Source organism: Pyrus communis, chromosome 1 (assembly GCF_963583255.1).
Source record: "Pyrus communis chromosome 1, drPyrComm1.1, whole genome shotgun sequence".
In the NCBI taxonomy this organism is placed as follows: Eukaryota; Viridiplantae; Streptophyta; class Magnoliopsida; order Rosales; family Rosaceae; genus Pyrus; species Pyrus communis.
In genome coordinates, this window is record NC_084803.1 from 3,819,226 (window position 1) to 3,881,248 (window position 62,023).

Consider the following 62,023-nt stretch of genomic DNA (forward strand, 5'->3'; position numbering starts at 1 on the left):
ATGTCCACAACTTTACTCAACCCTAGTAGGAATTCAAACGGGACAGATTGAGGATAAGAAAGGCTGGATTGTGGAAATTGACTAAGCTCCTTTTAACCCACCACCACATTTCAGATTACAATTTACTGTGGATCAGTTGTAAGAAGATAAAATTATGGTCATGATCCACACTTTGCCAATTGTGCAGACTGCAGAACTCTTTCTTTTTTTGGTTTGCCAGTTTTATCAGTTTTTGTGTTCGATTTATCTTGGATTATTAATTAAAAGAAACACCATATGAATCATCAAATTTATATAAAATAAGCATTGGTCCCCATGAAAACAACACCAATATACTTTCCAACTTCTTAAAAAAACAAATATACATACATATATATATATATATATATTATATAAAATGGATACATTTTAGAGTAGTTAAAATAGTGAAGAAAGCATAAATGGGCACGGCCTCTAATGTGTGTTTTTGCTAGTTACAATGATAACACGCTTGGTTGAGTGGTAAGAAAAGAGGAGGGAAAAGTAAGTAAAAATTGCACGGATAAGATTCAAGAAGTTCATCATCCACTAACTTTTGCACAAACAAAATACGGCGCAAACTGTTCAGATACATGCATTCTACAGCACAGAAAACATACAGGGTCAATCCCCTCTTTTCACTGACGTCGTTTCTTGCCGGAAAGCATTGGTGTGGAAGGGGCTACAAGCTCCAACTTCTTGCTTGCACGCTTTCGGTAAACACGAGAAGGTCCTTCTGAAGAGAGGAATGCACTGTCGAGAAACGCCACATCCTCCACTAACCGCTCCAAATTTTGCTTCATCAGCAAAAAATCAACTTCATTCTCATTGAAATGAAACATGAACCCAATTTGGATAATCTTACTCAATGTATCTGCTGCAGTGGGTTTTGCCTGTGCTAACAATCCTTGTGCGAGTTCGTCAGCAAAAGACGTAACAAATTCAAGATCATCTTTCCCATTTTCATAGCCAGATTTATCCATAAGCAACCGCTGAGAATCCTTCTCCCAAAGAACCAGCTTTAACTTTTCAACTTCCACTGATGTACTTGCAGATGGAACTAGTCTGTAACAGACTTGAATTGGTTTGTCACTCTTGTACACCGATAGCATAACCATTGATTTAGCAGCGTTGTGTCTCTCTTTCATTGACATGTTTACCTCAGGACCGGCAAGAAAACCAAGAATAATTTTGATTAAACCCCTTCCTATCAATCCGTTTCTTGCATCAACCTTTTCACAATGATCCACCGATAGCATGCTACTGACATTGCACTCAACTGAGTCAGAGACCTTTCTAACTCCAAGTAATTCATAAATTTGATGCAGCCTTCTAGGAGAAATAAGAAACTCGCTGAAACTGTTGGGAATCCACACAAACAAAGGAGCCTTGTCGAAGCTCGAGAAAATCTTTTTCAGTTGCAAGTCATCAGCAATGAACACTTCCTCTCTACTCATCAGATATATTTCTTCAACTGTGGACATTGTGGCAGGTAATCTGATCAAGTTCAGCTTCAGATTTTCTTCTACGTCTTGATTCCAGTTGTCTACAATATATTCGCAAAACGAGCTGCATTCTCTGACAGTTACTTGACACTTATCCCTCAAGGCCCAATTGTTCCATAGCTGCACGTAGTTATTGATGGAAGGATTATCGGAAACTCCAAAAGCCGAAGAAAACACGGGGAGGAGCTCTTTCTTGTAAAACTTGTCAAGACAAAACAGGCAGGAGCCGAACAGATTTTTCCAATCATGAAGTACACAATCTTGAGAATTAACCCACACACCTGTGCCCTCGGGATTAGGTATCCACACCTGAGAGTTGCATTTATCTTGAACTGTTGGACTCCACTTGAACTTGTTAAGGAAGCTATAAATCCTTCTTATTACAGCCGTTTTTGTCTGGGACAAAAGAAATGCAGAAAGAAAAGAACAAACATCCAAAGGATCTACCTTCACGCCAATATCTCTCAACTGATTCTTGTACGCATGAATGTTAGTTCCAAAATAAAATTCATCAATGCTTGGCACATCTGACCTCTTTAGAATACAATCCCATGTTGGATCAAAAAGAACACATTCTTCTGGAGTTTTGTAACCACTCAGGGTCTTCAAACACGTGCCTTTTGCGACATTACCGACCAAGTCACCCACTAAAGCCTCATCAAGAGAACTTGACATCAGATGCTTAATGCACTCTAGAATTGACATCATACCATCAGCACTAAGTAGTTCCCCTTCAATAGGGCTGCGGACACCCTTAGCAACAAATGATGCTCCTTGTTCAAAATCCATGATTACACCCAATATCTGCAGCTCACCCCTGAATTTATATATGTCGATACCATAATACGCGTCATCAATTAGAGGAAGATCAACAAAGAACGAGATTGACCCCCACTTGGAGCTAAAAAGAATTGATTCTCTAGGAGTCTTGTAACCATGTCGTGTTTTTAACCACTTCTCAGATGTCAACCACATCAGTTCAGGGGACGATAAAGACATAGTTTGACTCAGTTCCCGGATGCAACCTAGCAGTGACATCACTGTTGAAGGAGCTAGGTTAGAAGAAGACACTAGGGAATTAAATTGGACAGCGATCATCTTAGATGCTCCAGAATCATCAACTACAACATCCAAGGCATTCAACTCCTCAACAAAATGTGTAATTGCATCCCCATAATACAGTGCATCTATGGCAGGAACCTGGAGAGCAGTGAACAAAGAACCCCATTGGGAACCAGGAAGAGCCGTTTCTGAAGGTCTTTTAAAACCCAAATTTGTCTTCATCCAAGGTTGACATTTTATCCTGTTAATTAAGCCTGCAGCCCCAGACCCCAAGCATCTGATACACTTAAGAATCAATAAACCACAACTACCAGTCATGGATGACAGATTTGATGTTAAATTCATATTCTCTGCAATCGATTTCTGCACCTCCTCAAGACCACATGCAACTCCAAGTAGCGTTAACTCAGATATGAAAGAACCTAATCTGCTTCCATAGAATGTTTCATCAACAATTGGAAGATTTGTGATTTTCAAACAGGCTTCCACTTCTATCTCAGACGGCAAAAGCATAGATCCCTTTGGAGCACTATAACCCTGATGAGTCTTCAGCCACTTCTTCTCCTTCATAACAGTCAACCAATCCTTGTCAATCACATTCCGCCCTCTACAGATACTAATGAAATTCAACAAAGAAAATGCGCAGTCTTTGCTCATTCGAGGAGAAGCAAGAGACTTTAAGCAATTAGTAACCAGCTTCCTCACATCATCTGATCCATGCCCGACACCAAGAAATTTCAATTCATCTTGATAAAGATTGATCCGATTCATGTAAAATTCGAGGTCTATAATACAGACATCCTTCAGAACATGCTTCATCATATCAAGAATAGATTTACCTGCTTCATCTGGTAGAATGGCCTTTCTTGGAGAACTATAACCTGAGTATGTCTTCATCCACTTACCACCTCGAATGCTTTCAATGAACTTTGTCGGAAGAGATGAACCCTTAGTCCGGAGTAATCTGATCCAATCAAGCAGCAAAAAGGCCTGCTCACTAGATAGTTCATGAGATGCTTTCTCTAAAACCACATCTGGAGGAGACAACTCGGGTAAGTCCATAGCTTTACTGTGCCTTTCAATAAAATTAAGAAGCTCCTTCTCAAGCACCGAGTCTCCCAAAAACATACTACTTTTTGCGTAAGCATTCCCTATATCAACATAGTTCTGTTCAACAAATGGATTCTGGGAACCAAACAACTTCACCCATTTGCTACCTGATGCAGGGACAAGGGTAACAGCTCTCTGCATTCTGACACGGTCAGTTCCATCAATAAGCGGGAAACTTCCACAAAGATAAGAAGTCTCATAATCACTAAGGAAGGATTTCTTGTGCGCATGATAAAGGAAATTAGCAAGTGTAAGTGCAAGACCTGGCTCCTTGTTTACATGATTGCAAAGAAATACAGCATAATCATATGCTGTACAAGATTTCACTCCTGCATAGTAGCAAAGCCAATTGCAGACAGATGATTTTATCCCGTGCGTTGATTTTTTATTTCTGGCAACACTTCTCTGATTATCTAAAAGAGCTTTTTGTACGTTATCTGGCAAGAAATACATATTATCAGGACATCCAAACTCCATATTGCATTTGTTCAGCCATGTATGAACTTCCTTCTCCTCAGCATATTGAATCTTGGACTCCGCCTTCGCGGTTTTGGTAATTGTACACAATTGCAAATTGCCTTCCCGATTGATGTATTTAATAAGAGGTATGACCGAAATATGCTTTGACGTCATTACCTCATTATCAGCAATAAAATCAAGCAGATCAATGTAGACATCATCAGATACCATCAGAAGATTGCAGGATCTGATGCATTCTGTGTACCAATGACCACTAGCCCATACCACACCTAGAAAGTACAGAACTGCACTGTATTTTTCAAGGTCCAGTGACGAATGCAAGACCCTCTTCAATAAAGGTGAACCACTTGAAAAAGCCCCTTCACTTTTCATTTGTAGCACTAGGGCCCTAAATTTTGGCAAGATCCGAACTGCATGTTTAGGCTGCAGGAACAACCAATTCCCGCCAGAAAGCATTTGACAAGGCACTATCTGTAAACCTTCCAATTTAACTCTAATAGACTCCCTTAAGTCGTCAAATGTGGGAATCGGAGAAGCTTGAGCAGGTAAGAACTCAAATGCCTGACCAGGTGAAGGGAAGAGGGAGAGCTCTCTCACACATGACTGGAAGGCATTCATGAAGGCGGATGGCACACATTCAAGTATTCCCAAGTTCCAGACATCATCCAACAGAATAGATTCTCGTGAAGAAGCAAGAATGAAATCAGCTTGAATTACAAAGGGGAGGTTGGTGACCATTGCAGTAGGCAGGAAAGAAAATACACCAACAGACGACGTTCCCCTTCTCAGTCTTTCTCCAAATGGGAAAGCAAGGGTGATGACCCATTCCTCCACATCCATCCTTGTATTAACTCTATTGCCTGGTTTTACTGGAAATGACTCTCTCCACAAATAATACTTGCACAACTCGTCAGTATCACATTTTTTTTCTTTCACAGAAAGTTGAACAACACGTGAATTGGCTCCTTTATCACTCAAGTTCACATGCTCAGTCTCACTGAATATAGAGATTGTGGAGACATCATCAGCTTCTTGTGGATCACATCCACGTACGTATACGTGCTTTATCTTGGATAAGAACAGGAGAAGCTCTGGGTGCAGCTCTGACAGCTGCATTCTCACAGCTTCCACCTTGTCAGGCTTTAGAGGAAGAATAAACGTAGTTGTTGGCAAGATTTTGTTGAAACCATACACCTCGCATATGCTTGATAAATATGGCTTTCCAGTAACCCATTCAGGAACTATATAACCAATACCACAATCTTGATTTGGTTCTTCCATAAAACTGACCTGATATCCGTTGCTAAATATATGAGGCCGTGAACTCACAAGGAATACACTTTTAAATCCAATACCTGCAAGCAAAACCAGTATTATGAGTTCAACAGTTCACCTTCAGACCAATAGTTCAGAAGGCACTTATTGATAACTCAACTCTTATAACAAATGCATGTAAACAACTCAACCAACTAGTTCTTTTTCAGAAGAATTTAACTCTCTCTGGTTAAAATTAGAACTACATTATGCATTCAGTACACGTCGAAAGTGTGCATGTGAAGGAAACATGGTAGAAGGTCTAAATTCAGAAACTTCCTAACTCGCTGATGCAGAAAACAATTCGGAGATTCCTTCATTCTGAATTTTGATATATATTTGTACATATAGACGTCAAATGCGTGAAATTATTAGTGTATTGCATGCACAAATAAAATTAATGAAGAAACAAAAACCCAATAAAACTCAGTTGTTAATAGTTTACCTTTTTCTCCAATAAATCCCTGCCGTCTCTTTCCCTTCTTTGTGGAACGGCCTATGCTGCAAATCGAGTCCATATTCTTCCTGGAAAAGCCAACCTCGTTATTAAAAACAAGCAGAGTAGCTGGTGCTCCACTCCCAGTTATGTCTTTCTTTGTCAGCACAAATTCCAACGTTGGTTCAACTCCTTCCTTGTATTCATTGTCTTCTGCATTCTGCAAAACAAAAAATCAAAAATTAAAATCCAAGAAAAAAAACAATCCCACAAATTAAAATTCACAAAAAAAAAAAGAAACCCATAATTTTTTTTCAAATTCCATTGATGCTAGTATCGAAAAGTTTGAAACTTTTTCAATTTTTTTGTTAGAAACATAGCAAAATACCCACGAATTGTTTCCATTTTTTTCTATTTTCAAATCAAACCCCCACATATAAAAATCAACGAAAAAACAAACCCAACAATTAAAATTCGCAAAAAAATAAACCCACAAACTGTTTTCAATTTCAAGTTTCACCCACGATAGTAAGAAAAAAATTGAACTTTTTTACTTTTTCTGAAAAAAAAAAAAAAAAAAAAAAAGAGAGGAAAATACCTGTATGAGCTCCATGAGAAAATGGATGTCTTTCTGGTAAAGCTCCGCAGAGAGACTAGTGACGGCATGGTGAAGATCGAGAGTTAAAGGGTTTGCTTCTTTCTTCGCTATTGAGAACTTTTTGGTCCTAATCTCTTGTATGTGAAGTTTAGCGGAACGTAAAGCTTCATTTGCGTCGTTTACCATGGTGGCCTAGTCAGCATGCAGACCTAGCAAGAAAATACAGTTTTACAAAGGTGAGAAATGCAGAAATTTAAGACAATGATCAGCCATAAGCTCAAGAGAGGAAAAGCATACCTTCCTGCTGCTAAGAAATATAAAGTTTTGGCATTTTTTTGGTGCTCCAGCAGAAAAATGGAGAAGAAGAAAAAAAACAGAGCTTCAACTTTTGAGCAGATGGGTTTAGAAGAGTGTGTGGGTGTAACTTGGCTGGGGTTGCATCGGAGAAAGTGGTGACAGAGTAATTAGGAGAAGGTGGTGGTTTGGTGGTAACTTGGCTGAGGTTGCAGACAGTGGTGACAGAGTAATTAAAGGAAGGAAGATCGTGTAAATCTAAATCCTGCATGAAAAGTTTTTGACAAGACAAACTGAGTCCACCCTTTCTTCATTATTGAAAAAAAAAAAGCCGGGGACTTGATAAGTCGTGTCAAATATACTCGCATCAGTACATGCATAAACCTTCTTTTCATTGATTAACTCGTTAAAGCAAATTATCGCACATGTAAAGTCTACTAGTCCCATGCATTTTATATTATTTTATTTATATTATTTATATGTTAGATTTAAAAATTCATCACACATGAGAATATATGATAAGATGAATCTCATATTAATAAAAGAAAAAACTTGCAGATGCTTATAAGTGTTAACTTATTCTCTGTATTTCCTATTAGTTTATAACAAAACTTTAATATTTTTTATAATATCAAAATAGGTTAGCTTACGTGTAAAGCTCAACAACCACACGTTTTTCATAACTTAATTCGTCACGTAAAAAGCATATAAAAATGCAAAAGTAAAAGAGCCTCTTATTGTTATCGATTAAAGTAGAAATTTAAAACCAATTAATTTTAGAATGACATCTCAATTTTCTTTAGCTTCTCCCAGGCAAAGTTCTAAAAAACACTAGGCGCTAGTCGGGCGACAAGAAGAGGTCTAGCGCCTAGGCCGCTAGGTGAACTAGGTAAATTTATTATATTTCTTACAAATAACTATCAGTTTATATTTAAAATATAAACAATTTCATCATAAACTACGAAATAGAATTACATATATATTATGAAGTATTGGAACATAATGAAAATATAAAGAACAAACATATAATGTATGTTCATTTAAGTCTACAACAAATCTCTTACAATTTATTAAAAAATTAAAATGTAAAATGAAAGTTATCTTTTTTCTCTCTAAATGAGTTGCAACATAGGCAGGCAGGTGCCTAAATGGGGTTGGATGGGCTAAATGGATGTCTAGACGATTTAGACGGGCGTCTTAACAGGTTTAGATGAACGCTTCAGTAGGTCTAAACACAATTTCTTAATTTTTAAATAACTAGACATTAATCGGGACAAAACATTTATGAGGAGATTTTTAGAACAGTGCTCCCTGGCAAATCCAATCACTGCCATTGCAGCGGCCCTGCATGCTGAATGTTGACTTTTCTTTCTTTTTCTCACCCGAAACTCCAGAGCAAGAAAACCAAGCTCCCCCATCGTTTTGCTGGAGTGATCTCTCTATCTCCCTGAGCTTATGACTGATCGTTCTTAAATTTTTATGTTAACTGGGTTTCTGCAGAATGGAGCCACACAGATGAAAAAGCCACAGCTTCTGCTTAAAGTCACATAGAAGAAATTAGGTTTAGTACTTGATAGGGAAGAAAGAAGCAAGCCCTTTAATTCTCGACCTTCACCATGCGGTCACCAGCCTCTCAGCCGAACTCCACCAGAAAGACATCCATTTTCTCGTGGAGCTCATACAGGTGTTTATATATATTATTTTTTTTGCTGCGTTTTATAAAACTCTTTTCCTGACCAACGTCAATGAAACTCGAAATTAATATGTGGGTTTTTAAACAATTTCTGGGTTTTTTGCTCTGTTTCTAAAAAAAATTAAAAAAAAATTCAAACTTTTCAACACTAGCATCAATGGAACTTGAAAACCAGTAGTGGGTTTCTTTTTTTGTGAATTTTGCTTTGTGGGTTTGATTTTTGGTGGATTTTAATTTGTGGGTTTTTTATTTGCAGAATGCAGAAGACAATGAATACGAAGAAGGCGTAGAACCAACGCGGGAATTTGTGATGACAAAGGAGGACATAACTGGGAGTGGAGCACCAGCCACTATATGGACTCCATCTGCAGCGTAGGCTGTTCTCCATCGGCGCGACGGCGGCGAAGCCACGAGTTTTCCGTTACAAAGAAGGGGAAGGAGGCAGCAGGGCTTTTATTGGAGAAAAAGGTAAATTAAAATTTTATTTCATTTGATTCATTTTATAGTTTTATTTTAGCTGTTTATATGTAAACATTTTGAACATGGAAATGCTATCCCTAATAGCCTTCCCATTTGTATGTGTTTACGGAAAATGCAACTAAGTAGTTAAGCGCTCGGTTGATAACGATTTGATACCACCATATCTTAAGAACAAAAAAAGCAAAAACAAAAAGCAAAATGGTTATCAAACGAGCATTAAGGGTTTGAGCTTTGCAGTTTTTCCTTTTCATGAACCTGAATGTTGAATATACGTTTTTTGTGATGGACTTTATTTGTTTTTAATCAAATCTGTTGTGATGGAACTTATTGTTTATCCCAAATAAATGTTTTTGCAGAACTTTATTTTTGAGATTCTGTATTTGTGTTCCTTTTCTAGCAAGCTATTTTTGTATGTTCTGTCTAGGATCTTTTGGCATTCCTTTGGCTAATTTGGTCTTGGATTTCGTTTTTCTTTTTCATTTCTGACTGAATAGTTGAGCTCTATGTGAAATTTCCATCTCTAGGAGATGACTTTTGCAATTCTTTTCATTTTTTCGTCTTAAAGATAGGTTTTCAAATTTAAACTGTATAGCCCTGGATACACGCTTGTTTTGAATGCATAATAGTAGAGTTCCCAGTCTATTCAACTCATTTTACTTTTTTGAGTTGCATGCATTCTGTATAGGAACCCAGTTATCTATTGAACTTTTGATTATCAAGTTGAACTCACGATATCAATGTTTTCTTGCAGGAATTGGATTTTAATGTGTGTTTCTTGTGAGTTCGCAGCCATGGATATTTAGCAATGGATATTGTGTCAGATTCATGAAAGAACCTGGAATATGTTGCAGCCAACTGGAATCAACATTTACGAGGTACTCTCAAGCAGAAATTGACCAAAGTACCTGCCACAATGTTTGGTGGAGAAAATACTTCTAATCCGCAGAGAGGAAGTATTCATTGCTGATGACTTGCGACTCAAGAAAGTTTTCTCAGGCTGTGAAAAATTTCCTCTGTTTGTTTGCTTTCCCAAGAGTCACAGCTTGTCTTATATTTACCCAGGAAGACTACAAGCAATCTACGAATCTCTTGGAGTTAGAAAGATTTCTGAGTCAGTTGAGTGCAAAGTGAACGGCATTGAGTCGTAAGAGCAGTGGGAAAAGATTGATGCGAGGAATGGATTGATCGGGAGGGGTTTAGTCATGACTATTCTGGCTTCTCTTGCTGGTCCTGAGGTAAATATGTCACTAAGAGACAGACGCAAGGCCGCAAATTCGGTAGTTATGCTGTCAGTGTACAAGAGTGACAAACCAATTCAAGTCTACTGTTGACTAATGCCATCTGCAGCGACAACCGTGGAAGTGAAAAAACAAAAGGTGGTTCTTTGGGAGAAGGATTCACAGCGGCTGCTCATTGATAAATCAGGTTCCGATGGACAAGAATTGATCTAGAGTTTCTTACTTCTTTTGCTATCGAACTCACGCAAGAACTTTTGGCACCAGCAAAACCTACTAGAGCAGATAAATTGAGCAAGCTTATCCTAATGGGATTTATGTTTGATATTAGTGAGGGTGAAGTGGATTGTGTGCTGATGAATGAGAACTTGGGAGTTATTTGTGGAGGATGAGCAGTTTCTTAAAGCTGCATTCGTCACTTCTGGAGAACTTGGTCGGGTTTATGAAAAGAATTCTGGTACCAAGTTAGAGCAATTAGGCCCTTCCACGCCAATGCCTTTATGCAAGAAACAGCGTCAGTGAAAACAAGGGAATCGACCTTCTATTTTTATTCATGGCTTGAATTATGATCAGGTTTCGGAACCATGAAGTTTTATTTGGTTGTATTTTATTGTAATCCTCGATGTATATATGGACCTGAAGCCAGGGATTTATGACCTTTTAGAATGCTCTGTACTGTAAAATGATTACATCCGAGCAGCTTGGCCCTTGTTTGTGTAGCAGTACCTTGACCAACCCTAGGTCCAATAGAAGCAAGCCCGACAGCCAACCCAGCAGCAATAACGGGAGCGGCGTAGTTCTCCTCTTGTATTGTGTCTTCTCTGTTACTAAAATTTTACTTTTCCTTCCTCTGTTATCAACTAGGGTAGTAGTTTTAGTACTTACTCATGATCAAGTATGAAAACATAGTAACCTGAAGAAGTAAAGAAATCTTAGTTGAATGACTTTTTAACTACGAACACAGCATAAATACCAGGTTTATGAAAGAATGGAGCCCATTAGCTTATGAATTGACTTAGGATCCGTTTCATAATTATTATGGTTTTAGTTTTTGTTTCGAAGTGGGATGGGAGAAACGATGGAGTAGGAAAAGAAACACAAAATGAAAACTTAAAAAAAAAAAATCATTTTAAATTGTTTTTACTTTCAAATTTTCATTTCTTCCCTTCCCTTTGACCATCTTTCTTAGGGCTGGAAAAAATTCTCTAAATTCCAAACCAAACTAAAAAATCTCGATCCTAAACCAAAAAAGGCCCAAACCAAAATTTTTGAAATTTTCGAGATGAAATACTGAACCGATCCCGAAATTTTGGTACGAGAATCAGTATTGTCTCTTCAATGTTACGGTAATCCCATACTAAACTGAAAATAAATATTATATATATATATATATATATATTATTGTAGATTTAAATTGTTGCTAACTACTAGTAGCAATATAATTGGTGTAGTTTACAAGTAGTAACCATAACCCTTTTATCACCACATTTGCGGGTAGAAACCTCCCACACACACTCACCCTACCTTCTTCTCAACCAGATGTGTCTATTTCTTAACACGAAATCAAAAAAATTGTATTGTTAGTTTTTGAACATATTAGGTTTGTAACTTATTTTTTTGCTTTTGGATTTGTTACTTATTTTATTTGGTTGCATGTTAATTTGACTTGGTATGAATGATTAGTATTTCAATTTGTATGAAATTTGGGAATACCGAACCATCCCTAAATACTGAAAATTGGGAATACCTAAATTTCGGTTTGGGATTGGTTTTTAAATTCCCGTCCTGAAAATTTTCGGTTTTGGATTCGGGATACTATTTTCGGTTTAGGATCCCACACCGAACCACCTCTTTCTTCATCCCTCCTCCTCCCTCGTATACTTTTCTTATTTCTCAAGTGCAAAAGATAAACTAAAACGAAATGGTTATCAAATTGGCCCTTAATTATCAATTTTGTATAATAATATCGTCCATTTTGAAACATTGGTCAGGAAACTGGGAGAGTCGCCAACTTTGAATGTGAAAAATAATCCAGATTATCCTGTAACTGAACCCTTCAGAGTTTCCAAATGGGATCATATATGACTGCAATGTCGTCATTGCCATTTGTTCATGGACATGAACTTTCATCATATGTTTCGTCTAAGGTCATAGTGCAATATGCATGCATCAGCATAGGCAGCCATGCATTTATTAATGGTCATCTAATCGCCTACTCAAACGGGAAAATTATATTCTAATTACACCATGTTGACCCAGAAATTAAAGGTTTGCAGAACTCTCCCGCATGATGCAAAAACTGGTGGCTTCAAGTCTTCAACCGAAGAGATTTTTCAATGTGATCATTACATGTCATGCAGTGTTACTAAATTATCTATATTATAATAACATATTTACTTATCTATATTATAGTATTATATCTTAGATTTCTAATATATCTACACATCGTTCAAACATGTTATGATATAAGATGATAATGTTAATTAGGTAACACTAAAGAATTACTCTTTCTTTCTCATGTGCTATTCACATGACCAATTTATCCCATGACGTATAGTAACTTGATCGAAATTCAAACATGTAATATATGGTGTAAAAGGGATCGAAATTCAAACATGTAATATGTGGTGTAAAAGGGGTTGACAACTTTGAAGGTTGGTGTGCTTTTGACAAAACAGAAACGAGAAAGAAGAAATTTGATTCAAGTTGCGTGGGAAATACAGCTATGCTGACTTGGTGACCATGGTGCCTGTTTTTCTGTTCACCAAATTAAAATATAAATACTTTTTGCTCTTGTCGAAAACAGAGAAAAGATAAGGTAAAGCCTGGAGAAGGAAGATGGGGTGAGTTAGCTGTAAAGAATATAATTTACATATGAACCTACGAGAAATTGTCAAGAAAATAATACTATCTTAATATATTGTTCAACCTCAAAAACATGTAGGTCCGTTCAAGATTGAAAATATAAAAAGACGTTTAAATGATATACGAAAAGGTAGTGATTTTCACACTATGTTCTTTTTATTCTGCATTTATGTCTCTTTTTTATCAGTTCTAAGACCGGAAAAAGCAAGAAGAATGCATGGAGAGAACGTGGCGAAAATATTTCCCAAAGTAAATAGTTGGTGCAAATTAATATATAGACTTGATAATGTAGAATCCGATGAGAGAACACAGCTTCTTTGCCTTGGTTTTATGCATGGCTGCGGGTCTGTCAAGCACTAACATCATTACATAAGAAAACCGGGAGAGAGAGAGAGAAAGAGAACGAGAGGTCAAGCAAATGACGCCAGAGATTTGACACTTTCCGCCTATAGCTACCACCACCAACTCTAATTATACATTGAATTTGATGTTTGCTTTGACCTCCAGTTACACTGGCTAATTAACTAGAGAAATGTTATTCACGTTCATATTTACATTTTATATATATTTTTTTAATTTTTGACCGTTAGATCAAAATGAATTAAAAAAAATTAATGGTAAAAAATTTACAAGAGTGTGTGAGAGGTAAAAATATGTGTATATATTGCTCTTTTCATTAACTCTTATAGTAGTTGCTTTATAATATAATTGGGGGAATATGTTTAATTTTTTGAGTTATATCTTTTGTAGTTTTATGAGGGAATAAGATCTGGGATATTTTTTTTTTATCCTTGTGGATCTTTAGGTTTGTAATTTGTTTAGTTAAGAGTGTTTCATTTCTGCATGTCACGTTAGTTAGAGCGGATGTGCTCACATGATTTTGAATTCTTACCCTTGCAATTTAAATTAGTTTAAAATAAAATATTATTTGTATAATCCCATTTCCAGTTTTTAGTCAACATTGCATCTTGTTTAATTTCTTATAATTATAATTTTATGGAAAAGAATAAGAGCATTTTGTACCCTAAAATTTTCATGTTCAACAATTTTTGCCCTGAAATTTATTTTACATATGAACTTACTTTTGAGAAAGTATGAATAGCATTTCTTAGGTGATTTTGCCATATACTATAAGTTGACTTGGAATTTGTATGTCTAATTACTTTTATTTTTGTTGGAGAGTATGTCATTACTAATTACAGCCTGCAAATTTAATCCCCATTAATTTGACTAGCTTAAAAAGTCTTATTGTTAAAATAAACAACAAATGGAAAATCATTATCATGTATCTTGTAGTCAAATAATACGTAATTTCACCAAACTTGTGCAAAAGTCTGAACCCTAATAACATTAATTATATTGGCCCTTTGAGAAGGGTAAGTTGGTCCACAAACCCCCTTCTAAGGAGGGAGACTTAATCTTGGGCTTGCAAGAGAAACTCCAACTCACAAAGAGGATATTAAAGAAAGTAATATTATCGTATATAGCTGCATGCATGGCCGCTGGAATATGATTCATCATGCTTTGCTTATATATACATATATCCTCTAGGATATAGGGCTGCCCTAACCTAGGCCGCCCTATGCAATGCGTATTCCTGGGGATCGAAATAAGTCATCAACGTCATCAAATTGGTTTCTCTTTGTCTTGCATTCTTCTCCTCTTGTTGGTCATTTGGTCACCTACCAAAAAGGATCATGTACCCTAATGTCCACTTAGTTTCAATCTTTGCTAACGGTTTCTCATTTTGCTTCTAGAAATTTGCTAGCTAGCTAAGCTAGTTGGTTCAAATATAGTTTTTTTTTAATTATTTACCTTTTTTGGGTAAACGTAACCCTAAAGGCTGACTTTTATTGCTGGAAATGGAAGTTGCAATGCCAAAGGAAGAAGAATAACTTTTATCGTAAAAGTATATCGTAATTTTGACTTCTGATGTTAATATAAGTGTAAGTTTATTTTCACATGACGTTGTATTATGACATAGAATGCTACATTGATGGTAAACTTGACAATGCATGAAGTTCTCTCACTGCGGCGCGCCCGCCCCACCCCCCGCCCCAAAAAAAAAAAAAAAAAGAGAGAAAAAAAACTACCAATTCAAATGGCTACGTGTGCACATATGACTATGTACGGTGATTTATTCTTTTGGATTTTGCTTCGATAATATGAAAGATGAATGGTAATTGAAAATAAAAGATTTAACAAGTTTTGAAATCAACTTTAACGGTTAAAACGCCTGTATTATTGAAATCACACCCTACTCTCTTTACCGAACACTTGAACCCTAAATTCAAAGGAGGAACTAGACCATATATATGAATACATATGTATGTATACATATATATACACACACACACACATACAATTACCCTAACCAATGATTCAAACCTATAGTAGTCTAGCTAATTGACCAAATATATTTACATTTTTATACTCTTTTTTTTTTTTTAGCAAACGACAACATTAGTGGGTTAAATAGTTGTTGTTAAGGGATAGGAAAATCGATGGAGATCAAATCTACACCATGGTCATAAACATTATTACTTTCTGTCACTACGATAAAACGCCATAATAAAACACATTCACACAGTTTAAAAGTTTACGTATAATAGTTATTGAGGAGTATAATGATATGATACGTAGATTAGATTTCAATAGAAAAAATATATGTCCTATATAACTACATGGGCGTATTATAATAATATGTGCTTAGTGTGTATATATGTCCCGGAGTACTAGACGGTGAGGATCTTATTGGAATTGTAGTTCCAAGAAAATCAGCAAACTGATGATCATACAAAAAAAAGGTGATTCCAGACTAAGAAAGACAAGAAGAAAATTCCTGCTTCCATTCTGGCACACTCATTTTCCTCCAATTTTCTATTGAAGCACACTTCTTTTAGCCACACCCTTTTTTAATTCCACTTGGCCCCGTTCCGGGAACCATGCTTATCCCTTTTCATCACAATTTACAATTAATCAATTTACTCTCTCTCTCTCTCTCTCAAAATTTATGTGTATCAGAAACACATGTTACGTGATGTATAATTTTATGTATTATTATATGAATAGAGGATATGATTAATACATGTTACTTTTAAAGTTTACTAACAAAAAAATACATATATTATAATGTGAAAGAACCAATAACAATACATGACAGTGTTCCGGATACACAAATTTCTCAAAAACTTCTCTCTCTAAAAAGTTGTTACTATTACTATATAAATGTGGAATATTGTTTATCCTATAGTATATCAAGGTAGCTATCTTAGCTCAATTAGATTCCAACAAGAAAGTAAAGATGGGGAGAGCTCCTTGCTGTGATAAAGCCAACGTGAAGAGAGGTCCATGGTCACCTGAAGAAGATGCCAAGCTCAAGTCTTACATCGAGCAACATGGCACCGGCGGTAACTGGATCGCTTTGCCACAAAAGATCGGTATGCAGATCTCAACCTTCTTCGTCTTCCTCTTCCTCAAATTAGTGTCCTGGTTAATCTATATCAAATTAATTAGTTAGAAGTTACCAGCTGTATAAATTAGATGGAATTAGGTTTTTGCTGATTTAATTCTCTGATGGATGATTTAGGGCTTAAGAGGTGTGGGAAGAGCTGCCGGCTTAGATGGTTAAATTATCTCCGCCCAAATATCAAGCATGGAGGGTTTTCTGAAGAAGAAGACAACATAATTTGCAGCCTCTACATAAGTATTGGGAGCAGGTAGACACATACATGAATTTAGCGTTGAATATCGCTTTTATAAAATGAAAAAAAGCATATATAAATATAACCACAATATCAATTACACATCTACATGTAAATTAGTGTAATTTAGTTCCTAGCTAGGGTAATTAATTATTTGATTATTTCATAAGTATAGATTATGTATGTATGTGTATATGTAGGTGGTCTATAATTGCAGCACAACTGCCAGGAAGAACTGACAATGATATAAAGAACTACTGGAACACAAGGCTGAAGAAAAAGCTTCTTGGTAGACAGCGGAAAGAACATCAGCTGGCTCGTAAATCGGGCCTAGTTAAACAAGACATCATCAAAAGGTCAGGCGCTGTTGGGGGAAACAGTAACTCCCATTCTGCCATTCTGGCCGCAGACGGTCAAAACTCTTACTGGCCGGAGCTTCCAGTGCTTGCAGCACCCACAGTACTACCACAACAACAACAACAGCCTTGCTTTAATGACCATGCTTCTATCAGAAAGTTGCTCATCAAGCTTGGAGGGAGGTTTAGTTCTGATATTAATCATAATCATGATACTAATCAAGCTACCCAAGATAGCTCCACCGATATTCAACCAACCTATCAAGTTCTTGATGATAATAATAACATTCCCTATGCCGCTACTGCTGTTACTCCTACTCATCAAATGGATGAGCACTATTCTGGAAAGAACATGCAAAGTCTATTAGTTCCTCGACATGGGATTCATGCTCTCAACAATTCTTCTGCTCCTGTGGCCTTAAGCAACATTGATGTCATTAGCCCTCATCAATTTGCACAAACACATTACATGGTCAACACGGATAATATTGATGGAGCTGGTAATGGTATAATGCATAATATGTTTCAAGGGCAAGGTGGTAATTATGTGACTGATCATCTAAAGGACATGGCGGTGTACAACAACAACAACACTGACAACCAACAGAGATTTGATGGGATGGAGTTCTTGTATGGCGATGAGATGATGATTATGAATAATAGAATTATTAGTAGTTATGGAGAAAGTATTGGGTGGGGTGAGATGCTGGGATGTCCTCCTGTGGCCTCCTCCTCAGACGACTATAATGCCGGCATGGACCGACTGATGCCGGCCGCACCCGTCCAAGAATGTGCTTTCGCCAACGACCAGTTGATGAGTAGTTACCCTGGGGCCCCATTATAAGATGATCATCGTGTACATGCAATTAATGTTATGTTAATATTTGGTAGCAATAGGGGGATCGGTGATGTTTTGCGCCAAATAGGGAAACCCTAATAATGAACTCATTAAATGATATGTTTGTTTCTTTCTTCTTCTATATTCTGTTAATTTTCAGACTGAATTTCTTCGTTGGTGTATAATTAGCAGAGTTTGAAGCCCTACTAGCTACTAGGGGCAAATTTGATTTGTCAAGTACTGTGAAGCTTTTTCTCTGACTGAAAGAACATGCATGTTTCAGTGTGTTGTTCCAGTTGATTTTAGATGGTGGAGATCAGCATTTCTTCAAAGAAATTTACGAATAGGGGAAAAGGGTATGTATTTGTTGCCACTTGCCAGCGTGGTTATTAATTTATACTTATATATGTTGGTAAAAATGCATGTTCACTGGAAACCAAGATAGGAAAGCAGTTTCTTGGAACAAGTTTTATGAATAAGCATTCCAGGATTATGAAATCAAGGTAGTAAGGCTCGAAAACTAATGTCTTCAGTTTGGGAAGAGAGAGAGAGTTTTGAACACTAATCAGTTCTGAATGACACACATGCTTTGTAAGAATAATATGTCTTTCAGACCTTCATACTTTTTGTATGATTTAAACTTTTAAGACTGTCAGCTTTATTACTGTTATATAACAGTTTTAACTTTCAAGTATTATAAAAAAATTTAGTAATTAATACTCGTAAGGTATGGTGCTTCAGTTTGTAAGACTTTCTATTTGAATACATGCATGGATCATCCCCTCTCTCTCTCTCTCTCTCTCTCTCTCTCTCTCTCTCTCTCTCTCTCTCTCTCTCTCTCTCTCTCTCTCTCTCTCCCCCTCTCTCTGAAGTCTGAACACACAAAACATTTTAAGTCTGACCACACAAAACATTTGGTTTAGCTTTTGACCTAGTTGATGATTCACATCATCTAGATGTGTACATAATTGCATATATATTCTTGTTTGAATTTCTATTTCTGATTAAGCAATTTTTTTGTTACATTTGAATATTGACGAAGTAGTAAACCCTATTCAGTATTTATTAGTGTATATAGGTGCATGCAATACTCAACCTTAACTAGATATATACACAAAATGTATAGCCAACAATGTTGACTGAGATCTAGAGAACAATGCATCTTCTTCAGAAAAAAAAAAATAATAATAACAGAAGAACAATTCATCTGCACCTATCAATACATCCACACTTCCAGAGATAACTGATTCAAAGTTTTTGTTATATTGCTAGCTATAGGCAAAGCAATGCCATTGGTGTTTTGAGTATTATTTTTACTGAGTTTATACTAGAGTTAATGGTATGGGTGGGTAGGGTAATGAGTATGAATAAGCTAGAGATATAGGGTTCGAAACCCTCCTGCGTAACCATAAAAATTCCACAGAAATGAAGAAAATAAAGGAACTTCTGAGTAAGCTTTAAAATTCCACATAATCTGATATATGTGCATATTTACATGTAGGTTATATAAAAGAGGATGAAAATAACAAAGGCTCATATATGACTTGGTCTTTTTTGAGTACTGTAAATCAAGCTCTTGATATCGATTGTTGCGTAACAAGCTCCAATCATATATGGTATGCAATAACTATCAATTCACCAGTCAAAAGAGTTGCATGTGCTTGGAGTAATGGATGTCAAATGAACATGCTTTAATTAAATTCAATCAATATCAATTAACAGTAATTTCTTCTAGATCAATACAGCAGGCCGATGTTAATTAGCAGAGTAAGTTGCTTAATTTTGGTCTTCGATCATTAGCTTATTGTTTAACTACCACAATTATTTATTGCTTCCAGCTTCTCTTGTTAACTAACAAGCTCTTCCTTTCTACTTTCCAAATCCACTTTTTTCTTTTGCTTTTCTTTTTCCAACAATTAGGAATCTAACCCTAGGTCCCTAGGGTTTTTTTTCATAATCATAATTATTACTAGATGAAACCTACACATTATGTGTATTCCATTAATAAGTAGTCTCTTTTTCATTACAATTGATAATTCTAATGTAAACCACAACTAAAAGAATGAGGGAGGATTCAAACTTGAATGCACTAAAAATAATACAAATACCCTAATCACGAAGACAATCGACCATATTCGAATCTTAAGTCAAACAACATCTAGCTAGCTATAGCCCAACATAATTGAAATGGCCTCCAGATTACTTAATTATGTAGTTATTTGTAGCTTTGGTCCGGAAGGTCAAAGAAATACATTGTCATCTGGACTCAAATTATCTCTTAGGTCTTCGCTGACTGCTACAAGTGCAAAAGTCGATTACAGTTGTAAACTGCAATTTTTGGATTACAATATTTACTTTCTGTTGACATTGCAAATTTTGCATTAATGTTTGGTAAGCCATGGTCACGATTTGTTAGAATCGGTTGACATATTTTGAAATTGGTAGTATAGTTGCCTCTTCAAGCTAGCGATTCAAATTAGTTGGCCCCATCATCTGGACCAACTATTGAACTCAAAGTTAAAAAAATCTTCTTACTTAAGTTGATTCCACTAGCATATTCATCTATTTGCTTAATTATCATGAGCTCAATCATGAAAACATTACGGTTTTAAAAGGTAACCAATTCATATATTTCTCGAACACGAGTATTATATCATAAAGAATAAATAAATAAGTCGTTCAACTCATATTATAACATGTGAAAAATTATACTGCATAGTTGTGTTCTAGCTAGTACCATACAATTTTTTTTTTATGAAAAAAGAAAAAGAAAAATATAAAATAATGAGCTATTAATTAATTAATTTTTTGGAATAATGTAAGCTCGTAAGTGGGATATCTGATCTAGGTAAAACATATCCCATAAGATATACAGTCTCTCTGGCTTTCAGTATAGTATACTAGAATTATAAGCATACATAAAGCGGACATACATAAACTCCAGCAAGCAAATTAAGGAGACATTAACAGATCTGAGGGCTAATACGAATTTAAAATAATCGCTAGTTATTCATCTAATTTCTTTCTGTAAAGTTAAAAGGAATATCCCAAACAAAGAAGAAACAGAACAGAAAAGTCCTCAAAGAAAAACCAACATCTCAAAATTTGACTTCTTGTGGTTACCATATAAATTCCCGTCAACTTGGTGACGATAATAAACACAAGAAAAATTAATTAAACATATTAACTTATGAATACGTGAATGAGGCCTAGAAGTGACAAGAGCAAAAGGACGACTTGTGTCACTGCTTTTTAATTATTTAATCAACTGAATCAACCTCCCTTAGATATTTAAATCCAAAAAATTTGATCCTTACTTCACAATAATCCGCAAGAAATATTATATTTATTAATTTTCAATATTATAAAACGATAATGACACTCACTAACATGAAAAATTCTTGCACGTTTGTCGTGTTGTTCAGCTGTTGGACCAGAAAAAAAGTGGGTTTGTAGGGTTTGTATTAAAAAATGAAAAGAAATTCATCAGAGAATAATATAGCAAAAAGACTGCAGAGCTGGAGTGCTGATTCTGCATGCGATATTCAAAATTATATACCAGTTACGAGGTGAAGAATTAGAATTAGAATTAAGATAGAGCCGCCTAGGGTTGTGCTAATTTGATTGGTTTAGGGTTTCGAAATAGGATAAGGAGAGCATATGATAGTTTTTTTAACATACAGTTCACTTGTCGGATTGATTTGGCTCATTTGGTTGCGTTGCGACAGTTTGTCGTTTATTATTTTTGCTCTAGGGTTTTGGCCTTGGCTAATGCTTATGCGTTTGATGAAAACTAAATGTTAGGTTGTATATCTTTTATCCAATGCCATACGCAAGCAAATTTAACACGTGCTTATTGAATATTTAGTCTTCCATAAATACTTTTTTTTTTTGCCAAAAAATGATAGTGAAAAAGTACTTCATCCTCGAAAAGTAAGACTTTAGTTGTTTTTGTTTTAATTTTCGTACAATTTTATTTCACAATCAATTTCTTCTTTATATCATAGAGTAGTGCCAGTATAATCGTCTAAACAGGTATGGGTTGTTGTGGATTGTTGATGTCTAGCTAGCTATTGTGGTACTCAATTGAATTAACGACTTTTAGATACTTGCATACATATAAATTATTGTTAATGACTGTTAGATACTTGCAACGTATAAATTATTGTCCTTATCATCGCTCTAAGAGCTTGTTTATAATTGTTTTTTAAAAGATTAAAAGCAATTCATGATAATCAAAGTGCTCCTAACTACCTCTAACATAAAATTTTGAAAATATATGTGGGTCGTGGAAGCAATTTCATGAAGTAATAAGAGTGTGTTTATTGCAACAGACTATTTCAAACTAGATTAATTTAAGAGATTAAGCTGAACTTACTTAAAAAAAAATATTTGGTGTTATAGTGCGTACTAAAATGTAGAATAATATAAATAACAAAAATAATTAATTTTCTTTTTTACTTCTTTTTTTTTTCCTTCCCTTTTCATGAAAACTCTCTCATGCTCTTTCTCTTCCCTCTCCCTCTACTCCCGTCCAACTTTCTCTTTTAGTGCAGTATCCATAACTCAAAAATTAAAACCTAAAATCCAATAAATAAATAAATAAAAAAAAAAAAACTCAGAATCCTCCATTTCAAAAAACCCCGAATCCAACGCATGCAAATTGACTTGGCCATCCTCATAAATCGACTTCTCCAACACCTGCAAATCGACTTGGCCATCTCTGCAAATCTATTTCGATATCGATCTCTGCAAATCTGCATATCGTTATATCAAGCACACCGGGTGGCTCATGAGCCTCCTCAAGCTCTTTCTACTTCTCGAGGTATAATGACAGACCGAAGGGCTCGACTAGCTAGAAGGAATCGGCGGAGAAAATGCTATCTCCATTTGGACCAAGACATAACATTTACTTGTTCAAATAACAATTAAGGTGAAGCAAGATCAGGAACAACGAATCTCTTTATGATGTTTCGGCTTATATTCCTACTAATGTAATTCCCATTACAGATGGACAAATATTCTCATCTGCCGATTTATTCAATTCTGGAATCAAACCGGCCATTACTTGATAAAATGTGGAGGAAAGTAGGACAAATGGCCTATACTACTGGAAGGACTTAAGCCATAACATACATGAAAATGTACTGTGCAAGAATCCACAGTTCCCTTTTTGTTATTTATTTACTTTACTTCTCCTTGTCGCGTTCCACACCAACCATTGGGTTCACAAAGATCTCGTCTTTTGGGGATATGGGTTAAGACAGAGCCCATCGGCTACGAGGACGATGCAAAGCAAACTAAGACGAGTTTGAGGCAAAGCAAAGCATATGTTAGAGACGAGATTAGCAATCCTCTCCATTCGCGCAGGGGGTGGACTCGCTAAGACTACATAGCCAAGGATTTAGTCGGCACGAGTCTGACTTAATCCCTTTAAAGTAAGTCCCTGCTAACACGAACTAGTAAGCTAGTCTATTCCAATTAAACTTAACAAGACCAAACAAACGCGCCCTTAGAGCTTTAATAAAAAAAAAGAGAAAATTTTTGAAATGTCATGTGAACTTGTATGCATTTATTAATTTATCATATAAACTAATTTTAAGCAATTTGTCATATAAACTAAAATTTTAAGCAATGTGTCAAATCAACTTTCCAAAATCATTAATTTGTCATCTCACCCTAACTTTGTTATGTTTTCCATCTAATATAAGTCATGTGCCTCGCACATGACTTGTATTCAAGATTATTTCAATCATTTTAGCATCTTTTTTTTTTTTTTTAACTTTTCCTTAGTACAAACACTTAAATTTTGTGTTCGAGGGTATTCACAGGGATCGGTGTGAACAAAATCTCTGAGAACAAGTATAAAGTAGTAGTATGCCCTTCTATGGCTTTAGAAACCCTAGAGTTTTTTTTTTTTTTTTGTCAAATACAACTTAATAAAAGGAAAGTGAAGTGTTAGAATGACCCAAATAATCCTATACACAAGTCATGTGCGAGGCACATTTCGCACATAACTTATATTGAATGGAAAAATTATCAGGGTTAGATGACAAATTAATGATTTTGGAAAGTTAGTATGACAAATTGTTGAAAATTTTAATTTATATAACAAATTGAAAATTATGTATAAATTCATATGATATTTTAAAATTTTTCCTTAAAAAAATAAAAATAAAACATTCTCCTTAAATTATAAAAGCAAGGTCGAACGAGCCCTAGGCAATCAAGTCCGTTCTGATATGAGGCCATAGAAAAAATAATATTAAAGTTTACTGATTGAGTGAATTAAACATACGGTCCAAAATTAAAAGAATATGAAAGGCCCAGTACATTTTTAATGAGTCCAAACTCCTCATACATTAACCAACCCGGCCCACATTAATATTTTAGAAAAATAAAAATCTAGTGAACTTTACGTTGACAACAGTGGGAAATTCGAATCCCCAATTTGTCACCAGCTGATAAATTAACCCTACAAAATGAGGAGAAAACTCAGGCGATAAAACAGGACCAGCCAGACACCATCAATGGCGTTTCCGGCGTCAATTCTGTCGCCGCCGTCCGCAACCCCCAAATTTCCGGTACCATTCTTCACTCTTTCACTCTCCCAAATTCCCAATTACTTAAAACTTTGAAATTTTCAGGTTTTCGATTAATTAATTATGATTATTTCCAATTTTCCTTCTTTTCTTCGTTTCAGATTAACCTATTCAATCAGAAGCCCTGCCGAATTCGAAACAGCTTCCACCCAAGCTGTGTAAAAGCAGTTTCATCCACGGCACAGTTTGGAGAACCCAACAAAGAAAATAAGCAGAAGCTGCAAATCAAAAGCACTTTTGTGAAGGAGAAAGCTGTGGGAAGCCGTACCTGCCCCAGTGAAGGAGCTTCCATGGAAAAAAGCAGCAGATACAGCGCTGGAGCAGCTGCTTTTGCTTGGGAAAAAAGCATTTATATGGTAATTTGTTACTTTGGGCATCTCTGCTTCCTATCAGACATCATATTTTCCACCTCCAGAAACTATGAATTGGTGATACCATTTGGTCTGTTTGTTGGGTGCTTCTTGACTGATGTTTTGGAAGAGGCATTGCCGCAACTGCTTCCCTGCTCAGAGGAGATGCCACCAATGAGATCGAAAGGCACTTATTTGGTATAAGCTGCTTTTTTGCTGCTGTTAAGTTTGTCTCTGCTGGTCTCCCAATGCAGGCAAGGGTGTTTCTTCTGCACGTTGCAAATGGCGGGTTCCTGCAAGTTTTGTGGTTGTGGAGAGGTTTTTTCAACAGAAACAGATGAAGATGATGTCGAGAATCGCGATTCTTCAGTGGTCATGGATGTGAAATCTTAATTTCATGTATGCAATTCAAAATCTGCTTCGAGAATCAAATAACGAAACTTTGCATTAACATTACATAAAACTTTTCAACTGTTTTCGACAACATTTGGTTTAAAATACAAACTATTTGCTTTGCACATATCACAACTGTACACAAGATAGAGTTGCTTTGCACTCATACTGTAGAAATTGGGAATTCTCTCGGAATTTTGTAAAATGTTTTACTTGTATCACTTGTATCTGTACAACGCTCCGATGGTATTTCCAGTCAGAAGGAGAACCTGCTTCTTAAGATACAGGAATCTCGTTCCAGCCGGCACCATAAACTTGAACATGCATACAAGAACAAGTCAATTACGTCCCAGAAGAAAACTCACTTTAGATCTCCCTAGATTCTGCACCGGCGAAGGTGACATTCCATGACGGATTAATTTGACTGGGTTCCTCCCCTGAAACGAGAAAAGCACAAAGAACCAAGCGATTACATCATTGATGCCGCATACAGGAACAGGAACCCTCGCAAGTACTGGATGAATCAAACCTGGTGGCTTTGCATTCTCTGGATCTGGAACGATGTCCCCCTCATGGCGAGTTGAGCCTCCAGAACTGCACGAGTCATCAGGAGTTAATGGGGCCTGGCAATAAGCTGAATGCAGCTGTTTATAAGCCTCTTCCATCCTCCCTGATTGCTCATCCTTTTGGTCCATATCAATAAGAATCTGCAAACAATCCACTCATCAAAATTTGAAAGAGTAGAGAAACATGGTCTCAAATAACACATAAATGCACGCGCAAGAGTTCACATAAGTTCATTTTCAATAACTACCTCTGCAACGTGGTTCTTGAACACTGGTTTAAACTGCTGTCGACAGTACTCGTTAAACAAAAGAGTGAAGATAAGCAGTGGAATAGTGAAACCTGACGCAATTGGTGTTCTTCTTAATCCAAAGACACCGAGAGCAATTATTTGCATGATAAGCAATGAAACTATGACTGTATTGTGAATCATAGGCCAAAACTGTCCCCCACTTTCGTATTCTGCTATATACACATTGAGAATCTGAAATAGGCATCGTAACGCTTAGCAAAAGATTGATTATTTGAATGCCCCCAAACAAAAAAACAAAAAAAATATGAAAAGAGAATAACTAAGAAATGAGGACAACAACTAAATACGACTAGAAAGAATGAGAGTAAAAACCACACGCGATGGCCGGAATGTGAGAGGAACTTACCTACACCGGGGATGCTACAGTGGCATCCCCGTTGCAGGGTAGTTCTTCTCCCTAAAAAGAGACCTGACAGAAAAAGGAATGATAGATAGGAGAAGTCCTCACCTGGTTTCGATATATAAAGTAAGCAAGTACAAAGTAAACCAGCAAGAATGGCAATATTAGGGGAACCAAGATAGCACAGGTGAAGCCGATGAACCCAAACAGCAGGACTCTAGGAATTTCTGTATGATATGGAAATGACAGGGTGTCATTATACCCTTCTTTCAGTAATATGAACCGTCGGAAATAGTTGCAAAGAAGAGGATAAATTTGCATGAGTTCACATGCCAAGCTTGCCCAACCAGATGATAAAACATAAGTCATGAAGAACTTAGCCTGAAATTTCAAGACCACAATCATAATTAAAAAAACAATAATAAAGCTTTAAACTTTCCAAGATATAAAAGGCTGGAAAACTTCTACTTTTATAAGCATCTTATTACTGATGTAATGTCTCGAAAAGTCAAAACAATTATCGGTCACAAAACTGTCACTTTGTTAACCATTATGACCATCTGTAATTCGAACTAAAATTGATTGAAAAAGTTTACATGAGATGACAATTTCTAATGGACACTTGCAAAGTAACCCGTTTCAAACTTGACCAGGAAAAACAGTGGGCAGATGTAAGTGATGGAACAGTCCAAATAGACCTGGAACATAAAACTATTGATCTTCTAAACAAATTTAAAGATCAAGGCATATCACCTGTGCTGGAACTGCATTGGCAAGTTGCCCGGGTATGTCTTTCACACTAGAAAATACACTCAACTGGCTGATAACAGAGCCGGTAAAAACATTAACAAAAAAGACATTCCAGATTGTGAAGTATAAGACTTTGAAGCATGCACTCTTTTTCCTCTGACTGCGGGAGATCCACCCCTCCACTGTTGAAAACAGCATCATGACTGGTGGAACTATGTAAAAAGCCAGAATTAAAACCACACTTGGTAGGTACCCTGTTATCACCTGGCTCATAAATTTCCTGCACATGCGCACAAAGCAACCATGCAAATGGGTCAAATCCATTGCGAATCTTTATCCCCGTACACACAAAAAATTGGTCCATGTCTAGTATCCATGATAAACAGCATAACAAAAAAATTAAGGTAACAAGGAGAATGTATCTGTGTCAATTGACTTACTTTTTGAGCAATCCTTTCAAAGCTGGAAATTTCTTTTCTAGAATTTTTAGTGCAGTCATGCCCTGAACAAATGTGACAGGAATAAGAAACACAAGCATAAAAGCAATAGTAGCCAGAAGTGTAGCTATCTTCCGGATCCACAGTTGTCCATACGGTATCCAAAGGTTTGACCAATAAACATCATTTGGTTCCGGAGCCATATCTGTCACCCAATGCATGGGATTTGAAGACTGAAGAACCTTTGAAGTAACAACAGCAGCATAGCGAGTTTTGAAAAAGACAAAGGCAGCAGCACACACCTGTATGTAAGACATATATTTTAAGCTACAATGTTGAAAATTCCACAGAAGTTTACACTCACTCAGACAAACATTTATACCTAAATGATGACAACAAAGTCAAACTAATAGAACCACAAAATGAAAATGTCACTCATTTTGTTACGGTGAATAGACAGTACGCAAGATTCATCCTCATGTCTATGACACTGCCATGTCGGACTGTTTTACTAGCTACTTACTCCGCAGATTAAGGTTTGTACTTTCCTATACATAAATGGAATAATTAGGGGGAAAAATGGATATGCATGTTTACTTGTGTGCATGTATGTTTTTTTATCATAAAATAAACATATTAACTTACATAAATACATACACAAACACAGACATAGATATTACTTTAACATTGAACAACTTTTATTTCTACTTTTATTTTATTTGAACTATAGTAACTAAATAAGAAAACATCCAACATAAAAACTAAAGAGCCTATACAATTAATCACGCCAAACACAATTCTGCTTCCAAACATTCAAGTCCAAATTGATGCTTAAGGTGTTATAACCGCCACAATAATACCTGGCCAACTGTCTAACAAGAACTAGAGCCTACTGAAGCAAGAATACATGGTGATACTAAGAACACTTACAGGAACACAATATTATTCTAGGACTGATATGTACATAATTTTCAAGAACTCCATAGTCAGAAAACCATTCTTAAAGAACCAAATCAGATGCAAAGAGTCAAGGCATACATAATCACTAGTTGAATGTGAATAATGATGAAAACCAGAGCAAATTAAATTAATTGGGGCCAGAGCTTGTATGACCTTTTTTCTTCCACCCAAACTATTGTCGATAAGGGATGACTTCCCTTTAACACTCTCTGAATCGGTCGCGAGTATCTTAAAAGAATCAGTAGCTCCTCCACACATACCACAATGAAATAAATCTGGTGTATGAGTCTGTTCCACAGAAACATCCTTAAGAATTTTGCACATCCTCCCTGCATTGCTCTGCAAAATTTGATTTTTCATAAAGTTGCATTAAAGAATATATGAGACATAATTGAACAGATGCATATGAGTGGAAGAAAAACCCAGCGATCCTATATTCAATTCGCAAAAAAAACCCAGCATATAGTTTATATAGTTATCGTAAACCACATATTGGTCTAAGTGAAACTCATGCTAGCAGTTATAACAATATAAGCCAATAATAAAACAATGTGGCTCAGGAAACAGCTGAAATAATTCAAGCCACATACATACCATCAGTTTCTGAACTTTACCAACTCGATACACCATTTGGTGTGACAAGTAGCTTGATGCGTGATATTTTGTGAAGAATTTTCTTACTGAATCACTATATGATTCTTCTGGTGACCATGGAATAGCACGAACAACAAGTGTAAAATGACTTGGACTTAAAGAAGATCCAGTAATATATGCCAGCCTCAGTCTAGTGATGTGCTTATATTCCTACAGAAGAACCACAACAGATACACCAAACCAATGTCTTAGGATGTTTATATATGTATGAACTAAAAAGCATGAATAAGAACTTTTTACAATATATATACAATATTGTACAAGAGGATGGGTTTTAAATCCTTACAAAGTATAGGAGAATACAAGCTGAAGCAGTGATAATGTACAATGCGAGACAATGGGTCCAGAGCCTGACATGAATTAAAACAGAAAGCAAATGACCAATTAGAAATTAGTTCCCTGGTGTACATAACCATAAAAAGTTAAATCAGAATTTAAACTTCATAAAGATTGAGAGAAAACAAAATAAAAGGTGCATAAAAGATACAATTTTTAATAATTGTTTCAATAATCAAGAATATATGTCTCGTACCACTTTGAACCTTCTTGAACGTTCAAGATGGTAAAGACTTCCAAGGATTCTTCAGGGATTCCTGGGTGATTTTTGGTTTGCCCATGATAATTCACCGGAAGTACTATAAAGACGCATATGACAGCAGCAATGGAAAAGATTCGAAGACTGTAAATAGAAAAAAAATAATATTAGGTTGCACTGAACTTATTAAAAAAAAAAAACATTAGGTATAAACTATTATTCTGCAGGCATAAACCATAAAGATCTAGGCAGGGTTTAATTACCTAAAAATAACCATCCTGATAAAAACCACTGAATCCAAGCCACCAACAGCCAATAAATCTTCTTCTCTTGTTCTCCATGCCTTCACTAGCCAACTAGCAGAAGGTACAAACCTTTCCAAGCAGAAAGGATCACTTCTTCTTTTGGTTATCAAAACCGTTCGTCCAAAGTAGACATTCACATTGCACGGTTGTTTCCTCAATATAGAATACAGCGAAAAGAGTATCACGCACACAGCTATATTAATCCCCGCAGAAGTCAAAAGAGCTGCAAGATTCATCTCTATCCACTAAATCTACAATCTTCAAAGTATCTCATCACCCAAGAAAGGGAATTCGAGACACCCGATTACACCATAAGCCGAACACAACCAGTAATCCGAAGTTCCGAACACACACAAATCAGCTGCTGCAATACTTATCCGTCGATCTGCCTAAGAATTCGAAATTTCGAACACAACTCAGAATAAATAAATAAAATTCCATACGCCATCATTCAATTATTGATATCCCAAATTCCAAAATTTCCAAAATTCAACTTCAATTCTCACTCGTACAAAACCAAATTTATTCACATTGCTTCAACTCAAATAATTCGAAACAATATATCAAATTTCATCACAAATAATCAGTAATTAAGAATTAGATGAGCGATTCAGAGTCTTCGAAAATCCAAAACAAAGTAGAATCTAAATCCAAGAAATAAAAAAACTGGAAATTCGAGTACCTGAATCAACAATTCGAGTAATTCGCACAGAACTCCAAGTGATCGAAGCGAATTAATCAACCGGAATTCCGAGGGCAAAGTGGGAATTAAGACTCGCACGCCATTAATTGCCGCGCTTTTGCTTCGACTTCAAAGAAACTCCAGTCTCCAACAGTACAAAAATCCACGAACAAAAATTTACAAAAATAGAAAAAAATAAATAAAGAGAGAAGAAAAGGCGAAACCTCGAAAAGAAACCCTAGATAATGTTTCAGGCAATTTTCAATCAATGGGAGAGAGAAAAGAAGAGACATAGCCAAGACAGAAGAATCAATTTTTTGCAAATACCGTAAAAGCGTCTTCGAGAGTGCCACGTGGCGTCTCATGTATTTGTACTTCCACTAAAAAATACGCGGCCCTAACAGGTGGAACACGTGGAGGACAGCCACGGACGGTCCAGGCCTAACTGTCCATGATACAAGTAACTGTCGAAGGTTCTTTTGGATTTTTAATTAATTTGTTGGGTAAAGATAAAAAACTACTTCAATTATAAATGTCACGACATTATTATACCTCATTTTTAAAATTTGGTCTAATATTAAATGCTGACTTGGTTTGATTTGGAATCCACTTTCCATTACAAAATTATTAAAATATTATTAAAAACAAAAAAATATTTAATATTTTTTAATTATTAAAATAATAAATAAAAGTTAAAAAATTAATAAAATATTATTAAAAACAAAAAATATATTTTTAAATATCTTTTAATAGAAAGTGGGCTCCTAATCAAGCCACGTCAGTATTTAACTGAGAAATTCACGCCAAGCTAACGAAAGGTATAACATTTGACCAAATTCTAAATATGAGGTATGACATTGTCAATTTTAAAACATAAGGTATAATAGTGTCGTGTGACCAATAGTTGAGATAATTTTTTGTAATTTACCCTAATTTATTTTATGGAAGAATTTGAATATTATAAATTTATGAGTTTTGATGAAGTTTAATTGATTTTCAGTAAATTTCATCATATTCCCAGAGAGAGATATGAGATTTGTAAATGTTAAAATACATAAAAAGGAAATCTATCTAATTCCCTTTAACTTTTCAACTTTTTAAAAGTCATTTAAAATAAATTATAATTAAATACTTCTAGAATGTTATGAACTCATATAAAATCGTAATTGAATGTACTTGAATTTCGGTAGATTTTAATTTTCTCTCTTAAAATTATGAATACACTAAACTTTCAGATAATAACTTAAAATCTTATTGGAATACCTTGAAATTATATAAAATAAAATCCTTCAAGATCCCAAATGAATACACCCATCTTTTTGGAGTCGGTGTTAAGACACTGTCACACCATAATCGTGGGTCACTGAAAAAAATTAAACACTGCTCCCGGTATGCAAATAAAAAATACAAAGAAAATAAAATACTTTTATTTTACATCACAAAAGCTTGTCTACACTTTTAGTGAAATTCAACTACTCTTCAAGTGTTTGGTTCAACACATGTCAATAAAGCGTGAGCTCTTAGATTAGTAGGACAAAAACCAGAATGCACAGCATAAGCTATAATGATGCATGAATGTAATGTTTCCTCTTAATTTTGTTCTTAACCCAGTTAATAGAGAAATCCTTTTTCTTTTCATTAGTCATCTTGTCAAACTCTCAATCCTCAAATATGAAACCCAAATAGATCGTTCATTGGACTCTAACCGAAAGGACTTCACTTTCTTATTCGTGCACTTTGGGTTGAACATAAGTCTTGGTGCCCCCGAAAGTGAATTCAACTACTTTTAGTTTCATATACTACTATAAATCGCATACCTGCCCAATTTAAGACTCAAACAAATGACCATAAAATGATCATAGTAATTCGTTTTGATTGATACTTTCTTAACGATTCCACCATGCATGACATAATTATATCACTTATGATAATTCTAAAGGAGTTCCCCGAAAAATCCCTATCTAAATTCCAAAACTAAAACAAAGATGCGCATTTGCTACCGCATTGGCAATGCTCCAAGAGTTTCTCCGATGCTCTACTCCTCTCTGTTGCATGCAGTACACCTCTGCTTCTATTATTTTTTTTGGGTCCAAATTCAACTCTGATTTTAAGTTGATAAGTATTGCATGGAGCTTTCATTCGTCACAACCACAGAATACCGAGAAAGCACCTACGGCGTCGCGGGTTGCTGTATGCGGACATACTTTCGTTGTCTTGTATGCGGACATGCGGACGCTGCACCACACAAATTTTATTCTCTGCGCGGTTTGCTGTGAGTGGCCGCTCGTTTGTGGTTAAGAACAAATTGGGTCAAGAGTGGGCCCATTATTTTAAGAGGGGTGATTTAAGTCATCTCCAACTGAATGATCTACAGGGTTAGAGGGTAAAAAATAGTCCGAAAATTGTCTCCAACTGAGGATCAGGTCAAATGGCTCATGAGTCCCACTGGACAATAAAGGGCCAAAGGGCCAACCAACTAGCCCCGGGGCAGGGCACATGCTAACATCATGATGACGTCTTTTTTTTTTTTTTAACATTTTTTTTTTGGGACCAAAAATTTCTAAATAATATTTAATTACGGGTTTAGACTTTTTGGGCCGAGAAAGGTCATTTGGTCAAAGTTGGGGTGTTTATTTTATAAGCATGTTTCCTTGTTCATTCATCTCCCACGGCTAATGTGGGACAATTATAATGGGTATAGTTGTTGTTGTAGTTCATTTCATAAGCATGTTCCTTTCCTTTATTTTAAATATTTAATTATCTTACATTTAATTTGTTGTAGTTGTAGTTTTTAGATTTAAGTTGTTGTGGTTTTTAAATTTAAATAATAAATTATATTTGGTCCTATGACCATCGGTTGGAGACGGTTTTTTGTGACAGGGCTAAAACGAGTCCTATGACCCTTTGGCTCTCGATTGGAGATGGTAAGAAATATGGCCATGCATTGTTCATTACAATATTAATTTATTGGAGGGCCAGAGGGCTAAAACGAGCCCTCTGACCAGCCTTCGGTTGGAGATGGCCTTATGGGGGCTCATTTGGTTAACCTATGGGATATTGAATAACCCAAAATACAACAGCCCTGAAAACATATGTTGTGTATTTCGTACGATAGGTCATGACTTCGATTCCTAGCTCATGAATCGAACGATGGTAGTCAAGGGGAGACTTAAAATGCCTCTGTGAGTCTTTTCGGCCTCCAAAAAAGTAGACTGTCATGACGAAGGAGTAGGATTCTCTCCCCTCTTTTTGTCCCTCATCTTCCCTCCCCTTCTATTGGAATGGTCATGGTTAAGCCACGTCAATATTTTATATTAATTTTTTATAGAATGAGAGAGACAAAATAGAGAATGTGAGAGGAGGAGATGAAAATATCAAAGAGTAAATTCCATGACGAAGCCATCAACTGATCTCCTTTTTTTTGAAAAAAGAAAAACATTTATAGTGTACTAGCCTCTCTGCACGCGCTAACGCACATGCAACAGACCTTTTTTATTCACAAGCGCTATGCTCCTCTTAAGATGTGTTGTGGTAGTTGTTTTCTTTCTCATATGGTGTCCTAAAAATAAAATACAACATACAATTACAAATAAAGGGTATTGGAATATAATTAAGTTGGGTGTAAAATGCGTGATAAAATAAAGACTCCTTATACGCGCGGAAGCACATTAAAAAAAATTAGGAAAAAATAAAGATAAAAATACTTCAAGGAATCAAATAATAATGTAAGAGAATGAATTAAACAATTAATCTATGACATTAAGTTGAAGAGTAAGAATTCATATATATATATATATATATATATATATATTTTTCCTTATAGTACCACAAAATACACTAACTTTTATCACATTTGTTTGAACAATTTATCTTATTAAAAATTGCTAAAGATGGAGTTGATAGGGTTTATGGCTTCATAGTATGTTATCTATTATTTCTTGATGTATATAGCCCTTTCCCATTCCGCATGCAATCTGCTTTGTTATGTTGCCACAATTGTAAGAACTCAATTTAAAAACAAACTCCATGTGAATGAAGCCACCTATTAAGAAATCAAATATTATTCTGATACACATAAACTATGGACTAACTTGGGAGCGAAGATTATTAGTTTTATCCACCAACAACTCAATCTTCTCACCGCGATCAAGAACCTGCAAAACATACGAATTTCGATGACTAAAAATCGATCCACATTTACGTACATGTAATGAGAATGAAAAAGGAATATGAATAGTAAAAAGGAATTAAAGTGAGAAAAGTCAAAATGACGATTTTCCAAGTGAAACAGGCATTAAGTTCAACAATAATCATTCAGTAATTGAAAAGCATATTACGAACTTAAATGAAAACCCTAAATACTCTATAGCCATTCTATGCCCATGTTTTTACCTTTTTTTCTCTCTACGTGGTAGTTTTGTTTTGCTAGAAGACTACAAATTGAATTTTTTTTTTTTAAATCTGAATCATATAAGAGTATTTTTGGATTATGGTTATTTCAAAATTTTTGCCTTCTGGATTTATATATATGGAAGAAGAAAATATAATAACAGTAAATAATAATCAATATAAGCATATGAATAAGAATGCAGAGATTATAAATAATTAGATAGAATCTCACACAGAAAGGATAAAACAACAAAGAATTAAGGCCAGAGAGATTTAGTGAAATCGTTACTATTTGTAATCCTGTCATACGGTTACAAATATATAAAAATTGCTAATATACAAACCAATGAAGTGAAACACCTCTTTCTTATGGATCTGCAACATTTGAAGTAAAGGGAGAATTAAAAATTACATCTTCTGATCCCTCATTAAAACCAAATCCTTACCAAATGGCCAGAACCTCCACGCTATCACCTTCACCGCCCCTTTCTACGTATTGCGGTAAAATGCCCCAAGCACAACAAATTTTTTATGGGAATTTACTGAAAAACTTGTTCCTGTGGAATTTCATGATCAGGGGATATGCCTGCAATGGATGTCCGTTCAAGTTTTTGGTTTTGTACCATGAAATACTTAGTTTTGGACAGAAAGCGGTTAATTTTACGTACCCCTTTGTTCTCAAGGCGTGTGGTGAGACGTTGGCTGTAGAAAATTAGGAGGAAGGTTTTAGTTCATTTTAAGTTATTTGCAAAACCGAGTTCCTCCGTTGCAGAGATTATTCAACTCGAGTCGGAGTTGCATGCTCAACTTCACCAAATAAGGTTGTTGTTGCTCTGGAAATTGGGGTTTTACCATTTTATCCTCATTTTCTAAACTTTTTTGGATTTTGATTGTGAAGGAAACAAAGGGCAATATTGAGTTTATTGAATGTTTCACCTATTTGGCGTTCTCACTTTATATTTATTTATTTATATAGATATAGATATATAGATATACAAGTAAACTATTCTCGCTCTTATGTAAATCTCTTCTTATACCAAGTTGGATTTATGGGTGGGCATGTAAACTCCGAACCTCAGAAAAGAAAAACCCAAAATTATAAATCGGTTTGGTTTTCAATTTTTTTAACTTTTGAAACCAAAAGTGAGCCAAACAAAAAAAAAAAAAAAAAAAAAAAAAACTTTGTAATTGCTTTACGGAACATTTCCTTCCTCATGGTTTGCCTTGATGGGCTATTTTTATGTCATCGGTCCAGGGCGCCTTAGCCTATAGAAGAACGTAAAGCCCAAACAAATATTTTATTTCTACGTGGCACGTTTCTACTGGCTTCATACTTCTTTATAACGGTCTTCGCACCACCAGATTATTGCGCCTCCATTGTATAATCTCAAAACCCTACAACATCTCCTCTCGAATTTTCCACTCCCCCGTATCTCTCAGCCGCCACCGCCTCCATCTCCGCCGTCCTCCAATCTCCGGCGCTGAAATTTACTTATTTGTTCCGATTTTTATGTTCCATTTCACTGCCTCTTTGAGTAGCCATATGAATCAATTTCAATTTCGTATTTTGGCTTAGTTAGGAGGCAGATAGTAATTTGATTTAATTTAATTTAATTTCAGTGTTTTGTGACCGAGGACTTTTGGATTTCTCAATCGATTGTCCTCCAAGCAGCCTCACACATTCTCAAATCTTCCTTCCCAAATATTCTTTAAGTTTTTGTTTGCTTTTTTACTTTTGCCCTCCGAATAACCAGAAGGCGAGATGCAAATCCGATGCCGTTTGGTTCAGACAGGGGCACACAGCGATCCGAAGCCGTTTTGTGGGCGAAGATCTGATTATTTCTTCATCCTCTATTTCATTTTTTCAAAAACTTTGCTTCGAACATTTTCATTTGTCGCTTAATTATTAAATAATTAAATAATTATTTTGATGTAATTAACTGTGAATTTTTTTTTTTTTTTTTAAACATAGATAATATCATTTGTTATAAAATTATAAAAAAAAAAAATTCTAAGGTTAGGGGCCTCTCAGAAACCGAAAGGTGGATGTGAAACGGCGCCGTTCGGTTCACGCGGAGGCTCTCAGAGTAAGGGAATGGCCCCCCGAATCAGTTTGAGGGTTAGGGATGAATGTTTTTCTATCCCCTTCCTATAGGTTGTTTCGGAAAGTTATGTATTTTTTTCCTTCCTCGTTTTAATTATTATTTTCCCGATTAGTTTCCTATATCATGATAAATTAAAAAAGAATAACGTTTAAGGATTAAATTTGCTGATGTAATATGCATCCGATAATGAACATTTAAGAATAATTCGATAATGAAAAAATAACTTAAAAAATGAAGCCTACAACAAATAAAAAACAGCAAATGAATAATGTTGGATACACCAGATATCACCAACAAATGATAACTAGTAATCAAATACGGGTAAATTTTTTTAAACTTATTTTAATCTTGATTGGATACTCATAATTTTCATAAAATTTATTTAAATTTTAATTGAATAGTCGTAATTCAACAAGTTACTCTAAAATTGTTCAAAATTAAAAAAAGATAATACTTAGTGGATATCCATTAACAACAAACCTAAGAATGGAGCACCGGAAGCCCAGAATACAGGGCCCAATGGCTTCTATACCTTTGGTTCGAAAGGGCAAACTGAAAGAGCTCGTTGGGTGAGATTTTCTGTGAAAGCTTTATGCCGTGGTATTCGTGGGTGCCGGCGAGGGTTTATTTTACAAGAGAAACATATAGAAAATGAGAGCGACGTTTGAGCCCACAGACAGGCATCTCCTTTCTCTCTTTAAGCCTCTTTTGATTCTCCTCCATGTAATTGGTTCTGAATTTCTTGTCTTTCAGCATCTCGGAAAGCATGTATTGAGTTTGTGAGGAGCTAGATAAGTCCAAAGCTTGACATCTTCGTCGCTGCGGACACAACTGTTGGGTTGTTGGAGTAAGGCATGCCTACTCGGAAACCCGGCAAGCCAAAATCCTTAGAGAGGCTGTACACAATATTGTGACAATTCCATATGTCGGCCTCTTCTAGGTTTCTTTCAGTTAGAGCTTCTGCGAAGCTTATGAAACTGGGGTAGTTGAAAGCTGTTCCCGAGTATATTTCATCGCTTACCATGTGTATTTCTTTTGCAATGGCGAAATCGATGATGTGGTTGAGCTCAAGTCGAGTCACTGTTGTGCCTAAAGGGTTTGAAGGATTTGTGAACAATACCCCTTTCACTTTTAGGTTTAATTTTTGGGCACGTTGGTAGGCCTCCTCCAATGTAGATTCAGTAATTCTGAATCCATTTGCACTTGTGCAATGAATTGGAACGATTTCAACTCCGGTACGCAACTTGAGATCTCTATCAAACCTGCCGAAAAGTAGCAGTGATCAAAAAATATTTTTTGGTATAAATACAATGTAAGGCACACATGATCAATACCCTGGGTGGTATGGAGTGGGGATGAGGAAGGCTTCACCAGGATCGGCAAGGCAAAATATAAGAGTCTCATTGGCAGGAGTTGAACCCGCGGTGAGCATAATCTTGATAGGATCAAATTTTACTTTGTTTCCTCTCATTTCCGCCAAGAACTCAGCCAACGCCTGTATATACAAGTGCATGTTAGTCTACAATATGTATATGTACTTGCATGCGCGCACACACGTCTAAGTATATGTTCATCCAGGTCAACTGTAAGTTTAAATTTATTTACAAAAAAATATATGATATATATTTAGAAAATAAAATTAGAAGTAATTATACATTCTTGAAAGCAGGGAAGCCATTATAGTCTTGAAAGAGAGCCAACTCTCTGAAAACGGATTCTTCATTTCTTTTCAGCAACAGTGCATGTGGTTTGCTTTCGAGCCATGACTCAATAAGGTCAAATAAGAGCTGCAAAAATAAGAACACACTTAATAATTAAGCGACATTAACCTTCTCTCCCGAGTCGGTGGTAATCCTCTTCTTTTTCTTTTTGCTCTTCCCTTCCTTATTTCTGTTACTACTCTTCCTCTGCTATCCATCATGATCAGTGCGACCTATGCATCCTTGATGCCATTATTCCTACTCAATTAATTCCTCATATCCATCCAATCCATCACTCCATCTTCATGTCCCTCATACATCCCCCACAAAGCCGATCCTCTGTATTTTCGATTTGGCTCCATCCTTCATCAATTTATACCCTTGTTTGGTCTACAGTCACTTTTGACCGTGATCTGTCACGGTACATCGAGAAGGTGTGTCGAGTTCTGGTCTTCATATCGGCTCAGGTGTCCGCACCACCTCCTTCTCTTGGTCTGCCTTTATTGGCAGTGTTGCTTGTAGGATTCTCACAGGCTTCGTTGTTTTCTTCTCCCTGGTGGTTGCGTTCGGAGAGGGTTTCATTGATGGATCATGGGGTCTTCCTTCCTCCCATCTCTGAGGTGTTGATTGGTTGGAATCATGGTGTACTTGGTTCTTGCTGTTCGTGCGGTGCTACAGAGGCGGTTGTAGCAGAGACAAGGCTCTCTTTCGGTGGGTCTTTGTTTTTGGGCTTTAACCTTTGTCTTGGCCCTTCGTGTGTAGTTTGTAAGGTCCAATTTTGTGTTGTGTGTATGGTTTGGACCTTGGTGTGTAGTTTGTTTGGCCCTTTTTGCTTTGTGTTTTAGTACGGGCCTTTGTATTGTAAGTTTTCGGTTTGTAATAAATTTACCATTTGTAACAAAAATAAATAAAAAATTAAAAAAAATAAGAGACCTGCAAAAATTAATTAATTAAAAATGTATAAATAGAGTGTCACCTGATTCTCTGCAAAAAATATTTGCTTAATAATTATATATATTATAGCTAAGCTAGGTAGGTATACATAGAGTGTCACCTGATTCTCTGCAAGTCCCATCTGAATGATGCTGTTTGGATTTGTATCTTGGTCGTAAAGGTTCCTTTCGTACGAGTCTTGGTCATGAGAGTCAGAACTTGCTTTCTTTGACAACATTTTCAATACAGCCATGGTAGCTAGGCTCCAATTATACGTTAGAAATTTTTGCTTGATGAATGGTACTCCTCCAGTAACCTTCACAAAGAAATCAAAAACAGGTTAGAAAATGATAACTATGAATAAAGTTACAACAATAAAACGAAAACAGTTAATTTTTTTCTTCGAAATGGTATATGTGAATGCTTGATTAGAACACGATTTAGGTTGATGCGTATAACTGCTCTCCTTTAGAGTATGTCACCTCCTCAAGGACAATTACAATACTCAAATCGATCTATGAGCAACTCGAATCTTTTTTGTTTGGATGAAGAAGTTGATGGACCAATTAGAGAATGTAAAAGTCTTGAATGAACAAGAGAATCGAAGAGAAGGATGCATGCTAGAAGTATATATCTTTCACAAGACCGGCACTCCAATATATATAGGGGAAAAGCTAGCTTGGAAAGACGCTGGGAGTAATTAACAAAGTTTAAAAAAAATGACCAAATTCAATTCAACAAAATTCTCTTATGAATTAAAGAAAGTATGATCGATAATACCAATAGAACGCATAACGGATATATATAGTATTGAAAACTTGAAAGTATATATTGAGTTCAAATTTTATGCATCCAAAATCCTATGTGTCTATCTGTGTTCTATCTTTTTGAGAGACACGTGTCTTTTTTATTTAATTTATCATTAGCTTTTAATTTTTTAATTAAGAAGATAAGTTGAAAGTTAACACTGTTAAATGAAGTTTAAATGAATGGTCACGTGTTGCTCAAATAAATAGGGCAAGGAAAGAAAGGTCATAGAAGATTTGATCTCGTACATAAAATAGAAAACATTGTTGGAATTTAATTAGTATTTCCAAAATACTTTATCCTTTTGTGAATTCGAGACCTCCAATTCATTGGCGATATCAAGTTTCATGACTTTTAGAATCTCCTAGTTGGGATTGGTTTGATTGTCATCTTCCTTTTCAATTATGTTTGTTTAATTTCATGCTAGTATTGGAAAGGGGTAATTAACCAAACAATATATCTTGTGGTATTCAGAATGAAAGCTGTTATTAGCACTTCAAAAATCTCATTATACACTCCGCACAAGTGTATTTTTTTCTTCTAATTATAGAAAGTTTAGAGTGCCAAATAAAATTTTAGGAGTTCTAATAACAATTCCCGTTCAGAATTAAAGAATTAAAGAATTAAAGAATTACTGACTTTGGTTTGTTCGATGAAAAGAAAAACTCATAAAACATTGGATGGAATGGACAGATTGGTTTATCTTTGATTCAGTGAATCAATCTGTAAAACATGCAAATTCACGGAATCTATTTACCATAAAATAACTTGTTTTGGAAACCCCGAAACTTCACTTTTTAGAAATATATATGCCATTTTGGTAAAAAATTTAGTTTAAATGTGTGAATTCAGCACAGAATCTACCTGCGTGGACAGAAATGGAAATTAAAATGGCAGTCTGGTGGAAACTAAATATAACATATACAAAAAATTTTACAAGTTCATGTTTTGCAAGCTCAAATTTTTATCCATCTTTTTGGTAATTTTATTTTGTTTTTTCGTTTTTAAATCTAACCAAAAAAATTGGAGGGGAGAAGTTGATGGGAGATCAAGAAACAAAGCTACTAGTACATTTTATTCAGCTAATTTACATACAAATTAAAAGAAGAATGACAATGCGTGATATTTTTTTGGGTAAATTACACTTTCATACATCAGGTTTGGAGTATATTTCAATTCCTTACAACATCTTTAAAACATTTCACTTTCATACCTTAAGTACTATTTTATTTCAAAATAATACATCCGTTACATTTTCCATCTATTGATCCGTTAAATGCTGACGTGGCTGCCACATATATGCCACATGGCTGCCAAATGTCTGCCACGTGGCAAATAATTTTTTTTTTTTTTTAAAAAAAAAATTGAAACCAGTGTCTTCCCCCCCCCCCCCCCCCCACAAGCGACCCTAACCCAGAACCCAAAAACCTGCAAGAAGAAGAAGAAGAAAAGGGCGGGAAAAAAAAAAAAGGCCCTAGTTCGTCCCACCCGAGCCACCCCTTTCTCCCATCCCCCATCACCCACAAAAATTCCATCCGAGATTAGGTGGATCTATCACAAAACTAGTCCAAAAATCATCTCAAACTCAAAGTATTTTCAAAACCCAACCATACGGAAAATCACGAGATCTTGACCCGAGGGCGGGAAAGGGGGGAAGGTCGCACGGCGCTGGGGGGGGGACGAACTGGGTTTGGGGTTTTTTCCCTTCTTCTTCCTCCTGCTGCAGGTTTTTTTTTTTTTTTTTAATCTTCTTCTTCTTCTTCCTCCCTCTTCTTCTTCTTCTTCTTTTTGCAACTACAACAGGTTTTTTGGGTTTTGGGTTAGGGATAGGGATATGGGTCGCTGGAGGGGGGGAGGGATAGTGGGTTTCATTATTTATTTATTTTTTTTTTTTTGGAGAAAATTCAGGTTTTCAAAAAACATATATTTTTTTATTTGCCACGTGACAGACATTTGGCGGCCACGTGGCATATATGTGGCAGCCACATCAGCATTTAACAGATCAATGGATGAAAAATGTAACGAAGGTATTATTTTGAAATAAAATAGTACTTAAGGTATGAAAGTGAAATGTTTTGAAGATGTTGTAAGGAATTGAAATATACCCCAAACCTGAGGTATGAAAGTGTAATTTAACCTTTTTTTTTTGCTGCAATTATGACAGATGTGATTATGTCATTGTTAGTATTGAGAAAATGGGAGTATTGGCTCCTAACCTAAAAATTCACGAGAATTGGTCCCCGTCATAACCTCCATCCAAAATATAGAGTTTAGATGGGCATATAACTATATAAGGGACAAAAGTTCTAACGTACGTAGTTACCTAAAATGACCATTATTCCACATTGTTAGAAATTCAAAGATTAACTCACAAGTTTTTAGTTCAGTACCAAAACTCCACTTAGAATAAAATTTTGGGACAATTGCTCTAATTTCATTTTTCATTCTTCCTACTATGCATTACAATGCCTTAATATGTCTCTCAAGAATATACTCCTACCACACAAGTACCAATTTTCTTTTGTTCTGAGCATTAGCTATTATAATTGGTCCATTTTATTTCAGCTTGCAACGACTAATCTAAATCTCTCATGGTAATTTGTGTTCAACATGACAGAGTGGATTCAAACTTGTGAACCGGTATGTTAACCATTTCATTGTCGCATCTTTGCAGTATTCGTTTAACTTTTGAAATTTTTTTTTTATCACCGTATCGTATTGTATTTTTGTATACGAATGCAAGCAACACCGGTTAATTAGATTCTGATTTGCACCAAGGCTAGTGACTGGAAGTTGCTGCAAATGCTTTTTAAATGTTTCAAACCAGATAAAAAAATAGTAATCTCTTAATTTTCAATATTGGAAAGTTGCAAGGAATTTACAAGACGTTTGATGCAACATATGCCAACACAGATAAAACCAAACAAATAAGAAGATAGAATGATGTTCTGTTTATGGTCTGAGTTTTTTATTTTCTCTTGTTCAAAATTAAAGCACAATTAGAGTTTGGTTTGTTCGATTAAGGGTTCAGGGTTTAGGGAAAATTGTTTTGCATGTAGTGGAAAGATGCGTTTAAGCATTATAGTGACAAGTTCAATACAGATCAAAACAACTTCTATGACTAATGACTGGGGTGTTTTTTGGTTGGAATATGACCGACAAGGCCTTTTTTTGTCCAAAACAAAGGGTAGGATGCGAGAAGTGAGTCTCGATGAAAAATCTTGTCAAGACTTTCAATCTGATAAAAAAAAAGAGTTTCGCACCTTTACAATTAATGACAAGAGCTATCATCTAAAATAGAAGGTCCTTTGGCTACGAGTTTTTCCATTTATAATCTACGACTAAAGGATTCGAATTTGAAGTTATCACTAAATCATCAATAGTTAATTAACAGATTAACTGGACATTAGAGGACTGTTTTTAGATTAAGGAAGTCCTTTAAAAAGCAAATATATACATATACATCTCACATATAGTTTACTACTATCATTGTTTAGATATTATACAATATCAGCAACACTTCATCATTAATTTACACACATACATACAAATATATGCATATGAGACTACATTTTCATTTTTTTCCAATAACGTGCCGTGAACCATCATTCTTACGAATATAAAATACCACACAAAATACAACGAATAAATACAATAATTAACTACATTTTATGGTGATGAAAACATAATCTGCAAGCATCACCTGCTTAATCTCTACCGTTATCAGCAAAACAAATAAATTCAGTATGTCACACAGGATGAATTACTTAATTAACTAACGGTCTGGTTCACGCTCATATGAAGCCAATTGGAAAACCCACTTGCTCTTTAACCACCTGGATTTGGACAGTCCTGTTTGCTGGTGAACAATTGTGGAGTCAACGAGGGCCTTGACACGTTGCATTGCAACCATTAGGGTTTCTTCAGACATATTTGCAAAGCACATTCTAAACCAACCCGGTTCAGAGCAATGGCAAGAAGAACCGGGAGAGATATTCAACCCGAATTCACAAACCACTTTCTTCCAAAGCTCCTTTTCAGCTTCAAAAGTGTTGGACCTCAAAAGGTGCCTCATGTCCACCCAGCAAAACAACCCAGCATTGCTTTCCAAACACCTAATCCCTGCCCCCTTGAGCCCACAAACAAGCATCTCCTTTCTCCTTTTAAGTCTCCTTTGATTCTCCTTCATGTAGTTGGCGGTGAATTTCTTGTCTTTCAGCATTTGGGAAAGAGTGTACTGAGTTTGTGAAGAGACAAGTCCGAAGCTTGACATCTTTGTAGCTGCGGACACAACAGTTTGATTGTTGGAGTAAATCATGCCTACCCGAAAACCCGGCAGCCCGAGATCCTTAGAGAGGCTGTACACAATGTGACAACGATTCCATACTTCATCGTCTTCTAGGTTTCTTTCAGTTAGAGCTTCTGCGATGCTTATGAAACTAGGGGAGTTGAAGACGGTTCCTGAGTATATTTCGTCGCTTATTATGTGTATTTCTTTTTCCATGGCGAAGTCTATGAGGTGGTTAAGTTCAAGTCGAGTCATTGTTGTGCCTAAAGGGTTTGAAGGATTTGTGACCAATACTCCTTTAACTTTTAGGTTGAATTTTTGGGCTTGTTGGTAGGCTTCTTGCAATGCAGACTCAGTGATTTTGTATCCATTTTCACTTGTGCATTTTATAGGAACAATTTCAACTCCGGTACGCCACTTCAGATCTCTATCAAACCTGCCAAAAAGAGGAAGTGAACAACAAAAATAGTTGAGTTATATTTTCAAACAAAATAGAAGTATTAATTAAGAAGTTATACGCGGGATTAAATTATTAATTGTATGCATCGGTTCATGCATGTGAAACTCACAAGTTATAAATGTTTGTGAGACTCATTTTTGAGTGGTGAGTTTTACATGCTTGTAGCTGTGACATAAGGGTTTATATGTAACTAGCATGTACAAAAAATTCTCAGAGTACAATGAGAAAAAAATGATTGGGCGTAATTACGATGTAGCGGACAAAGATTAGATCAATACCCTGGATAGTATGGAATGGGAAGGAGGAAGGCTTCACCGGGATCAGCAAGGCAAAACATAAGAGTTTCGTTGGCAGAAGTTGAACCGGCTGTGAGCACAAGCTTGCTTGGATCAAATTTTACTTTGTTTCCTCTCATATTTGCCATGAACTCTACCATCTCCTGTATATAAAAGCGCATATTAGTTTACAATACACACACACACGTATATATTAATCCATGATCAAAATTGTAAACATAATATTTATTAGGTAATGCTAGAGAAACTAAATTTAAAAACAAAGTTTTGAAAACTAAAGAATATATATGGAAGTTGATGATTGGTTTATTACTTAAACTTGATAAACGTGTTTATTTCTATTGGTGACACATAATATATTTTACAAATTTAATATCCAAATTTATTCTCCATAGCATTCCCCATATTTCTTAACAAAAAAAAATGTCAATGTATACATTTAGAAGATTAAATGTTTACATAAATTTAGAAGTAACTACGTACATTCTTGAAAGCAGGGAAGCCGTTGTAGTCTTGAAAGAGAGCCAACTCTCTGAAAACAGATTCTCTATTTCTTTTCAACTCCAGTGCATCGGGATTGCTTGCGAGCCATGACTCAATACGGTCAAACGAGAGCTGCACAGAGAGAGAGAGGGAGAGAGAGAGGTGTATATGGATAAGCATGTTACCGGAAGTGGAATTGCGTAAGAGACTAAAGATGTACAAAATATTAACACTCAAATAATTATAAAAATTAATTAAAAAATGTATAAACAGATATAAGACCATGAGCACGCACGCATGCAAAACCACCAACCAACTTGGATTGTGACTTTGAACAACCATGTACCATCTGATTGATTACATGATTATTTCTTATCATGATAGCTTGAGGCTTGACCAAGCCATGAGATATTTTCAAAATATTTTGTGGCATAGAAGCTAGCAAGTAGTACTTTTTTTTCTTTTACGTTAGAGGGCTTCGAACCTTATACTTAATTTACTAATTCCAATGGACTTTAGTAGCAATAATAGATCGTAGATTTTCATGATGACGGATTCTCACCTGATTCTCAGCAAGTCCCATCTGAATGATACCATTTGGATTTTTAACTTGATCATATGGGTTCTTCTCGTATTCCTGCCATCCCAGGAAGTAGGATGAGTCCTGGCCATGCGAGTCACAACTTGCTTTCCTTGACAACATTTTCAGTGCAACCAAGCTTGCTAGCCTCTGGTTAAGTACTTGTGAAATGAAAAGAATTTTTTCTTAACAATCTGAGAGAGAGAGAGAGAGAGAGAGAGAGAGAGAGAGAGAGGTTGGTTTTTAGGAAGGAGGGTTTGCTTTGTGGAAATAGAGCGCTGCATGCATATAAATAGGGAGCCTCAAGGCACGGGGGCACATGAGGGAAAAACTCGAAAGGCACATTAGTCCGACACTATGAATAATAAATTGACGGTGCTGATTCTTTGACCAGTGCTTACAAATTATATAAAAAATTTATCTTATAAAATATAAAGTAATTATAACTGCAATCACAATTAATCACTTCATAAATCCTAGTCATTTTATGGATATAGACATTATTATTAAAATTTTGCATGTACGTACTTCTCTTACTATACTAGTTGATTGTTATATATAGCACATAAATAAGAGCATTATAGAATTTTTGTTAACGGCCTATACATATAAAAAATGTTATAAATTCATTTCATTTAAATGCAAAGTAAAATCCATCCTTTTGGTAATCTTTTATTTATAATAAAAGTGGAAGGAGATGAGAGATCAAGAAAAATAGCTCATACCACCCCACATTCACGCAGCTAAATTACTTACAAACGAAGAGAATAATGGCTATATGCATGATACTTTTGGCTGCAATTTTTGACATATGTGGTTATGTCATTATTCCCATCATTAATTAAACATTATATTTTTAGTTGCTGTAGGTGGATAGGATTATTGGATGTCGAAGACAGATGGCACTCAACTATGACTTCCAGTGAAGCACCGACACACTAACGTCATGTCTTTTTGCTCTGAAAGCGAACATTATGTACGAATGTCTTTTTGCGTCATCGATCTCCAATTAATCAAGTTTTTGAGTTTTCAATTTCATAATATATAATATAACCGCATAATCAAATGTCTTATGGTAGGGATATGTGGAAAGGGATCATCAACGGATTTTATTTTTAAGAATTATGTGATTGTGATCGTTCATTATATATCATGTGATCATAAATTATTTTAAATTTTTAAATTTTAAATTAAATATAAATAGTACCAAACAAAAATTGACTGCATGATGTACGATGAACAATTACGATCATAGAATTCCTAAGATCCCTAGAAAAATGATCCACCTAGGATCCTTTTCCGGAATATGTAACCACATTAATCAAGTGTGTTGTGGTAGGATTAATGTTATGGTTTCAATTTATATATTTAAAATTTGTTAAAATAGAGACGGTTGAAAATACAAGTTAAATGCGCTAGCAAAATTTTGACGCTATTTACTAGCTAAATTAGCAAATTTTAGTAACTCTTTGAAGTGCTGTTATAATTTAAATTAAAGTACACACATAGAAGAGGATTCAAACTCAAGGGAAAACGGCGAGTGCATTCTTTCTTATACTCAAATTTATGTTGTTTAAATAAGATAAAACTCTGTAAAAAACATAATTCAAATAAGAATAAATTATACAAAACTACATTAAATATTGGGTCAACTACAGTTTTATACCCCATATTTAAAACATTTCAATGTCATACCTTATCTTACGAATTTGTTGCAATGTCGTACATTCGTCAGTTTGTTTGTCAATTCCTCCTTTAAATGCAGACGCGGCTTGAGGCGGGCCCCCTCGCTGGCCCAACTGGATTAAAAAATTAATTAAATATTAGAAATAAAAATCATTTAAATATTTTTATAAAAAAAGGTGGGACTCATCCCTCACAAACCCATCACCATCACCCTTATTCCCGGTTCACCTCAGACATCAACCTCACCCATCTTCGATCACCCCAACCTCTCCTCTGCCACCTGTTCGACTCCCCCTCCCTCCGTTCCTTTCCTCCCCTTCCTTGACAAACTATCCACAACGGTCATTTGAACATGAAAAATATAATTTTACATAAACTTCCAGCTCTCTTTCTATCGCCCTCCTCCTTCCCACCTCCATTACTATTGCTAGATTACTTGCAGGTTAGAGAAACGGAGGAAAGAGTTTGAACCCATCAACTCCTTCCCTCCTTCCCTTTTCTCCCTCTCCAATCTTGCCATGCTGGACCCATCTTTCAACCTAGTATGTGGCAAAATTCCACCAGATCTCTACCTCTCATGGGCTCAAACCCGACCCGATCCCCCTTGTCTTCCCTAGTTTCCAACTCGAGATCCAAACGGAGCCACTGGGAAATTTATAGGTCGTGAGTAGAGGTGTTAGACCATTGGCAGTGGTGGGTGGTGGAGGTGTTGGACTAGCTTGAGAGAGAATTTTGGGGGTCTTTAATTTGGAACTTTTCCTGGTGCGTCGTGAGCTTTATGGGTCGGATCTTCCAGTCGAAGAACAACTCATCGACAGAGCTCATATTCCTGTTCAAGAACAACTCAATGATATTGAGTCACGACGATTTTGAGGTTCTGAGTGTACTGGGCGAGTTGATGAATATTTTTGGTTATTGATCTAGGACTCGGCGGCGAGGAGAGTGTAAGGAAGATGAGGATAGCAACAGAGGAAGAGGGAGGATAAGGAGTGGTGGGGGAGGTTTACACAATGAGATCAGCTTTAGAATTTTCAACTAAAAAGTGATTAATTTGGTAAGATTTGTGTAAAATGGTTGTGATTGTGGCATATAGGGCTTTGGATGAAGTCTAGGTGAGGGAGGAGAGGGCGAGGTTGATGTCCTTAGGTGGGCTAGGGAAGAAGGGTGAGGGTGATGGGTTTGTAGGGGGTGGATCCCACTTTTTAAACAAAAAAATTTAAATGATTTATTTTTTAATATTTAATTAATTTTTAATCCAGTTGGGCCAAAGAGTGGGCCCTGCCTCAAACCACGTCAGCATTTAACGGAGAAATTAACAGACAAACTGACGGAGGTATAACATTGCAACAAATTCGTAAGATAAGGTATGACATTGAAATGTTTTAAAGATGAGGTATGAAACTGTGGTTGACCCAATAGTTGAGTTAATTTTGTGTAATTTACCCTTTAAATAATGGCTTATTTATATTTCTTCAGATCAAGATTTGTCTTTAAGGATAATAAGCATGGTTTCATTTTTTATCTTAAACTCAAATATCATACAAAGATGCGGATGTGTATCTATTGTCTAAGATAATGTGTCTATCACTTTGTATTCAAATTTGAATTATCTTCTCGTAAATTAGAATATCTTAGAATATCAAATAACATTATTAACCTTATTTTAGTTGAGAAAAAAAAAAAAAAAAAGAAGAAGAAATTATCACATCTCTTGATACTTATAAATCGGTTTGATATTTCGTAAAAAAGAAAATTGATATATTTGCATGATTGCATCCTTTGGAGAAGAGGTGGTGAAATATCACTATTATTAGAGTGTCCTGAGTAGTTGTAGTCAATCGTGGAACCCAGGAAGCCTGGTCTTGTATACTTCTGCAGATCCCTCCAAATCAGGTAACCCAATTGGGGAACATTTGGGACTTGCCTTTGAGTTCCTCTTTGTTTTTATTTCTCGGAGTGAAGAGAGAGCGGGAGAGAGAGAGAGCATTCTGCAAAGCTTGGCATATGATGCCATGCCAGTCACAATAATGTTAAAGAGACTCTCTTGAAATGAAGCTATTCATAGACTCTCGATCACTTTATATTTTTAGTACAATATTTTATAATGTCGTTATATAAATTGTGTCAAAAATATATAGTAACCAAAAATTCATAAAAAATTTATAAAAAATCTCACTTTAGATAAATTCTCATTTGCATTTCTCTTATCCATATGTTTCCCATATATCCATTCTATCCAATGGTGAATGATTAACACGGACCAGGTGGTCCTACCGTACCATTAGATGCACAGAATGGTAGAGAGGAGTTCCTGGTTGTGGGCTGTTGCCAGGTGTCGGGTTTTTAATTCGGACATCGGGTGGTCCAGACTCCGTGGCGTTTACGAGCAATGAGAATCTCAATAGAAAGCGTGTAGAGTTAGGGTAAGGGCTAGCAGTGTCATGGTCCAAATCCATATGATATATGGGTCCCATTTAGAGCAACTCCAGCGTGTCAGCCCTTCTTTCAAGCTATTCATTATTCAATCCACCTGGTAAACCGAAATCGCTTTTTGCATTCCCACTGTTGCACTTCAATAGCCATGGCAATAGGCAATAAAATATTAGTATTTTTTTATTTATAAAATAATACAAAATAATTTTATTTGTAATTTCGGATAAGATTTTTAATCGTTCTCGTTGCGCCACGTGTCATTATCCGAAAAGTTATAAAATAATACAAAATAATTTTATTTGTAATTTCAGATAAGATTTTTAATCGTTAACTTATTTCGTATAAATTACTCGTTTAGTTTTCTCGGCCATTTTCTTATTGCCTTCTCCCTTCTCAGCGTTAAAGCTTATCTCCCACTTTATAAATCTCATGAAGTTATTTAAATTTATTTTGTAAATAAATAATTTACTATTAATTACATCGATATTTTTGCATAAAATCGGCTGTGAGAATTATTAGACCATACAATTAATCAAATTGATGACAATATCAATGTTAATTGACAACGAATTTTTGAAACTTCTCAGAAATTCTGACAGTCGTTCTTTTTAAAAATACTACATACCTACTATTTTAGATGAGTTTCTGAGAAACAACTGAAGTCTTATCCCATATCTCAACTGAACCCTACTAATTAATTTATATAGCTAGCTAGCTCCCACTGCATGCTGTTTCGTTTTAAGGATTGACTTCTATAGCTATCGAATCATCATAGAGAATCAAGTTAACACGTGCCCGATAAATTAATATATAATCCTTAGAAAACTAATCATTCGAACATTTTGCATGATTTTATATAATCGATAGTCTGTGAACATAACATACTACATAGTTTACGTATACTACATAAATTGCTAATTAATTTTCTGTTTTTATTTGAGTGCTAATTTAACTTTGACTTGTAGAAAAGTTACATATACGTGTGATTTTCCCAACACTAATACAACACAAAGCAGTACATTAGCTAGATTGATTATTTAAAACAAGTGATTAAGGGAATGACGGAAAAGGGTTGGTGTGTGGTTTATTTTCCATTCATTAAACTTGTCTTGTTTAGCATAATCACACGCGTTATAGAGTGAGGTACAGCTCAACTGCAAGATTTGTTCTTGATTCTCTGGCACTGAAACTGCAATTATTTTCCACAGATTCTGTCTTAGAAAAAAAAAAAAATATCAATTATTCATACAAAAGAAGTGTTTTTTTATTTTGAAATGGAAACCATCATGGTGAGCTGCCTGAAAACGGTCTAGATAGTGACTATTTTATATATATATAAAAGAAACTTTAGCGATACGAGTAAAATTTTGTTAATTAAGTAAAAAAAAAAATTACATTTAATCGAAAAGATATAAACATAATTCGTCATAATACCACAAAAAATAACATATACATTATCTTCAAAAACAAAAACAAAAAATATAAAAAAAAAAAAAAAAAAAAAGGAAGAGGACATCAAACCTAATCCCTCCAAAACAAAACCTAAAAATAATAATCTGCAAAACTAAAAACAAGAAAAGAACAAAAAAGGAACTAGATAGTGACGAAACAACGCGGTTTTGTAATATGTCTTAACAACCTATTTTCTGCTAGATGAGACCCTGTGAGACCATGGGAAATAACCTTTACTTTTATTTATTTATTTTTCTAATTTTTGCAGAAGTTTTTGGTGTTATTTTTTTTAATTCTTTTTTGTCCTTGGGAGGTCAAAGTCGTGCTCACACTTCGCACGGCAGAGATATGAGTTTGACGATTTGAGGGGTACTTTTTTTGTGGGTAGTTTAATTTAGATAACTCGATCACAAAAAAAAAATTAGATAACTTGAATTATAGTATGTAGGTTGAGAGATTTTTCGATCCATCTAGTACACAAGTACATGACGTTTTAGTATAATGTGTGAATTTTTACTTTATTAGTATACCTTATAAAACATATCAATTGTCTTCTACTTTCAACACGTGGAATAATACACCACCTGATTTGTGTTCTCGATACCTCTAAAAATGCATGATGTTGGTGATGATGTGTTTTGAAAATATTAAGTGCCTTTTGGAATTGCTAGTTGAATGTTTTCAACAATGTTATTTCCATTATCCTTACGTAAACGCGCACTTAATTAATGGTAACAAACAATAGCAAAAATTTGCTAATAGATGTCACTCTGCTCAATTTCAACCGATTGAGTTAATAATGGGGGCAAAAGCACCCGAATAAGGAGAAAAAAAAAACAATGGTCAAATTGGTTACGCAATAAGAATCCTAAATGATCCTAAATGAGATGTTCATCCAAATACATAATTGTATTGAGGTATCAAAACCGGCATTTTCTTCATTCAGGAAACTCTTTACATGATGTTGGGACTGCATCTCTTATATAACTTTGGGTAAGCAGAAAGTTACTAGCTGCTATTGCATGGATGCATGGCCACCTTCCAAGCACACATAATTTTGTGAACATACATATGCCACTTGTGCATTTGTCTTTCTTGTTTTGCTTAAGAAAAAAGTTCTTAAGAAGGCATAGAGGTTCAACTTAATTTAGCTCTTGTATGATCGGAATGCATGCATATATAGTAAGTTTTTTAGAGTGGAAGAATTCGTGTCTTGAAAACAATTAAGAGTGATGGAATCCTAACATATGATTTGACAAAAGAAAAAGAGAATATAACATATGGGGGAGAGAGAGAGGGGGGATATGATAATGATTGTGCTATTTACACACATTTTTTTTACTTTTTACATATTTTTTTTTTATTTTTTTACATACATTCTTAATTTTCGGACGTCAAAACAAATGAATTGAAGTGAATCAAAATACATGAATTAATAAAGAATGTATAAATAGTAAAAAATGATGTGTAGATATCACATTCTTATAATAATTGGGTACAAGAGACGAGCGAAAGGGAAGGGGGCACGTGGTTTTGTAGTACAAGATGATAGAGGTCCTTTGTCTGAAAACCCTGACTGCCATGTGGAAACCACAATGAAGTGAGGAGCAGTTGGTTCCCCGGCCACACTGATCATTTGTATGACTTTACAGTTTACGGACTTAGAAAAGGCCCCAATATATGCCTGGTGACAACCAACATGGCTCCCACGTTCACTCACTGATATTTATGCCCTCATGCAGCATACAGCATACTTTCATCTTATATATATATATATATATATATATATATATATATATATATATATATATATCTCATTTCGTAAATCATACGCACACGCCAGTTTGTTAAGTCTTAATTAGCTAGATTTTTCCATGCCGTTAAGTCTGCTAATTAGTGCTTAATTATTAGAAATGAGCCAAATGATTGGTACTATAAGTAGAATATGTTTTCGTCAGTAGCATTGAGTATTTACGTACACTAATGGAGCTATATATAAAGACTGATCGATGATGATAGCAAAGAGTCAAGTCATCGGCTCACCGTAGGGAAGGACTATGGAGGTATACTAGTACGTAATGTATAGGATTAAGATAATACGAAGGACGACATACAAATTGTGCTTTGTAGGCATTCCAATGATAATTTGACAAGTGTGCATAGATTTTTTACTTTATGTTTTTATGAATATTTTTGCATATGTGTTAAACTGTAATTTGCAGGAAAGAATAATGGCCCATTCTAGGGAACGACCAACATCAATGTCCTATGTATTTGGATAAGTGAAAAATGACTTATAGTACAAAAGTATAATGTGTTGTCATAAGTAATATATAAAGATTCGGAGCGATAAAATACTAATCGATGATCATCATTTTAATCAGACACCTATAGAATACATTAAAAGAGGAGAGACAAGATGTGTTTTGTATGTATGATCACCGTAGACAAGGACTTTAGATGTGTACTAGTACGTAACGTTTGTTATTAAGATTATAAGAAAGTACGTAGAAATTAAGTTTCGTTGGTATTTTCCATATAATAAAAGTTTATCCAAAGAGCACAAAAACAACAACTAGGGTTTAGAGTGAGGAACAGAAGTGAAGGTAGCTACTTGGATGTGACTGCATTTGAGTCGTATGTGATTTAGATGTCAAAAAGTAAAATGCGATAGTGAGTCAAGCTGCCATACTTTTGTCGACAGTTTCATAAGGTTTGTACGACCATTGTAGTATGCTTCTGTAACACAAGCAAGAAAATTATAGGAACCTTGTCTGATAAATTTAGAGTTAAGTGACATTTCTCTTTTGATCTACGTGTAACGATGTAATTAGTACGTACCCTGCAGACTTTTTTCGCTAAAAATATAAAATCATAGAGCATGCATGTGGTACGTACGTCTCGACATGTATGATCAAATTCTACATATGGCTTTTATTACAAGCACTTTTACAATAAGACAATGTGAACGGTTTTCTACCTGCATCCAGCCAAATGGGAAAAATTACAAAAATAATAAGCCATAGAGTGTAAAATTGCCAACAATCTTTGAACTATTTTGTACTGATATGCTGCATTTTGCTATAAATTGCAAGGCTGATTGCAGTTGGAGGCTCCAATACTCAAATGTTGAAGCTCTGTTTTTAGGTCCAATTAAAATTACATAGATTAGGTTAGGCTTTGGTCCTTTCATTTATATTATTTGAGAGATGACAAGATGTTGCAAGTAGGCAATGCATTGCATGCACACTCGGTCTCAGCTCAAGTCAAAGATCTTCAGTCATGGCTCATGGGCAAGCCCTTTAAGTATCCACGTCAATTGATGACGCAAAAACTATGCCGGCCGGCCCACGCGTGTTGTATATTTTAACCCTCAACGGAAGGAAAGACCTTGTTTTTCTAAGACTAGCTCCAATAGGTGGTTGGAAAGAGAGTTGTGGGAAAAATGACACTTAAGTCGGAACGAGGTTGGAATCTGAATGAGGTTGGAATCGGATGGAGAAAAACTTGAATAAGATACAATATGTCTTATCATGTGACATTACCGAGTCTGGAAAAATAACATTTAATTAGAAGTTGAAATGAGTTTGAAATCAAACGGAGAAACTTTTTTAGGATTGTTTGTCTCGTGTGTGTGTGAAAATATGACTTTTACTTAGGAGTTTAGACCGAATGACGGAAAATTTTGACTAGGGTTGTATTCCATCACGTAGTAACTATTAAGCGTGAAAACTGACATTTGTTAAGAATCATAACTAAGTCATAATTGGAGCTACAAAATTTTAAATAAAGTAGTTTTCGTTACATGACAATAGCTACAGTACTATTGGCAAGACATTCATATCAATGTATGTTAAATCACACCAAATTATCACGTAACATATAATTTTCATCTAAACCTAACTTCCAATATCCACTCATTTACGTCAAAATCCAAGGGCCACTTTTTTTTTTTCTCGTACAAAATTGTTTGGTAGATGTCATCTCCTCTTATCTCCAACTTTATTGGATTTCACATAGGGAACAAGAACCTCTTCAAATTTCTCGTACAATAAAGTAACCAACCCAAGCAAAGCAAAGGCATAGTTTTTTATTTTATTTTGTATATTATATTTTTAATGTGAGGGGGTATCTCTGCAGAGTGTCTGAGTTTTGTTATGCAGACTCACTTAAAAATGTCTCCCACTGAATTTTACCACAACAGCTTCAGAGAATATTAACTTTTTACTTCTTCTTTTTCTTTTTCTTTTTCAGTACTAGAAGTTCTCATGTTTTCTTTTGTTGTTTTGCTCCAACAACATTGGGTTGATTTAGTGCATGAGAAATGATGCTTTCACAAAACAGCAACGATTAAAAACATCGGGTATGAGATATTTTGGTATTTTTAACCGTTAGATTTTTGTTTAAAAATATAAAAAATAAAGTTCAAGGGTTAAAATATCCAGAGTATAGTGCCATTAGTAAATAGACGGAACTCTGATGATTGAATTGTGAGAATTTTTTAAAGAGTAATTGAAATTTGCGCCTCTGAAAAATGGATGAAAATAAACGACAATTGATGAAATAATTAAAAGGACAAAATGTTCTTAAAGTTCGCACTGAAGAGACGTTGGCACAAATTGAAAGTTTAGAGAGAACCAAACTAAAAAGTTCAAAAAGTGAAGTGAAACAAGACCTCTAAACGAAAATTTAACTTTCTTGAAAATCAATCGTAAACTTGTAATTTTGTAATGTAAAGCTAATGGGAAGAAGAATTTTTTTTTTTTTTGTGTTCAACAATCACCTGAACTAAGCCAAGTTAGCTAGCGCAGTGTGCTCTCTCCCTTCACACCCAAATCTAAATCCTCTTCCACGTATTTTCGGATTAGATTAATTAGAATATTGCCTGAATAAAAGAAAGAAATTATTGCCTTGAAGGAGTTGTACCATAATTTCTCCAAAGTTTGCTTGAGCCCAAAAAGGCAAAACCTACAAACTCCACACTACAAAACCCCACACCAACCCAAACCTCAAAGGCCTAACTCTATATGTAATATGGAGCAGAAAAGCAAGAAAACCAGCAAATAAAGGAGCATTTGGCAATGGGGAAACAGAAAGGTCGTAAAATGCTTTGATACAACTGTACTTATTGGTCAATGTCAAGCTAAGAACTGTACTACATTGGCGTTCAGAGTTTTAACTTTGGCTAGCATCAGTATTTTCTACACTGCAAATTTGAAGCTTTAAAATGAAAAACCGAAAAGCAAAATATGGCGAAATGCTCTTTTCTTTTGAAAATTAAGAATTGATGAAATCCTAGGTTTGATTTTTCTTGAAGAAAATAGACCAATGAATTGGCTCAACAAAAACTATTTTAGCGACCTATCTGAGCACTCATGACTCACCAAACTAATGCATGCTTCGCTACACAAAACAATTTCAATGAAAGAATAAACATATGCAAGAATAAGGTTAGACAATACGTCGTAAAGGTTCCCCAAAAATTTGAAGTACTGTACTAAGTAGCTTCAGGACGGCTCTTATGTCAAGACGCCTATTTTAGTCGAATGTCAAGACATCAATTGAATGACTTGAGGTGGAAAACTTGGCAGTTTGAGACATACGACATCTTTGTTGCTGCCTCATTGAACTTCTTGGCGGCATCATCATTCTCTTCTAAGCTAATCTGACCAAAAAACTTAGACCACCAGGATGTGCTCCTCAATTTGGCCTTCGCAAAGAAAACACGCCAATATGTCAGTTATCCAGTGAATAAAAACAACGATGTAAACCCTGATAAAATTTACAAAAACAAGATAAGGTAGAATGATAAGATGGATGATCTGAATGTTTGTCCCTCCTTCCCCCACCAGGGGAAGATACATGTACATTGTTCACGCATGGGAAAACCATAAAAGTTTTGATATCCCAATAAAACAATCAAATACGAAAACAAATATTAAAAGGCAGAAGGGTATAAAGACATGGACAATGAACATAACATATCTATCTATTCGGCATGTTCAAGGTTCATAGAATAAGAATAACTATATGTGCAGCAGTTACTTACCGCCCTCCCAAATTTGGAGACCTCAGCAGCTTTAGCTCTCTGCTTGCGAGGATAGCCTGTATGAAAAATTATCAAACATCTTACGAACTCAGATAGATTTGTAAATTCCTCCCATCTAAATGTGAGTTTTGTAATGCTACGTGAGAAATACATCTTCAAATTCGTAAGAAGCAAAACCAGGTGAACTACATGGGAGTCAAAAGGCACATTTCATTGACCTTTTCAAAACAACTGATAGTGTTCAGTGTCACAATCCGTCAAAATTCTTAAAACACATTGTCACAAATTGTTACAAGAGAAGACAGGTTATAGAGCTCCAAATCCAAACTCATGCCATATTTGCGGTAAGGCATGGATTCCAGAAACACATAAAATTGGGATTATATGGATTTGAACAGTAACTGAGATTCAATGAAATAAGAGCTTACCTGTAAAGACCACAAGACCATCAGACGACACCCTTGCCAAATCAGGGAGGGTTCTGTTGAGGTATCTTTCAGACAAATAATCCAACGCATCCGAAACAAGTATAAGAGAAAATGACTTTGGCCTGTACGGAAGTGGATACTTGATATCAACAACACGCACAATGTCTTTGCGCACAAGAGCTTTACAACTTCTACCAGCATCCTCTACATCGTAGGGTTCCACACCCCAGGCTTCAGTTTCTTCCTCACTCAGCAATTTGGAAACCACAGTACAAGTATCGGGCCCAACGTGCAAAACCTTATGCATGCTGTCGCCATACGCTTTCTTCAAAACGGGAATTGCTCGTTGGACCTCCACCGTGCATGAGTAATCACCTGCAGCTAAAATCCTCATATGAGGTAGCATAGAGACAAGTTCATACACCAGAAAAAAATGCAACAAAACATTGAAAACATGAACCAAATTTGCCACCAGCTTTGTCAATTCATACCATTTTCCAAAAGGGTACTGATTTTCACACTCCCGTTCTCTCCTTCTGCAGTCATCTCCTTATTTATGTTCCTTTTTTCTCCTTTGATTCACTCAATCCAAGGGCTAAAAAAAAGAGAGTGCCGGAGACAAAAGGGAGTGCGAAAATCACTTCCCTTTCCGAAACTACAGGCTAGGATTTAACTTCACAAGCTTTAACATAACTTCGGAACGAAATTCTAATCATTTTCATCTAAACATTAAAAGTACTGGCTTTAATCTTTTATACTCACTTGCACTAAAAGAAAACAGAAAAACGTTATCTTTAATTTAAGCATAGGCTATATGAAAAAAAAAACCCCAGAAAATGAAACAAAATTACCTTCAACCCTGCTAACAACACCTTTAAGATTGCCACCTCCACCTGCATTAATCCATACATAATACAAAACAAATCCAAATTAATTATACATTAAGCAAACGCGAATCTATATCTTATAAAAATCAAAACTTCAAGAAAGCAAAACGCTTCTTACCTCTGCCGCTGTATGAATACGCAAGAAGAAGCAATGCTCCCTGAAAATTTAATCATTTGCTTTAATCCCATTATTCTAATTAACCAAGCATTAACTTTTAAACCAAAAAAATTAAGGGAAATGACAAATGAGTGTTAATTAATCACCACGGCAACGAGGGCGACCAATAAGATCGGAGAAGACTTGGATTTGGAATAGGAAGAACCTGCGAACAGAGCTCCGCCGTTGTCCCCGAACCGTCGAGACGTGTCCAAATTCAGAGTCACCGGCCTCCGTGACATGGCTGTTGGACGAAAATATGACTTGCTGGAAAATGGTAATTAATTAGCGAGCAAAATAATTAATTAATTGATAATTTGTTTAATTATTAATTAATTAATTAATTAATACTGAATTACCGGAAGAAGAGGCGCTAAAGAACCGACATTGGATCGGATTTGTCTGGTGCTGACTGAGACTGTGGAGGTTCTGCGTTCTGGCTGGGAGTTGAAGACGACGGTTCGTTTTTCTTTTTGGTGCGAATCACCAACGGTCTGGATCGACGAAGAAAATTAGTTTGGGCCTGATGGGCTCATGAGCCAAACGGCCCCATCACCCACATTTTATGACAGAATTGCTTGAACTTTTCATTTTTTTTCTTACTAATAACCAGTTGGGCCTATTGAGCCATCATCATACGGCCCACCAATTGATAGGCCCATGTCATCAAAGATTGGAGATCGGGTTCCCTGAATCAGGTGTCCGGTGTCCCTCCGTCTCCAGCTCCATTTCCATTGAGAATCGAGACAGAGTCGTATTCAAAGGCGGTGTAAAGGCAATACAATTCGTGAAAAGTCCAATCTTTCTGCTTTTGAAGAGCAAAAAAGAAGGGGAAAAAACCCCAACCATGGTTGCTGGGTTTCCTGAGCATTTACAGTCTGCGAAGAGTGAGGATTGCTGAATTCGATACCCAAAGTTTGAGAATTTCTGGAAAATGGGCGGCGGCGACGACGACGGTGATCGGAGTAGGAATAGGAATGGGCCGTGGACGCCGCCGGGAAGACCGTATGAGGCAAAAGAGGAAGACATGAAGATTTGGGGGATTCTGGTGTTTGGTCTAATTGGCGCCACCGCCACCACTCTCGCCGTAAGTTCACATCTCTTCATTCCTATATTTTTCTTTCGGTTCGAATGCGAGTCCAATCTGCAGCATTAATGGCGGAGAGGAATTGAGAATTGAAAATTGTGTGGGAATTTGGCAGGTTTCTCAGCTCCGTAGGACTGTTGATTGGGTGTATACACAGGTAGATATCATATGAGTAATGGGTTTACCGTCGATTTTAATAAATTCGAAACCTTTTCGTTACTTGAGAACCGAAAATTCAAAGCTTGAAATGGAGAAGAGAACGTAGTTAATGTAGATGCAAGTCCTCTTTGAAAGTGATACTTTTCGTTTCCTTTTAGAAATTAATGTGTGGGTACGTTAGTAGTACTTGGGGCTGACCATGTCTGTGATTGCATGAAAAAGTTGTTCAGATCACCGTCGACGGGGAGAGGAAGTGGCAGTTCATTCCGGACATCTTTTCAGGAGGAAGCATGGAAAAGATATAACCGTCGGATGCAAGAGGAGTATGAAGAAGAAATGGAGAGAGTGGTGAGTTATAGCTCCTGTATGTTGTTTTTCGATTTTCTTTTCAGCATCTTTTGATTAGTTAGCACGCTTGATTGTAAGAAGCCTGATTAAAAAATTGTGGCTCTAATCTAGTATTTTAACTCTGAGAGTGCATTTTTCTGGCCACTTACTATAACTGCAGTTTTGCCTAGTCGTCACTTGCTTCACAAAAACATTCTCAGGCTCTCAGCTCTGAATTCGATATTTTCAATTCCAATTTTAGAGTTCTTAGTGACATTACGAAGTTGACTTGAATCGAGATTTTCATCATGATTTTCTATCTTATGTAGGAACGTATTAGGCGTATGCAAAATGTTTTCAATAGAGAGAGGAACAAACACAAAAGGACCTACGAAAGCTGGAGGGAAAACAGTCAAGGTGGATATCATCAACAATTCCAGCGAG

At 35.7% G+C, this 62,023-nt stretch overlaps 7 protein-coding genes, 1 non-coding gene and 1 pseudogene across 11 annotated transcripts in view; 4 read left to right on the forward strand and 5 right to left on the reverse strand.

Annotated features, from left to right (window-relative positions):
• LOC137744730 (branched-chain-amino-acid aminotransferase 2, chloroplastic-like) overlaps positions 1-345 on the forward strand; it is a 3,237-nt gene extending 2,892 nt beyond the window's left edge. Inside the window, exon 9 of the mRNA XM_068484526.1 lies at positions 1-345. This exon is cut by the window's left edge and continues 30 nt beyond it. Coding sequence (XP_068340627.1) covers positions 1-85 — 85 coding nt within the window. The 3' untranslated portion in view covers positions 86-345.
• Positions 346-656: 311 nt separating this feature from the next.
• On the reverse strand, positions 657-6,709 carry LOC137712753 (uncharacterized). Its single transcript, XM_068451907.1, has 3 exons — positions 6,524-6,709; positions 5,935-6,145; positions 657-5,530 (listed from the first exon to the last, which is right to left on the reverse strand). Exons 1-3 carry the CDS (start codon positions 6,707-6,709, stop codon positions 657-659), a joined length of 5,271 nt encoding a protein of 1,756 aa, XP_068308008.1.
• Positions 6,710-16,366: 9,657 nt separating this feature from the next.
• On the forward strand, positions 16,367-18,125 carry LOC137719903 (transcription factor MYB36-like). The gene is made up of 3 exons (XM_068458893.1): positions 16,367-16,530; positions 16,680-16,809; positions 16,995-18,125. The coding sequence occupies exons 1-3, from the start codon at positions 16,395-16,397 to the stop codon at positions 17,992-17,994; spliced, it is 1,266 nt and encodes a 421-aa protein (XP_068314994.1). The 5' UTR covers positions 16,367-16,394; the 3' UTR covers positions 17,995-18,125.
• Positions 18,126-25,367: 7,242 nt separating this feature from the next.
• LOC137744124 (CSC1-like protein RXW8) lies at positions 25,368-31,160 on the reverse strand. Of its 2 annotated transcripts, XM_068484000.1 has the most exons (12): positions 30,874-31,157; positions 30,150-30,580; positions 29,884-30,030; positions 29,638-29,701; positions 29,292-29,501; positions 28,851-29,036; positions 27,741-28,039; positions 27,304-27,580; positions 26,659-26,931; positions 26,148-26,381; positions 25,863-26,040; positions 25,368-25,770 (listed from the first exon to the last, which is right to left on the reverse strand). In XM_068484000.1, the coding sequence occupies exons 2-12, from the start codon at positions 30,425-30,427 to the stop codon at positions 25,700-25,702; spliced, it is 2,217 nt and encodes a 738-aa protein (XP_068340101.1). In that variant the 5' UTR covers positions 30,428-30,580; positions 30,874-31,157; the 3' UTR covers positions 25,368-25,699. The 2 variants fall into 2 exon arrangements, with proteins under 2 accessions (XP_068340101.1, XP_068340092.1); XM_068483991.1 differs by having other exon boundaries at positions 25,368-26,040; positions 30,874-31,160.
• A 5,836-nt stretch (positions 31,161-36,996) lies between these two features.
• LOC137720483 (small nucleolar RNA snoR138) lies at positions 36,997-37,150 on the forward strand. Its single transcript, XR_011066526.1, has one exon. It is a non-coding gene; the product is annotated as a small nucleolar RNA snoR138 (small nucleolar RNA).
• An 841-nt stretch (positions 37,151-37,991) lies between these two features.
• LOC137712809 (1-aminocyclopropane-1-carboxylate synthase 8-like) lies at positions 37,992-40,238 on the reverse strand (annotated as a pseudogene).
• A 4,037-nt stretch (positions 40,239-44,275) lies between these two features.
• LOC137711544 (1-aminocyclopropane-1-carboxylate synthase 8-like) lies at positions 44,276-47,135 on the reverse strand. Its single transcript, XM_068450794.1, has 4 exons — positions 46,897-47,135; positions 46,335-46,466; positions 45,834-45,994; positions 44,276-45,531 (listed from the first exon to the last, which is right to left on the reverse strand). The coding sequence occupies exons 1-4, from the start codon at positions 47,035-47,037 to the stop codon at positions 44,583-44,585; spliced, it is 1,383 nt and encodes a 460-aa protein (XP_068306895.1). The 5' UTR covers positions 47,038-47,135; the 3' UTR covers positions 44,276-44,582.
• A 10,540-nt stretch (positions 47,136-57,675) lies between these two features.
• Positions 57,676-60,464, reverse strand: LOC137717156 (probable pectin methylesterase CGR3). Of its 2 annotated transcripts, none has more exons than XM_068456468.1 (7): positions 60,366-60,464; positions 60,114-60,273; positions 59,968-60,007; positions 59,814-59,855; positions 58,963-59,337; positions 58,535-58,590; positions 57,676-58,195 (listed from the first exon to the last, which is right to left on the reverse strand). In XM_068456468.1, the coding sequence occupies exons 2-7, from the start codon at positions 60,246-60,248 to the stop codon at positions 58,043-58,045; spliced, it is 801 nt and encodes a 266-aa protein (XP_068312569.1). In that variant the 5' UTR covers positions 60,249-60,273; positions 60,366-60,464; the 3' UTR covers positions 57,676-58,042. The 2 variants fall into 2 exon arrangements, with proteins under 2 accessions (XP_068312569.1, XP_068312562.1); XM_068456461.1 differs by having other exon boundaries at positions 58,963-59,343.
• Positions 60,465-60,724: 260 nt separating this feature from the next.
• The window catches only part of LOC137744942 (uncharacterized), a 3,062-nt gene continuing 1,763 nt past the window's right edge, over positions 60,725-62,023 (forward strand). The window contains exons 1-4 of one of the 2 annotated variants that reach the window (XM_068484765.1): positions 60,725-61,093; positions 61,209-61,250; positions 61,475-61,600; positions 61,909-62,023. The exon at positions 61,909-62,023 is cut by the window's right edge and continues 121 nt beyond it. In XM_068484765.1, coding sequence (XP_068340866.1) covers positions 60,941-61,093; positions 61,209-61,250; positions 61,475-61,600; positions 61,909-62,023 — 436 coding nt within the window. In that variant the 5' untranslated portion in view covers positions 60,725-60,940. The remainder of the gene's footprint in view (positions 61,094-61,208; positions 61,251-61,474; positions 61,601-61,908) is intronic. The other variant, XM_068484773.1, reaches the window with a different exon arrangement.

Bases quoted from the DNA above. Each gene is read 5' to 3' on its own strand.
- LOC137719903 (XM_068458893.1), top strand. From the start codon at position 16,395: ATGGGGAGAGCTCCTTGCTGTGATAAAGCCAACGTGAAGAGAGGTCCA. The intron at 16,531-16,679 runs GTATGCAGATCT...TGGATGATTTAG, and splicing joins CGCTTTGCCACAAAAGATCG to GGCTTAAGAGGTGTGGGAAG. The intron at 16,810-16,994 runs GTAGACACATAC...GTGTATATGTAG, and splicing joins TACATAAGTATTGGGAGCAG to GTGGTCTATAATTGCAGCAC.
- LOC137744124 (XM_068483991.1), bottom strand. From the start codon at position 30,427: ATGAATCTTGCAGCTCTTTTGACTTCTGCGGGGATTAATATAGCTGTG. The intron at 29,702-29,883 runs GTACGAGACATA...AATTCATGTCAG, and splicing joins GTTCAAGAAGGTTCAAAGTG to GCTCTGGACCCATTGTCTCG. The intron at 26,932-27,303 runs GTGATATGCCTT...TTGAAATTTCAG, and splicing joins CCAATGCAGTTCCAGCACAG to GCTAAGTTCTTCATGACTTA.
- LOC137711544 (XM_068450794.1), bottom strand. From the start codon at position 47,037: ATGTTGTCAAGGAAAGCAAGTTGTGACTCGCATGGCCAGGACTCATCC. The intron at 46,467-46,896 runs GTGAGAATCCGT...CTCTCTGTGCAG, and splicing joins TGGGACTTGCTGAGAATCAG to CTCTCGTTTGACCGTATTGA. The intron at 45,995-46,334 runs GTACGTAGTTAC...TTTTATATACAG, and splicing joins GCTTCCCTGCTTTCAAGAAT to GAGATGGTAGAGTTCATGGC.
- LOC137712753 (XM_068451907.1), bottom strand. From the start codon at position 6,709: ATGGTAAACGACGCAAATGAAGCTTTACGTTCCGCTAAACTTCACATA. The intron at 6,146-6,523 runs GTATTTTCCTCT...TTTGTTTTGCAG, and splicing joins TTCTCATGGAGCTCATACAG to AATGCAGAAGACAATGAATA. The intron at 5,531-5,934 runs GTAAACTATTAA...TTTTGCTTGCAG, and splicing joins GGGATTTATTGGAGAAAAAG to GTATTGGATTTAAAAGTGTA.
- LOC137717156 (XM_068456461.1), bottom strand. From the start codon at position 60,248: ATGTCACGGAGGCCGGTGACTCTGAATTTGGACACGTCTCGACGGTTC. The intron at 59,856-59,967 runs GTAAGAAGCGTT...GGATTAATGCAG, and splicing joins GTATTCATACAGCGGCAGAG to GTGGAGGTGGCAATCTTAAA. The intron at 59,344-59,813 runs GTAATTTTGTTT...TGAGGATTTTAG, and splicing joins TGTTGTTAGCAGGGTTGAAG to CTGCAGGTGATTACTCATGC.